Source organism: Heterodontus francisci, chromosome 4 (assembly GCF_036365525.1).
Source record: "Heterodontus francisci isolate sHetFra1 chromosome 4, sHetFra1.hap1, whole genome shotgun sequence".
Lineage (NCBI taxonomy): Eukaryota > Metazoa > Chordata > Chondrichthyes > Heterodontiformes > Heterodontidae > Heterodontus > Heterodontus francisci.
Window position 1 is genome coordinate 54,966,271 of NC_090374.1, and position 72,089 is coordinate 55,038,359.

Here is a 72,089-nt window from a genome sequence, read left to right on the forward strand (position 1 = left end):
AGAGCAGCAAAGAAAGAGTATGAGAAGAGACTGGTAGCCAACATAAAAGGGAATCCAAAAGTCTCCTAAAGGAAGATAAATAGTAAAAGGGTGGTAAAAGGAGGAGTAGGGCCGATTCGGAACCAAAGAGTGTATTTACACATGGAGGCAGAAGTCATGGCTGAGACACTGAATGAGTACTTTGCATCTGTCTTTTCCAATGAAGAAAGTGCTGCTAAAGCCATTGTGAAAGAGGAGGCAGTTGAGACACTGGATGGGCTAAAGATTGATGAAGAAAAGTTCTTAGAAAGTCTGACTGTACTTTAAGTTGATAAGTCACCAGGACGGAATCAGATGAATCCGAGAAGGGTTGAAATTGCAGAGGCACTGGCCATGATCTTCCAATCCTCTTAGGTACGGGGTGGAGCCAGAGGACTGAAGAATTGCAAATGTTCAAAAAGGGTGTAAGGATAAACCAAGCAACTATAGGCCTGTAAGATTAACCTCAGTGATGGGAAATCTTTTAGAAATGATAGTTTGGGACAAAATTAATGGTCACTTGGACAGATTGGATTAATTAAGGAAAACCAGCATGGATTTGTTATAGGCAAATCATGTTTAACTAACCTGACTGAGTTTTTGATGAGGTAACAGAGTGAGTGATGAGGGCAATGCAGTTGATGTGGTGTACATGAAATTCCAAAAGGCATTTGATAAAGTACCACATAACAATTTTGTCAGCAAGGTTGAAGCCTATGGAATAAAAGGGACAGTAGCACCAGGGATATGAAGTTGGCTGAGCGACAGGAAACAGAGAGTAGCGGTGAACAGTTATTTTTCAGAATGGAGGAAGGTATATAGTAAGGTTCCTCAGGGGTCGGTATTAGGACCACTGCTTTTCTTGATCCATATTATTGATGTAGGCTTAGGTGTGCAGAGCACAATTTCAAAATTTTCAGATGATATAAAACTTGGAAGTATTGTGAACAGTGAAGAGGATAGTGATAGATGTCAAGAGGGCATCGACAAGCTGGTGGAATGACCCAGATGAAATTTAATGCAGAGAAGTGTGAAGTGATACATTATGGTAGGAAGAAAGAGGATAGACAATATAAAATAAAGGATACAATTCTAAATTGGTTGCAGGAGCAGATGGGCCCAATAAAACCGTGACCCCTTCCCCCTTGTATAACCCTCATCTCCGCTCTGTTAAGGAAAAGGTTTAGGTATCCACCGCCAGATCTGTCTGGACCACCAATATGTGCACAAATTATTGAAGGTGGCAGGACAGGTTGAGAAAGCAGTTAATAAGGCTTACGGGATCCTGGGCTTTATAAGTAGAGGCATAGAGTACAAAAGCAAGGAAGTTATGGTGAACCTTTAAGGATCATTGGTTTGGTCTCAACTGGAGTATTGTGTCCAATTCTGGGCGTCATACTTTAGGAAGTATGGGAAGGCATTGGAGAGGGTACAGAAAAGATTGAAGGGAATAATTTCAGAGATGAGGGACTTGGTGATTTCAATCTCCATCTCAAACCACCAGGTTCTCTCTTCTCTGAGTTCACTGCCCTCTTATCCTCTCTAAATCTCTCACTGCATGTTAACTCTCAAACCCATATTCATAGCTACCCACTTGACCTTGCCATCTCACGTGGTCTTGCTAGTCCCATTGTATCAACTACAGATAAGTCCATCTCTGACCACTTCTTTGTAACACTTACTACCCACATCTCCCTTCCATGTCCCAACCCTACCTCCTTCTGTATCCATCCCTGGAACAAACTATCCCCCAATTCACTTACAACTGCACTTTCAAAATCCCAGCTGTCTAGCCTCTGGCCCTTAATTCGCCACAACATTTCTGCAGCTACTGATTTGCTCAACTGCACCCTCACCTCCACCTTTGATACCCTAGTCCCCAATAAAACCATTGCCACTTACCCCTTGTATGACCCTCATCTCCGCTCCGTTAAGGATATGGTTTAGGTATCCACCACCAGATCTGGCTGGACCACCTAAAACACTATTGGGTCCTGCTCTTGTCTGCTCAAACTGCTCACTATTGCAGGATCATCCTGGGATGCAAAGATAACCCTGCTTCTTTTCTCTAGGGCAAACCGTCTTCTTAAACCCCTCTCTCTGTCCCTTTCAAACTCACTTCCAACAAAAAGTGCGAAGTGCTCATGGACTTCTTTGTCACTAAGATCGAGACCATCCAATCAGCTGCCTCTGCCGCGCCCCTCCCTTCCACTAGCCCACCTAGCCAAATTTCCTCTAATGCTCCCCCTGTGCCCCAGCTCTGAACTTGCATCTTTCTCTCGTTTCTCTCCTATCTCCTCTAATGCCCTCTCTGAGCTCATCTTGTCCATGAGACTAACTTCCTGCTCCCTCGATCTATCCTCACTAAATTGCTGTTCACCGAACTTCCCCTCCTGGTCCCCATGTTAGCCAATATTGTTAATGGTTCTCTCTCTTCAGGTGTTGTCCCTCTCTCCTTTAAATCTGTCATTATCATCCATCTCCTCAAACAAAACCCTAAACCCCACCGTCCTTGCAAACTACCGCCCATCTCGAACTTCCCTTTCCTTTCCAAAGTCCTTGAACTTGTTGTCGCCTCCCAAATCTGTGCCCATCTTTCCCAGAATTCCATGTTTGAATCCTTCCAATCAGGTTTCGGCCCTTGCCACAGTACCGAAACAGCACTAATCAAAGTCACAAATGACATCTTATGTGACTCTGACAAAGGTAAACTTTCCCTCCTCATCCTTCCCAACCTCTCTGCAGCCTTTGACACAGTTGACCACACCATCCTCTTCCAACGTCACTCATCCTTGTTTTCAAATTCCTCCATGACCTCGGCCCTCCCTATGTCAGTAATCTCCTCCAAACCACATTTCTCTGAGATATCTGCTCTTCTTGAATTCTGGCCTCTTGAGCATCACTACCATTCGTGGGGGTGGCCATGCCTTCAGTTGCCTAGGCCCAAAACTCTGGAATATGCTCCCAACACCCGGCTTCCTCTCTACCTCACTTTCCTCCTTTAAGACACGCCTTAAAACCTACTTCTTTGACCAACCTTTTGGCCATCTGACCTACTATCTCATTTGGTGGCTCGGTGTCATGTTTTGTTCTATAATGCTCCTGTGAAGCACTTTGGGATGTTTTATTACAATAAAGGCGCTATATAAATATATATAAGTTGTCATGGAAAACAAGCGATACTGAACTCATAAAATTATATTTCATGCTGTGCAAGCTGTAGAACCACTAGAGTTGGATTTTTTTCCCCTTTTCAATCAGGGTAAAGAAAAGTTTTCTTTCATGATGTCACACAAGGAACTGATTGGTCATCAGCAAGCATTTCTTCTTGTGGTATTTTAAAAAAATGTTTGACTGTTAATTATGCTAATTATATCATAGCTTACATATTTTGTTTTGTAATTAATCAGTGCTTAAACCCAGAACAGTAGATCTCCAGTGCACTGCTATCTTTGATTAGTGGCTCAGACTGTGTACATTAGCTAGCAGTACAAACATTTGTTTATGTGAGCTTTGTTGGCAATCTTCTTCTTCTTCTTTGGCCTCCTTGTCTCGAGAGACAATGGGTAAGCGCCTGGAGGTGGTCAGTGGTTTGTGGAGCAATGCTACTCAAATATATCCCTTGCAATCGTTATTTGTTTCATATAAATCACTATAAGTTCTACCAACTTCCTGTATGACTACCTTTGTATTATAGAGGTCATAGAATCACATGTTTTGGATTTTGAAATATGCTCTTGACATGGGTAATTATTTTTCAACAACAGCTTTCATTTATAAAATGCTACTAGCATTAAAAAAATGTTCAAAGGTGCTTCACAGAAAAGCTTATGCAAAACAGAGATGGGACTTTCGTTTTGGTAAGGTTTTGAAGGAAGGTAAGAGAGCTGGAGTGGCAGAGATATTTAGGTAGGGATTCTAGACAGGGCCCAGGTAGCTGAAGGCCCTGCCACTGAGGCCAGGGTCTCAGCTCAGGGTCAAATAGGATGCCAAAGTTGTGAACAGTCTTGTTCAGTCTAAGACAGTGCCCAGGGAGGAGGATGGCATTAGTGGCATGAACAATGGAGTCTTCATTATAAATAGATGAATTTAAAAAAATCAGTACCTTTAAATTCAATGGAAAAAATGAGTCTATTATATTTGATTCACAAAATAATACTCACAATGGGAATTTTATAACAAGTATGGAAATGGTTAAATCATTCAAATATAATTGCACAAAATTAGAACAAGCAGCAATTTTGGACCAAACAAAACAGATCAGGAATGAAACATTTATTGTTGAGATGTAATGTTATTTGCTGATGTGGCTCATGGTTGTGGAATTGTCCCATGGGATATGTTGCAAGATGTACAACTCCAAGTCCCTGTTGGCTGAGAGCCATGGCACTGACGAAACACAAAGCTTGTTCTAAAACCTCACAACATGCCAATGATGGCTCTGGCAAGTTAACACCGGCTCTTCAGTTATGTTACAAGTTACTGCTTAGCAAGTCTTTAAAATGTTTCAAGTGCCTGTTAAGTATTCAATGGTAATTTTTTCCACCAAGCACTTTCACTTAACAAACATTGGATATCATATTTACTTTCATGCATCTGCAGAATCCAGTATCTGGACGTAAAAACTGATTTTATTTGATTTACAATCTCTTTGTTTTAATAAGATAGCCCACATAGCCTTGTGGCAGCAGCTTACATCTCCAAAAGGAATCAGAATGTTTTCCAAAGAATTTATGTACTGCATGACCAGTCTTCAGAACGGCATCTGTATTCTGTCACTGAATATGTTGCATTGCAGTTTTTACAACTGATAGTTAATTAATTAATACTTCTACATAATCAGAAAGAGGGAATGCTATTTATCTGTATGTCATTTAATGTAATGGAGTAAATTTCCTCAGAGCTATTTCTATTTCATTGCTGTAATTTAGGCAGCAGTGCAACGAAAACCATGATACACAGTAAGATTACAGTTGCAGTTTTGCCAAAGATACAATGGTGCAGTGGAAGAAGTTCCAGGTATGTAGGGAAAGAGAATTGTACACTTACCAGAACCTGTTTAGATTATGCAACAATTCAAATGAATGGGCTTCCTTTTTAACATGCCACTTTTTATTCAGCACCAATAGCTGTGAGTCATCTATGAGGACAGTCTGCTAATGTTTTCCTGGAACAACATTTATGACAGATGAACACATTTACAGTAAGTCACCAACCAAGATGCCTTTCAGCTAAGTATTTATCTTCTGATTCTCAGTGGGCAGTTACGACTCATATTTACTTAGCCCATCTATCTACCAGCAAACATTTGGCTTTTATATAGTGGGCAGCATAAATGCACAGGGCACACATTAACAAACGGTTGGCTGCATTAGTGATCAGTTCATTAATATTAAGCACAAGGTGAATATAAAATTTCAGAATATTGAATCTTTGCAATAATTCTTTGTAGGTTTGTGATTTGTTGCCTTGGCAGTTGTAACCTCCTGGACAAATCATGGTCCTGAGGCATACATGCAATCCTGATTGCCATTGTTGGGCAGAACCAATCGGAGCTTGTGCTGTGCACATGTCAATCAGTCATATAACCCTAACAGGTCCTAGAGAGTGTATAGTTCTCTCTCACCGCATATTGGGTGAATATCCTCAGAACTTTCCTGCATTGCCATCATATCTTTGGTAGAAGTGCAACAGAAACCTCACTCATGTGTATAACTGTGGTTCCTTCTGCACTGCCTTCTAAGTCTCAATGCTAATTGGGAATAGTTCTGAGGAGGCCCAGAAAGGCGTGCTTTAAAAATGATTTTTATGGCACCAGCTGCAACAGGAGTGCTCCTCTGTCCACCAGAAAAATATCCTGTGCTGCTGGTTTAATTTAAATGAAGCCAGAACATCCAAATGGCATCAGTCCCTTTGCTGTCAGAATGGGTGGGTGGCCAATGGCTCCACTAGTGGACTCTCTCAGTCAGCTGCCTGAAAGCTCTGAGACACTGAAGTTCATTGGAAAGGCAAATCAGATCATGTGGATAAAGTGCTGCTGATTCGCTGCTGTCTGTTTTATGCTACTGACAAAGCTGAATTTCACTCCCACAATCTGAAGGCTTTTGATAAAGCCACATCCAAATCATTGATATATATTGTGAACAGCTGGGGCCCAAGCACTGATCCCTGTGGTACCCCACAAGTCACAGCCTGCCAACGCAAGAATGACCCATTTATTCCTACTCTCTGCTTTCTGCCTGTTAACCAATCCTTAATCCATGCCAGTATATTACCCCCTATCCCATGTGCTTTAATTTTGCTAACCAACCTCCTGTGGGGGACTTTATCAAAAGCCTCCTGAAAATCCAAGTATACCACATCCACTGTTTATACCACCCTTTATCAATTCTGTTAGTAACATCCTCAAAAAACTCCAACAGGTTCGTCAAACATGATTTCCCATTCATAAATCCATGTTGACTATGCCCAATCAGATCATTATTATCCAAGTGTCCATTTATCGCATCCTTTAGAATAGATTCTAGCAATTTCCCAACGACTGATGTAAGGCTAACAGATCTGTAATTCCTTGTTTTCTCTCTCCTTCCCTTCTTAAATAGTGGGGTGATATTTGTGACCTTCCAATCTGCAGTAACTGCTCCAAATCTATAGACCACGATCTCTGGTTGTTCATCCTCCCCCAGAAGGATGTCCTGCAGCCGCTCCGTGACATCCTTGACCCTGGCACCAGGGAGGCAACACACCTGCCATAGAAACGCCTGTCTGATCCCCTGACTATCGAATCCCCTATCACTATTCCACTCTTCTTCCTCCCTTCCTGTGCAGCTGAGCTACCCGTGGTGCTGCAGACTTTGCTCTGGCATCACTCTCACCAGAATCCAAAATGGGAAACTGATTAGCAAGCACGATAGACTCAGGGGACTGTCTGCCTGGTTCTCTTAGACTGCCTGGCGGTCACCCATTCCCTCTCAGCCTGCATGCTCCTAACCTTCAGTGTGACCACTTTCCTCAACATGCTATCCACATAGCCCTCTGCCTTGCAGATGCACAACGGTGACTCCAGCCGCTGTTCGAGTTCCAAAACCCGGAGTTCAAGCTTCTGCAGCTGGTGACACTTCCTGCTTATGTGTTTGTCAAGGACACATGGTGCAACTGTGACTTCCCACATACCGCAGGGCGTACATTTCACTTGGTCGAGCTGACCTGCCATAACGTAATGTTAAAAACTTTTTATTACAATGAGAAGTAAAATAACTTACCAGTTTAGACAGGAAATTCCACAATTTTGACCCAGTGACTGGTAAGTAATGGCAATATATTTGCAAGTGAGGACAGTGTGTGAATTGGAGACGAACTTGCAGCTGGTGATGTTCCCTTGCATCTGCTGCCCTTGTCCTTCTAGGAGGTAGAAATCCTGGATTTGGAAGGTGCTGTCAAAGAAATCTTGGTGAGCTGCTGCGGTATATTTTGTAGATGATACATATTGCAGCCACAGTGTGCCAGTGGTGGAGGAAGTGAATGTTTAAGGTGGTGGATGTCGTGTCAATCAAGCAGGCTAGTGTCGAGCTGCTTGAGTGTTGTTGGAACTGCATTCATCCAGGCAAATGAAGTGTATTCTATCATAGTCCTGGTCATTGCAGATAGTGGGCAGGCTGTGGGGAGTCAGGTTATGAGCTACTCGCTGTAGAATTCCCAGCTTCTGAACTGCTGTTCTGGTCACAGTATTTTATGTGGCTGGTCCAGTTAAGTTTCTGGTCAATAGTGACCCCTAGGATGTTGATGGTATGGATTTAGCAATGGCAATTGCAGTTGAATGTGAAGGGGAGGGGCTTAGATTTTCTATTTTTCGAAATGGTCATTGCCTGGCACTTGTGTGTTACGAATGCTACTTACACTTGTCAGCCCAAGCCTGAATGTTGTCTAGGTATTGCTGTAGGCAGGCATGGACTGCTTCATTATCTGAGTAGTTGCGAATGGAACTGAACACTATGAAATCATCAGCAAATGTCCTCAATTCTGACTTTATGTTGGAGGGAAGGTCATTGATAAAGCAGCTGAAGATGGTTGGGCCTAGGACACTACCCTGAGGAACTCCTGCAGCGATGTCCTGGTGCTGAGATGATTGATCTCCAATAACCACAACCATCTTCCTTTGTGCTAGATATAACTCCATCCAATGGAAAGTTTTTCTTTGACTTTAATTATACTAGGGCTCCTTGATGCCATACTTGGTCAAATGCTGCCTTGATGTCAAAGGCAGTCACTCTCACCTCACCTCCAGAATTCTGCTGCTGCTGATGGCTCACAGCATCTCACGAATACTCAGTTTTGAGCTGTTAGATCTATTCTGAATCTATCGCATTTAGCACGGTGACAGTGCCACACAACGCAATGCAGGGTGTTCTCAGTGTGAAGACGAGACTTTGTCTCCACAATAATTGTGCAGGGGTCACTCCTACTGATACTGTCATGGACAGATGAATCTGGAACAGGTAGCTTGGTGAGAATGAGGTCAATTAGGTTTTTTCCCTCGTGTTGATTCTCTCACCACTTGCCGCAGGCCTAGTCTGACAGTTATGTCCTTCGGGACTTGGTCTGCTGATTCACCAGTTGAGGGAGGATGGTAGGTCATAATCAACAGGAAATTATTCCTGCCCATGTTTGACCTGATGCCATGAAACTTCAAGGGGTCTGGAATCAATGTTGAGGACTCCCAGGACAACTCCATCCTGATGGTATACCACTGTGTCACCACCTCTGATGGGTGTGTCCTATCGGTGGGATAGAACATACCAGGGATGGTATTGGAGGACTCTGAGATGTTGGCTGAAAGGTATGATTCTATGAGTATGACTATTTCAGGCTGTTTGACTAGTCTGTGGGACAGCTCTCCCAATTTTGGCACAAGTGCCCAGTTGTTAGTTAGAAGAACTTTACAAGGTTGACTGGGTTGGGTGTGCCTTTGTCTTATCCAGTGCATATGACCTTTTTCCTCATTTATAACGTTGGGTCAGCTCAAAAGCTTTGATTACAACATAGCTGTGTGGAGATTTCTTATGAAGTTAGTTGCAGCGTTTCACTTAAAAGTGATGTTTGATAAGAAGTTACTTTTGTTTTCTGCCTTTGCTTTTACAGTTATGTGAGCAAACTGTCATGTCTGGTTTGAATACCTCATCCATTGACTGTTGTATATTATGCTGGGTCATTACGGAAATAGTCTCAGTGACAAATAGAACAGGTAAAGTTATGTTAAATGATGCACTGAAAGCGCCTTCTGCGTTACTGGCAAACTTACTTAACACTTGCTGCAGAGTTCTCCATCAATCAGTCCCGGGGTGCAACCCTCCCTTAGCTATTTTTCTTGGATAGCCACTAGTATGTGTGAAAGGCAAAAGCAATAAATTTGCAACAATTAGCAGTTTGGACTGATACGGGTAAACATAGTTTAATTGGCTTCTGTCTTGAAAGCCCATCCTCCAGGAAAATAATGCTGCCCTTTGGCATGTGAAATGCTTTGGAATTTATGGAATGGACTAAAACTTAAGAGAGGGCCCACATGAATTACACAGACTACATTTTAAGGAACTAGCATTTATGTGACGTGTAAATGTGATTTACAGTCCTTGGTTTTAAGAAGTGCTAACTATTGATTACCCCAATTTCAGCCCAAAACAATCCCTTTAACTTATTTATGATTTTCAACAGGTCAGCTGACTGATTTGTTTACAAACCATTAGATGCTTAATTTAATTAATATACCACGTGGTGTTTCTCTTCAATCTTTGTATCAGTTTAATTTATGTTGCTGCTATTAAAACTGCCACAGACTGGCATTCTCTATTTGTCCATGTTATGACCAGGTGAGAAAGGTGTCTAGGGGTCTTTTCAGCCTTCACCTGGTCTTATTGCAACAGGGTTTTATTTTAAATACACTGTGTTTTGAGCTCCCCCTTGGTGAATCCTTGTTCAACACTTTCCAATTATAAGGCAAAGAAATGAGCATAAACAGGCTTTCTTAGGTTTAAAGAAGAAAAATGAAATTTATTAAACCTTAAAATTAAACTCTAATTCGGTTAACTACTACTGATACACGCCACACCCCATGCTATCATGCATATGCGATATACACATGCAAATAGGGACAGAAAAGAGCACCAGAACAATAAAATGGAGAGGTTTGAGGCAATCTCTGAAGAGGGGTTTTTACTGTGCTTCGAACTCGCTGTAGGCCTTTTGTAAGTAGTCTTGCTTTTTGTTAGGGCCCAGTATCTTGTTCACTGTAGGAGCCTTTTCTCTCTTGGGGTTCATGTGTCTTCAATGGGTCTTCAGTTTCATGAGAAAGAGATGGGAACAGACAGGAGAGAGGTCTTTTCAGTCCAGGAGCAAAATGCTTTCTGAGTTTCTTTCTCTCAGCAAGTTCAAATTCAAAAAATTCCAACAGTCAGTTAGTCATGTAACTAAACTGGTCTGACCACTTCTTCAGTGTATTGGGGAAGCAAGGACTGGGTCCTTTGTTCCAACACTGTCTGCTAACATGGAAATGTCTTTCTAGTCAGGGGCTTGGCAATTCCTTGTGATAGGCCCTCTTTTCTTCCCAGCCACAATTTTAAGTTTTACTGTTAATGTGGCGAAATAATGTGTGCCTCAGTCTTGGCAGGTGGGGGTCTGCATGACAGCCCACATGAAATAATTTGTAACTCTGAGAAATTCTTTCTCTACCAATAAATGTCTTTACGAACATATGAAAATGACAGACATCCAAAGTCCATCTGGTCCATTCAGCCTGTTGCACACCTTGTGTATCACAATATATGCACACCCCACCCCATCGAAAACCATGTGATATCCTGGGAGAGGATGGGCGGCACGGTGGTGCAGTGGTTAGCGCCGCAGCCTCACAGCTCCAGCGACCCGGGTTCAATTCTGGGTACTGCCTGTGTGGAGTTTGCAAGTTCTCCCTGTGTCTGCGTGGGTTTTCGCCGGGTGCTCCAGTTTCCTCCCACAGCCAAAAGACTTGCAGGTTGATTGGTAAATTGGCCATTATAAATTGCCCCGAGTATAGGTAGGTGGTAGGGGAATTGTGGGGATTAGTATAAGTGGGTGGTTGATGGTCGGCACAGACTCGGTGGGCCAAAGGGCCTGTTTCAGTGCTGTATCTCTAAATAAAATAAATAAATAAACCGGACAAAAACCCTGGTCAGTTTGGGGAAACTGTCTGGGAAATTCTCTTAGATCCATCTAGGTGATCAAAACTTGTCCAGGAGATCACTCTGGCCCTGAATTCCGAGAAGTGTCTAATTGGCATGAGATGGTCTCCAACTCAACCAGAAGCATATCCTTGATGGAAGTCAGTTACTTGGCAGCCACCACACAAAATGGCAGTCTGTTCCAGAGGTCCAATATTCTCTGGGAGCCACCCCCTGACATCTAATCTGGATCTGTCCTTGACAACTTAACATTGTGACTCCTGATCCTCTTCCAATTATTTAATTGGAATAAGCTGGCAACCAGAACACAATCTATTCCCTTTATCATGCTATAGACCTCAATCAGATCACCCTAAATCTATGCTTCTCTAAAGTGCACAGTCACAACTCTTTTAGCCTATCTTGATAACTAAGATGCTTGAAACTGGAAATTAGTCTAGTGGCCCTCCTCTACACCCTTTCCAAAATCTCAGTATCATCCACTGCATGAGGAGGCCACATAAAAATTTTGGAAAGGTACCACACACTCAAATAAACAGGCCTCGAGCCACGAAACATTTTAGAAGGGAGACACCAATCCCTGCAGGACACCTATGGTAACTGGTCTCTAAACAAATCCAAGTCACTACATAAAAGTTCATGCCTTCTTATATCACCCTCCTCTCTTACTTCAATCGTATTCCAGTTGACTAAACAGGAAGCCTCACTCGGAAGAGAAAACTGAAAGACTGACACTTTCCCTCACCATTCTATATCATTAACTCTTTATAGTCAGTATATGCCAACTCTTTGTAAAGACACTTACACTGGATTTCTGCTATGTTAGCCAGATAAACATTGAATAAAGAAATAACTTTCATTACCACCTTGATTAAAATGCAAATGAAGAAACATTGTTAAGTATTATCCAAATGGAAGGGATCATCAACATGTACGTTATTATCTATCCTATTAATTTTCATAAATTAAGCTGTTAGACTGCTGTTATAATATTTCTGTCTGATGCAGACTTCCATTGAAAGAGGTAGATAGGCCATTGTAGCAATCCTTCTTAAAATTACAAAGTTAATTTCTTTATTTAACCGAAGGATTCTTCTCAAATTATTGTGCGTAAAGAGCGGATAGCGGAATGATGCATTAAATTGGTGCTAAAATACGTTGGTGTTGCTATAGAGTTGGGTTAGGTTTGCACCTGAAATTCCACATGGAGTCAAGGCCAAATTATTAAATGCTTCAAGTTTTCTCATCCGAGCGAGGCTTCCTGTTTGGTCAGTTGGACTATGCTTGAGGTGAGGGTGATGTACGAAAGCATAAATTTGCATTTACGTAGTGACTTTCACATCCCAAAATTGTTTGCAGCCAATTAATTACTTTTAAAGTGGAATCACAGTTGCTTTATAGGCAAATCCAGCTGCCAGTTTGTGCACATCGAGGTTGAGGTACAAGAATAGTTAATCTGTTTTGCTGGTGTTGGTTGAAGGATAAATGTTGAACAGGAAAACACCCTTGCTTTTCTTCAAATCAATCACTTTCTAATGGTGCCCGTTGAGGGATGAATGGTGGCCAGGACTCCACTGCTCAGCTTTGAATAGCATCACAGAACCCTTTATACCCAACTGAACAAGCACACAGTGGGCTGAATTTTACCAGCCCTCTGGAGATGGGCTGGGAAGTGGGCAGGCTCATAAAATGGCAGCGCAAGGCATCGGGAGGGAAGCCCCACATCTTTCCGCTGCCACAGGAAGGAAGGGGTGGCTAACTAATTTAATTAAGTGGCCAATTAGCATCTACTTCCAGGCCCCGTTGGCAGCCTTTCTGGGAGTTCCCGGGGGTGAGGATAGGGCCTTCCTTTCTGGGCGCTCCATGGCTCACGGAGGGGCCCCCTTGCAGCAATGGCCACCCCTGAGGCTCTGGCGCCACCACTGGAGGGTTCACCCTGCCGATCACCAGGGCCTGCCTGCCTGGCCCCGGCATATTAAAAAAAAATCCTTACCTGCCTTTTGAGGGAGCCTCAACATGAAGGCACCCTCTCTTTCTCCCTGCAGCCTCAGCAATAGCCACCTCTATTGGTGGTGCTGCCAAGGCTGTCAAGTTGCCAGCTGTCTGATTGGGCCGGGCAGCTCTGAGAGGCAGGCCGCCATCCTTCCATCTTTAATTGGATGGCGGTCCACCCACGCAGGCTCAGGACCCGTTTTCAGTCCCAGTGGCAGAACTTCACTCTTGCTGTTAAATTCTGGCCAGTGCCTCAGTTAAATATTTACTTGAAAATGAGTGCTCCCTGGGTAATGCACTTGAAGTGTTAGTCTACACTTTGTGACCTAGTTCTGGAATGGGGCTGGAACCCATTATCTTTTGATTCAGAGGCAAGAACCTATTACTGAGCCAAGCTGAGAAGCAAATATTGGCAAAGAGTAATTTTGAATCCACTTCCACACTCTGTTCTCCCAGTTCAAGTAATTTACCTTTGACCTAGTAGAAAGTATGTGGACTGCCGAGCAATAACAGTTGGACAGTTTGGGCTGGCGCAACCTAAATGGCAGAGCCTGTAATTACTGTAATCAGCTGACAATTTCTGGGGTTGGGGTAAGTCAATTTTTTATCCAGAGCTATTACAAGAGCCTTTCCGTTCCTTCCAAAATAGCTAGGCACTTGATCATGGGGCATGATTGATGAAAATCCCTTACAGAAGTGATAATTTGGCTTAATTGACAGACAGTAAAGCTATGAACCAAGCACATTGACTTTACCAACAGACCATTTGTAATTACTTTGTCTTTGTGTTGACCACCATATCCTGTTCTCGTTTTGACCAAGCTACTAAAGCCTGGCTACCCAACCCGAATCCGACTAGATACGTGTCGGGTTTGAGTCGGGTCAGGTCCATATTCCGAGTCCAGCATTCAGGCTCGGGTCAGGTCGGGCTGGACAGTGCTGCTTCCGGGAAGTCATGATTCCCCACAACTCCATCTGCAGGAATAGCCTGCTGCCGGAATGGATGAAGGATATTTAGGTCGGGTCGGGTCGGGTCGGGTCGGGTCGGGTCGGGTCGGGTCGGGTCAGGGGTGGAGGGGAACAAAAATTAAAGGACTTGGGCTCGGGTCAGGTTCGGGTTGGCTGTGGTTGGGTCGGGCGCCGGTGGGTTTTAATTTTATACCCGAGCCAGGCTTTACAAGCTACCTCTTGACCTACCTCTTTCAGCAAGCTTTTGGTCAGCTGACCTCTCCTCAGTGTCATATTTTGTTTTATAATGTGAAGCGCCTTGGGACATTTTATTACATTAAAAGTGCTATATAAATATAAGTTGTTGTTTTAAAACAGCAACAGTATCTTTTAGATTCATATGCATATTAATAGGAAGAGAATACAACAGAGAAGGAACACTAGTAAATTATGGTAGCATTTAGAAACCACATATAATGAACTGTTGCATTTTCACTGAATGATGTCTTGTACTTACAAAACTCACTGCATGTTTAATCTTTGACTGACAGCTGAGACGCATTCACCTTGGGGAGTGCCAATAGGAACACTGTTTTTAAGGCAAATATTTGACAGTGGCTGTGCTGCTGGCTTGCACAATGGAAATGTTAATTTATTTAAAATCAGGACACTAGAGGTTGCTAATTTTAGTTATCGTTTCAGACGGAGTGAAAGAAAAAAATCTGGCTGTATGAACATTTGAGAAAAGATGCTTCACCCAGATAAACCCTTATATGTAGAAACTGGTTAACATACAGAGTCCAAAGTAAGTTACTGATCTTTGAAAATAGTTAAAACATAGTGGCCTGATTTTACTCAAGGTTTTCACTGGGTTGAGTAAGGGAAAGAACCTTACAAAGCAAATGACACATAGTGGGTGTTGCTAAGGAGTTCCTGCTCCGTGGCTCAGAAGGAACCTGATGTATTATTGGAGGCCAGCATGCTGAGAGGCTTAACAACCTCCAGTGGTTGAAGTAGGCCTCACCAAGGGTACAGTGAGAAAGGGACCTGGGCCCCCAAAGTAAAGTCAGATTTTTTAAAAATGGATCAGCCTCCTGACACAGAGAGCTGAGGAGAAGATTTCTGGGGTCTTGATGGCAGGCAGGTGGCAAATTTTCTGGCCTCATGGAATAGGCAGATGTAGGAGATGCGCCCATAGTGGTATGAGTGCCTACTGGCTCCATGCAAATGAGATGCCCTCACACTGACTTACAATCTCTGGCGAGATCAATGCTAGAGAGAATCAGCCAAACCAAATAGGGAGCTATTAGGAGGGTTGACCAAAGGTTTGGAGAAAGAAGTGGGTTTTAAAGAGGGTCTTAAAGGAGGAGAGGGAGGGAGAGAGGTAGCAGAATTTAAGGAAGAAATTCTAGGGCATGACCTGTAGGTGCCTGAAGACATGGCTGCTAACGTCGGAATGGAAGGACGGAGGAATGCATAAGCAGCCAGAGTTGGAGGAGCAGAGAGTTCAGGGCCTTGTAGGGATTGGAAAGCAGATCACAACCTTTATATAGGGATTGGAAAGCGGATCACAACCTTTATATAATTGTTTTAAACAAACTAAGAAATAAATAAATGAGATATTCAGACACAGATGTACATAAGAAAAAAAGAAATATGTACATCTAATGAAACTCCCTACATTGGCTTCCTGATGACTTACTGAGTAAATACTCCAGACAGGTTGGCGCTAAGCCATACAGACCAGGAAGTTCCCAAGTTCAAATCTTTCATCTGTGCTGAGTTAGTTGATCTTGGCTGAGTTGAGGCAGGAGTACTAAACTGACCTTAGCTGGGAAAGAGAGAGAAAAATCATCGTCATCCCTGTTGAAAAGTTCATGTTCAGGAAAAGACAAGATCGATCTTGATTGTGATACACCAGGATGCCCCTCCTCTATGGTTGAATAGCCTGCTCACACTGTCTAGACTCAAATGTGATGAGTGGGCACTTGGTTCTTGAAATTTCAGAACAGGAAGGGAAAAGAATTGTGAGGAATGGTTTCAACATTTGTCAAGTGGCTCCTTGACTAGTTACTTTAAAGATTTAGTGCAAATCAACAAAACATAGTAGACCCCTACAATATTTCAAACAATAGCCAAAAAAAAAGCACATCATGATGAAGGTTATGTTGTTGGCAATGTTTTACATCATCTATTTATGAAGGAGCCATAAACAAGCGGCATTGCATCAGCCATAAGGTTAATTCATTTATTAAAAACAGAAGAACATTAAGCCATGGCTTTATTTTACTACTTGGAGCATGTGAACAGCACACAAGGAAACATTATGCTTAGCTATGAGGTTGGAAAGATTGGAAGCTCATTGTCTGGGAAGTGTGCCAGAGAAATGCAGACGGTCACTTAAACTAATATTGGTTCAGCCACAAATGCAGGATAAAACAAAATGGAGTCTGTAACACTGAAGGGTTTTGATAAAACAATTCGCAAATCATTTCTGCAACTTTTAAATGATGTGCATGGATTTAAATTTTTGAATACCTTCAAAAAATGTAATACTAAATATTAAAGTAGAATTAAATAAAGATAAAGAAATTAGGATATATAAGGCTGACATCCATGAGGGATGAGTTGGAGCTGAAGCACTTGCCTCCACCTCTGGTTCTTTCCACATGGATTTTACCCTTCCTCTTTCAGATCACCAATATTGCTGTGATATTCAATACTTTTTGAATTCAAGAGACAAAGCAAACAGACACAAGATGGCAGCTACCATTCCACACTGCTTCCTGTGATGACTGTGCCCTTTCCTACCAACATCTCTACCTCCATTGTATCTGCTCTGATAACTTTACATTCCATCCTGGAACGTCCTTGGCATTGTTGACAGATTCCTTGCCAAATTTGTCTTATTTCTCGTGCCTCATCATTTCACAACAGCAGGATCCTCTCCACTATTCAACACAGTTGCCTGTCATTTCTGCCACCTACAATACAATCCTACCACGTGTATCCTGTGTCTCCATTTTCTGGAGGGATCATTCACTCTGGGAGGTCCTTGAGGATTCTTCTACTACCCAACTACCAGCTGCCCTTTTCCTGCTATTTCCCATACATCGATAACATATGAAACACCTGTTCCTTTGTGTCTTCCCATTGCATTGTCCAAGGCTACTCCGTGTGATACTGTGATTTATGTCGGCTTCCTCCAACCTACTTTACTATATTTGCTGCTCATAGTGCAGATTCAGCCACATAGTTTGGATGTCTACTTTGCTGAATACTTCCTTCTGTCCTTGACCTCTCTGTGGCTTCCCAATTCAAGTGCTCCCTTTGCTGCTTTGGTGTAGAATAGAATTTACCTCAGTATCTCATCTTTCTGCTGGCCTGTGCACAATTTGTTTCCCTGAACATTGACTTTAGCAACTTCCAACTTAGCTCTTTCTCCCATTTTGATCAAAGCAGGGAGTACTGACGATATATGTTGGGTGCATCAACATCTTAGGGAGGAGTGGTGGTTTGGTGTTTCATCAGAACTTAGTTCTGGTAGGCTTTAAAAAGATATCTTCTGTTACGAACAAGTGGAAAGGGGGTGGGTGGTTCTCACTGTTCACCTCCCAACTGACCGCAATCGTGGTTTTTTTTGGTGTGTTAGTCCCTGAGTGGTTTTCAGGACAAATAAACAGACAAATCATAGGTTTTCTCATTGATTAAAAAAAGATAACTATTTTTACACTATTTCTGAAATGGTTGCAACTTCACCCACACACATATACATAAGAATAGATAGATAGAGAGGAAAGGTAAAGATGCAGTTTAAAGTCCAAAGTGAGGTAAGTGTTCATAGTTTACAGTATACCTGTTGAATCATCTCAGGAGGACAGTCATTTTAAAAATACAGGCCTGGGTGTTGTAGTCTTGCGGTTGTTGAGGTATTTAGAATTCCAGTGGTTACAACACAACATAAAACTGTTGGTGTGGATTTTGTTACCTTCATAGATGGAGAGTCTCAAAGTCACATTGTGATGTCTCTGCTGTAGTGGCTGCTCCAGTTGTTTAGCAGGGTCCTTCTCGCTTGGCTGGATCTCTTGCACAGCGTCTGGCTGGATTGGATTTCTGAGTTCTTGGCTTGATCTCTCCTCTCTCTCCGGAGGGCCACTTTGTTAAGGTAAAAATCCATCACAATAGAGTTTCTGTTAAGAGACGCGTGGTCCTCTCCCATGGTGTGACCACACAATGGGCCAGGATGTGAAACTAGGGAGTTTGGTAAGTGACAGGATTTTACTCTCTAAAGTCTAGTTTTTGTTTTGTTGACATTTAGCAATTAACTAAAATTACTGTTTAAGTTAAGAGGCAAGTTTAAGTTTCTTACAGTTTTAAACAGGGATACACAAGTTCTGAGAGTAGCTGTAGCTCATTAATTAGGTGGCTAGCTTAAACCGATTTCTGAGCTCTAGTAAAGCTGACACATCATTGTTTTCAGAGAGTATAACTTCAGGGTACTCTCAGTGCTGCTTGCCTGCACTGAGTGCTGCTGGAGTGCAGAGACTGTGAAGAAGGGAGTTTGGGAAGTGAGGGAGTTTGGTAAGGAAGGGAATCATAAATTAATTAAGAAAAATAAATGTAATTTAACTGACACAATATAGATGGCAGGACAGGTAATGTGTCATGGTTGCAGTATGTGGGAGTTCCAGGATGCCACGGCAATCCATGGTAACCACATCTGTAGTAAGTGTTTGTGGCTTGAGAAGATTCAGCTCAGAGTTATTGAGCTGGAGGCCAAGCAGCAGACATCACGATGCATCAGGGGGAAAGTTACCTGGACGCTTTGTTCCAGAAGTCAGTCACACCCCTTAGGATAGGGTCATCTGTTTTTGTCAGTGGTCAGAGATAGGACTGTGTGACTCCGAGCCAGGCAGGTAAGGGGATCAAGAAGGTGGGAGTGGAGGAGCCTCAGTCCTTGCAATTGAGCAACAAGTTCAAGGTTCTTGCAGCTTGTATGGACAAGAGAGAGGGCTGTAGTGTGGATGAGCAGACTGACCATGATACCATGGTACAGGAAGCCGTTCAAACGGGAGGGAGCAAAAAGGAAAGTAGTGGTAGTAGGGGAGAGTATTGTGAGGAGGATTTACACTGTTGTCTGCAGCCAAGAGTGAGAGTCCAGAAGGCTGTGTTGCCTCCCTGGTGCAAGGGTTCAGGTCATCTGCTCAGGGCTGGAGAGGAACTTGCAGAGGGAGGGGGAGGATCAAGATGTCATGGTCCACGTGGGTACCAATGATACAGATAGGACTAGGGAAAAGGTTCTGCATTGAGAGTATGAGTAGCTAGGGGCTAAATTAAAAAGCAGAACCCCAAAGGTAATCATCTCTGTGTTATTACCTGAGCCACAAGCAAATTGGCATAGGGTAAATAAGATTTGTCAGTTTAATATGTGGCTCAAAGATTGGAGTGGGAGCAATAGGTTCCAGTTTGTGGGCCACTGGTACCAGTACTGGGGAAAATGGGGGCTGTACCTTTGGGATGGTCTACACCTGAACCGTGCTGGGACCAGTGTTCTAGCGAGCCTCATAACTAGGGAAGTAGAAAGGGTTTTAAACCAAATAGTGGAGGCAAGGGATTAAATCTGCGAAAATGTGGTAAATCAAAGTGTAGAGGCAATGCAAGAGAGAAAGATACTAATATGGGAAAAGATAAACAAATCGTGACAGGAAGGGACAATGAATACAAATCTAAGAGTAAATCAGCAGACAAGGCTAGAGGTTACAAAATAATAAAAGGACTAAACTAAAGGCTCTGTATCTGAATGCACGTAGCATTTGAAACAGAATGGGTGAACTGATAGCGCAAATAGAAATAAATAAGTACAATCTAATAGCCATTACATAGACATGGCTGCAGAATTACATATATTGGGACCTGAATAGTGAAGGGTACATGACATTTAGGAAGGACAGGAAGCTAGGAAAAGGTGGGGGTGGGGGGGGGGGGTCTCTGTTAATTAATGATGGTATTAACACAATAGAGAGGGATGACTTAAGTTCAGGAAACCAGGATGTAGAAACAGTTTGGGTCGAGATGAGAAATGATAAATGAGAAATAATATGGGCGGCACAGTGGCGCAGTGGTTAGCACCGCAGCCTCACAGCTCCAATTGAACCCGGGTTCAATTCTGGGTACTGCCTGTGTGGAGTTTGCAAGTTCTCCCTGTGTCTGCGTGGGTTTTCGCCGGGTGCTCCGGTTTCCTCCTACAGCCAAAGACTTGCAGGTTGATAGGGAAATTGGCCATTATAAATTGCCCCAAGTATAGGTGGGTGGTAGGGAAATATAGGGACAGGTGGGGATGTGGTAGGAATATGGGATTAGTGTAGGATTAGTATCAATGGGTGGTTGATGGTCAGCACAGACTCAGTGGGCCAATGGGCCTGTTTCAGTGCTGTATCTCTAAATAAAAATAAAATAAAGGCAAGAAGTCACTTGTGGGAGTAGTGAGCAGGCCCCCTAACAGTAACCACACAGTAGGATGGGGTATAAAGGGAGAAATCATGGGTGCCTGTCAGAAAGGCTTGGCGATAATCATGGGAGATTTTAATCTACACATAGGGCTGAAATTTATGAGCGTGCTCTGATGTCGGCGATCTTCAGGTGCAGACGTGCCTTTGCTGAGCTTTGCTGCCCTTGCTGATATTTTGTGCGGGGGCTCACTTAAATGGAGGAGTTGGAAGGCCTGCCGCTGATGACGTAGAGGGGGTGGCTGCACCAACCCCGGCAATGGCATCCAGCACCACTGCACAGGCGCCGGTGCCATTTTTAAAGGGTTTCAAGCCCTTCCCAGTAAATGTAATATTTAAAGGTGCATTGCAATTAAAACTGAAAATGAAATGTAAATGTAACTTTGAAAATCCCTCTCCCACTGTCTCCACCCACCCCCCCCCCCCCCATTGAGTTAACAGTAAATAAAATGACCTATCCAGCCAAAAAAACACCTTTTGCGATGCCGAACTTTGACCCTCAACTGCTTTCCACCATCCCCACGACCATTTGGAACGTTTTTCACTGCTCCCCACCTCCCAACCTGAAAATTCCAGTCCTCCCCCTCCCCACCAGTGTCTGTACAGAGATCCGAAGGCACGGGAGTTCCGGCCACAGACTGGAATATTGCTGTGGGACAGCAGTCGGGTTAGAGTAAAATAATTTGCATTAATTTAATTTGATTTTAATATTAAAGGTTCCGCTGCCGAGTGGTTGGGGGGGGGGAGGGGCGGGGGAGAGGGCGGCTTCACTGAGGCCTTGCCAGTAAAATATAGTGGGGCCTTCCCGGCGTCAGGGGTCATGGCTGGCCTCTCCCGCAGAATTTTCTGGGCCCCCCTGCCACGACCCCCGACGTCAGAGTGCACATAAAATTCAGCCCATAGACTGGAAAAATCAGATGGGCAAAGATAGCCTAGATGAGGAGCTCATAGAATGTATTTTTGGGATAGTTTCTTCGAACAGCACATTCTGGAGCCAACTAGAGAACAGGCTATACTAAAATAAAAGCAAAATACTGCGGATGCTGGAAATCTGAAACAAAAACAAGAAATGCTGGAATCACTTAGCAGGTCTGGCAGCATCTGTGGAAAGAGAAGCAGAGTTAACGTTTCGGGTCAGTGACCCTTCTTCGGAACTGACAAATATTAGAAAAGTCACAGATTATAAACAAGTGAGGTGGGGGTGGGGCAAGAGTTAACAAAGGAGAAGGTGCAGATTGGACCAGGCCACATAGCTGACCAAAAGGTCACGGAGAACAGGCAAACAATATGTTAATGGTGTGTTGAAAGACAAAGCATTAGTACAGATTAGGTGTGAATACACCGAATACTGAACAGCAGCAAGTGCAAACCTGAAGAAAAACAACCTGAAAAAAACAGTGGATAAGCAAACTGAACAAACTAAGATGAAATGAAATAAATGCAAAAAAAGATTGTAAAAAATGTAAAAAGGAATGTAAAAAAAAAGGAAGAAAAAATAACTAAAAATGAAAGTAAAATGGGGGGCAGTCATGCTCTGAAATTATTGAACTCAATGTTCAGTCCGGCAGGCTGTAGTGTGCCTAATCGGTAGATGAGATGCTGTTCCTCGAGCTTGCGTTGATGTTCACTGGAACACTGCAGCAATCCCAGGACAGAGATGTGAGCATGAGAGCAGGGGGGAGTGTTGAAATGGCAAGCAACCGGAAGCTCAGGGTCCTGCTTGCGGACTGAGCGGAGATGTTCTGCAAAGCGGTCACCCAGTCTGCGCTTGGTCTCCCCAATGTAGAGGAGACCACACTGTGAGCAGCGAATACAGTATACTACATTGAAAGAAGTACAAGTAAATCGCTGCTTCACCTGAAAGGAGTGTTTGGGGCCTGGGATAGTGAGGAGAGAGGAGGTAAATGGGCAGGTATTACACCTCCTGCGATTGCAGGGGAAGGTGCCCTGGGACGCGGACGAGGTGGTGGGGGTAATGGAGGAGTGGACCAGGGTGTCGCGGAGGGAACGATCCCTTCGGAATGCTGACAGGGGAAGGGAGGGGAAGATGCGACTGGTAGTGGCATCACGCTGGAGGTGGCGAAAATGGCGGAGGATGATCCTTTGGATATGGAGGCTGGTGGGATGAAAAGTGAGGACAAGGGGAACCCTGTCACGGTTCTGGGAGGGAGGGGAAGGGGTGAGGGTAGAGGTGCGAGGAATGGGTCGGACACGGTTGAGGGCCCTGTCAACCACAGTGGGGGGAAATCCTCGGTTGAGGAAAAAGGAGGTCATATCAGAAGCACCGTCATGGAAGGTAGCATCATCAGAGCAGATGCGTCGGAGACGGAGAAACTGGGAGAATGGAATGGAGTCCTTACAGGAGGTAGGGTGTGAAGAAGTGTAGTCGAGGTAGCTGTGGGAGTCGGTGGGCTTATAATGGATATTGGTAGACAACCTATCCCCAGAGATGGAGACAGAGAAGTCGAGCAAGGGAAGGGAAGTGTCAGAGATGGACCATGTAAAGGTGAGAGAAGGGTGGAAATTGGAAGCAAAGTTGATAAAGTTTTCTAGTTTGGGGTGGGAGCAGGAAACGGCACCGATACAGTCATCAATGTACCGGAAAAAGAGTTGGGGGAGGGAGCCTGAGTAGGACTGGAACAAAGAATGCTCGACATATCCCACAAAAAGACAGGCATAACTAGGACCCATGCGGGTACCCATAGCGACACCTTTTACTTGAAGGAAGTGCATGGAGTTGAAGGAGAAGTTGTTCAATGTGAGAACAAGTTCAGCCAGGCGGAGGAGGGTGGTGGTGGATGGGGACTGGTTGGGCCTCTGTTCCAGGAAGAAGCGGAGAGCCCTCAAACCATCCTGGTGGGGGATGGAGGTGTAGAGCGATTGGACGTCCATAGTGAAGAGGAGGCGGTTGGGACCAGGAAACTGGAAATTGTCAAAATGACGTAGGGCGTCAGAAGAGTCACAGATGTAGGTGGGAAGAGACTGGACCAGCGGAGAAAAGATAGCATCTAGATAGGAAGAAATAAGTTCAGTGGGGCAGGAGCAGGCTGACACAATGGGTCTGCCGGGACAGTCCCGTTTGTGGATTTTGGGAAGGAGGTAGAAGTGGGCTGTCCGGGGTTGTGGGACTATGAGGTTGGAAGCCGGGAAGATCTCCAGAGGAGATGAGGTCAGTGACAGTCCTTTGGACGGTGGCTTGATGTTCGGTGGTGGGGTCATGGTCCAGAGGGAGGTAGGAAGAAGTGTCCGTGAGTTGGCGTTGAGCTTCTGCGAGGCTATACTAGACCTGGTACTGTGCAACGAGATAGGATTAATTAATGACCTCATGGTGAAAGTGCCCCCAGGCAGCAGTGATCATACTATGATTTAATTTTACATTCGGTTTGAGGGAGAGAAGAGTGGGTATAAGACTAATATTGTAAACTGAAATAAGGATGATTACAAGGGCATGAAAGCAGAGCTAGCTAAAGTGAACTGGCAAAGTAGGTTAAGGGATAGGTCAGTAGAGATGCAGCGGCAAACATTTAAGGGGATATTTCAGAATACACAGAATAGATACATTCCAATGAGAAAGAAAAATTCCAAGGGGGGGACCCATCATCCATTGTTAACTAAAAAAGTTAAAGATAGCATCAAACTTAAAAGAAAAAGCATATAATTGCGCAAAGATGGGTGGCATTTCAGAAGATTGGACAGAATATAAAAAACAGCAAAGAATGACTAAAAGATTAATAAGGAAGGAACAATGAGTATGAGAGAAAGATAGCTAGAAATATTATAACAGATAGTAAGAGTTTCTATAGATATTTAAAAAAGAAAAGAGTTAACAAAGTGAACGTTGGTCCCATAGAAAGTGAGTCTGCGGAATTAATAATGGAAAATAAGGAGATGGCAGATGAATCGAAGAGATATTTTGCATTGGTCTTCACCATAAAGGATACAAGTAACATTCCAGAAATAGCTGTAAATCAGGAAATGGAAGGAAGGAACTCAAGAAAATTACAATCACCAGGGAAGTGGCACTGAGCAAATTGTTGGAGCTGTGGGCTGACAAGTTCCCAGGTCCTGATGGACTTCATCCTAGGGTCTTAAAGAAGGAGCTAGTGAAATAGTTGATGTGTTGGTTTTAATTTTCCAAAATTCTCAAGATTCGGGGAAGGTTCCATTAGATTGGAAAATAGCCAATGCAACTCCTTTATTTAAAAAAGGATGGAGACAGAAAGCAGGAAACTACAGGCCAGTTAGTTAACTCTGTCATAGGGAAAATGTTAGAAGTTATTATTAAAGATGATATAGCAGGGCACTTAGAAAAATTCAAGGTAATCAGGTAGAGTCAACATGGTTTTGTGAAAGGGAAATCATGTTTAACCAATTTTTTTTATTCATTCAGGGATGTGGGCATCGCTGGCTATGCCAGCATTTATTGCCCATCCCTAATTGCCCTTGAGAAGGTGGTGGTAAGCTGCCTTCTTGAACCTCTGTAGTCCATTTGGGGTAGGTATACCCACAGTGCTGTTAGGAAGGGAGTTCCAGGATTTTGACCCAGTGACAGTGAAGAAATGGCGATATATTTCCAAGTCAGGATGGTGTGTGACTTGGAGGGGAACTTGCAGGTGGTGGTGTTCCCATGCATTTGCTGCCCTTGTCCTTCTAGTTGGTAATGGTCGCTGGTTTGGAAGGTGCTGTCTAAGGAACCTTGGTGCATTACTGGAGTTCTTTGAAGAAGTAACATGTGCTGTGGATAAAGGGGAACCAGTGGATGTACTGTACTCAGATTTCCAGAAGGCATTTGATAAGGTACCACATCAAAGGTTATGGTGGAAAATAAAAGCTCATGGTGTCGGGGGGTAACATATTGGCATGGATAGAAGATTGGCTAGCTAACACAAAACAGAGAGTAGGCATAATGGGTCATTTTCTGGTTGGCAAGATGTAACGAGTGGTGTGCCACAGGGATCAGTGCTAGGGCCTCAACTTTTTACAATTTATATAAATGACTTAGATGAAGGGACTGTAGGTATGGTTGCTAAATTTGCTGATGACACAAAGATGCAACACAAGAGCACAAGAAATAGGAGCAGAAGTAGACCCTATGGACCATTGAGCCTGCTCCACCATTCAATACGATCATGGCTGATCTTGGGCTTCAATTCCACTTTCCTACCCATTCCCCATATCCCTTGATTCCCTGCGATACCAAAAATCTATCTATCCCAGCCTTAAATGTATTCAACGATGGAGCATCCACAACCCTCTGGGGTAGAGAATGCCAAAGATTCACAACCCTTTGAGTGTAGTAATTTCTCCTCATCTCAGTCCTAAATGATCTGCCCCTTATCTGAGACTGTGCCCCTGCATTCTAGTTTCTCCGACCATTGAAAACAATCTCTCAGCTTCTACCCTATCAAGCCCTTTCAGAATCTTGTATGTCTCAATTAGATCGCTTCTCATTCTTCTAAACACCAGAAAATATAAGCCCAATTTACCCAGCCTCTCATCCTAGGACACCCTTCTCTTCCAGGGACCAATTTAGTAAATCTTTAGTGTACTGCCTCCAGTGCAAGTATATCCTTTCTTAAATGTAGAGACCAAAACTGCACACGGTATTCCAAGTGCGGTCTCACCGAAGCCCTGTGCAATTTTAATAAGACTTCTTTATTCCTGTACGCCAATCCCCTTGCAATAAAGGCCATCATGCCATTTGTCTTCCTAATAGCCTGCTGCACATGCATGTTAACTTGGGGCTTTCTTTGTACAAGTACCCCCAAGTCTATCTGAACATCAACACTTACAAGTTTCACACCTTTTAAAAAATATTCTGCTTTTTTATTTTTACGAAAGAAGTGAACAACTTCATATTTCCCTACTGTTATGACCGAGGTGAAAGGAGTGCACTGTTAATTCAGTCCCACTTCTCCACAGATCACAAGATATCAATAAATTATCCCGCTTACCGAAACAGCCAATTAGATACACTATTTGTCCCAAGAATAAAGCACACCAACCAGGTTTCTTTAATAAATAACAAAATTATCCATTTATTATAAAGCAAGTCTTAACCAATAATGAAGTAAATATATACGTGAATTGAAATATTAAAGCCCCGTATTTTTATCCTAGACCTCACGACATGCACATATATCCAAAAACTGGTTAACCAAGAAAAAAAGGGGAAAAAAGGGATTTTTGTTTACAGCTGTGCAATTAATTAGGAAAACTAATAGAATGTCATCATTTATTGTGAGGGGAATTGAATACAAAAGTAGGGAGGTTATGCTTCAATTATACAGGGCATTGGTGAGACCACATCTGGAATACTGTGTATCGTATTGGTCTCCTTATTTAAGGAAGGATGTAAATGCATTGGAAGCAGTTCAGAGAAAGTTTACTAGACTAATACCTGAAATGGGCGGGTTGTCTTATGAGGAAAGGTTAGACAGGCTAGGCTTGTATCCACTGGAGTTTAAAAGAGCAAGCGGCAACTTGACTGAAACCTATAAGATCCTGAGGGGTCTTGACAGGGTGGATGTGGAAAGGACGTGGGAGAATCTAGTACTAGGGGTCAGTGTTTAAAAATAAGGGGTCGCTCATTTAAGACAGAGATGTGGAAAAAACATTTCTCTCAAAGGGTCATGAGTCTTTGGAACTCTCTTCCTCAAAAGGCAGTGGAAGCAGAGTCTTTGAATATTTTTAAGGTCGAGATAGATATATTCTTGATAAACAAGGGGGTGAAAGGTTATCAGGGGTAGGTGGGAATGTGAAGTTGAGGTAACAATCAGATCAGCCATGATCTTGTTGAATGGTGGAGCAGGCTCGAGGGGCCAAATGGCCAACTCCTGCTCCTAACTCGTCTATATGTTCGTATGAAGCCATGGCTATCGATTGATGTCTGAATGAGGACCATTCTGTTAACACGGTGCTACTTCACACCTATTCATTTTGCTTTGGGCTGTGAGTCAGTCTGTCTCTACAACCCTTTGTTAGTTCATTCATGTTGATAGGCATCATCAATATACAAAAGTGCTCCTTTCAATTTCAAAGGGGTCCCTGAGCTATTTCAGGCGAGGTTAACGAGTTTTAGCTTTGTGGACAGGTTTGACCATTACATTTTTGACTGTTGTCCAAATGTCCATATTCTTGTTGTTTTGTTTAACAGTTGACTTTATAAATTCATAATTCTTCCATTTCATTGTTTATTTCATCACAGCTCCTTCCAAGCATGACACTTCCTTAGTTTTGTGCATGTTGGCTGACCTACTTTATGTTTCCAGCACTTTTTGCTTGCATTTCAAATTTCCCGCATTTACAGTTTCTCCTTTTAATAAATAACCTAAAGAAATTTCTAAACTTGCAGGAGGTTTCAAATCCCATCAGACATTAACACAAGCCTCTCCCACCAAAAACATGTGTTTATGATGCCATTCATTTGCTATTTGTTGGAGTTTGCTATCCACAATTTGGCTGCTGTGGTTACCTACATAACAGCAGTGATGCTCTTCAAAAAATAATTAATTGGTTGTGAAGGGTTTTGTGATATATTCTGGCCAAGATAAAGTGTTAATTTTCATTGAACCACCTGCCCCGGTGGGGAACTGATGAGCTCAGATCAGCCGTCCGTTTTACGCCTTGCACAATCTTAATTTCCATTTGGCGTAACGGAGCTTCTGGACAGCATTCCATGGAGAAGTGCCTTTGGTGGGTATCCTACCGAGGAGTGGGTTAAAATGCCATTGGTTTTCCATGTATATCATGGAAACTCAATTTGTATTTATTAATGAGGCTCCCATGGGTGCCTCATCTGCCAGCAAACCAATGGTTTTTAGATGGGGTTTCAACAGTAACAGAGTGAAAAATTGAGTCACTCTATTTTAACTGCTCCCTTGTTCTTTTCCAGCTGATTGGGGAAAGTTAAATTCCACCTTTAAATGGTAATTCACACTGAGATTTGAACTATGTTTCTAATCCTCTGATATTTTAGCTTCCAAATAAAAATTTAAATTTAAAAAATTGCTATGAAGAATTAGTATTTCAAAACATTTGCAGTATTAATTTATTGCCTTATATTTTATGAACCATGTGACATTTTTGTCTTGCTGGGTTTGCATAAATAATGAAATAATGCTGTAAGTAAATGTAAGATTAATGCTGGTTCTTTGGTTCTAAAATGGCAGAAGTTGTCTTTGACAGATTGGAAAATCATCAATTTGTGTTTAATTTAGATATTGAATGGTTTACTGCAGTTTTTTGTTCCGAAATAAATAACCACCGTCACAATTAGCTTGATTAAAGGAAGCTTTGTGTAACTCAATTAAACATTAGCTGTTACCTATGTTAATATCTGCAAGAAAATGCAAGTAGACAGTTTATGTCAATCGATGACCATTCAGTTTCAAAAGTGATACAGTTAGGTTCATTTGACAGATGCATTGTGAAAGGTAAATACGTTTTTTAAACTGGAACATGCTGGTGGAGAGGGCAAAGATATTCTGAGATCAAAGCTGCTTTGTTGGAGGGAGGCTGGGATTTATGCTGCTTCAGGACACTTTCGCCTTAAAATGAGCTATTTGGATATGAATGGGTAGGTTTATACCTCCATTAAATAATGGGCAAAGGAATTTTTAACAATCACATTGGGGGTAGTTTTTTGCTCTCCGCTACAGCAGATTTGGTGGTATGCGGAGTGATATAATTAGGTGGGAGGTGTTTTTTCGGATTCCCAATGGTGGGAAATGTTAGAGAAATTGAACTGGGTGCGGGTTAGCGCTGTACCGGGATTTTCCCAGCGCAGTGGTGGATTGCAGCTTTGCATTTATTTAAATAACATGAATACTCATTACCCTATGCGTAGTCACAATTTAGTCCTACCTGCCAGATTAAGTGAATGGCGAGCGATAGTCCCATGCCACCCGGTTCAGGATTGTTTCACTGTGGCATGCTGCAGTCAGATTTATGAGTCTCAGGTCTGTGCTCTTCTCTCTTTAACGCATCTGCTAAACTACTGCCAGCATTGGAATGGATGTTTGCCTCCAGGCTCGGCACCATCACATGGGATGGCGGGGGAGTCGCTGGCAGGGACTACATGGAGGAGCAGGGCAGGGTACTCAGGGAAGGAAGGATGGGGCTGATTGGGTGCATGGAGGAGCAGGGGAGGGTGGAGTGGTGCATACAGCTTGCTGAATGTTTGATGGTGATGTTGAAGATGCATTTTGTCAGCGGCCTGGGTGGTAGTTGGTTTAGATCAATACAGTGTGAAGATATTTGGCAAGGGCCTAAAGGAAGCGGAGTGCTGTCAACGTCAGGGAGCTGTGGGACAAATTGAGGGTACTTACTAGCAGAGGGAATGGTCACAGTCAATGGGGAGAAATGGATTCTGTAGGGGGCAGATGAAGACTAATGGGGGGGTATTCGACGACTTCATATGGAGGGGAACGGGACTTGGCAACAAGTTTGATGTGAGGAGGTTCAAGGCTAAGAGTCAGTATGTCGAGAGTAATGGGAGTAGGAACAGGGGGAAGGATGACATGAATAAATTGATGATTACACTGTGCACGGTAATGGGGAGAGGCTCAATGGTTATGGAGGGATGGGTAACGTTAACACTGGGTGGGTCAAGGGTGATGGGCTCAAGCTGGAAGGTTGCAGGAGGAGGTTGGAAGGTGGGGAGACTTGCCCTGAATTCCACACTCACCATTTTCCCCAACGACATTGGAAACCACGTGGAGCTTAAGGAGAGGAAGGAGAGTGGGAGGAGGCAAACGACAGTGGGTGTGTCTTCTAATTGGCTGCAATCTACAAACATTCACTCCCTCCCCCGCCGACGCACAGTGGCAGCAGTATGTACCATCACAGGATGCACTGCAGCAACACACCAAGGCTCCTTAGACAGCACCTTCCAAACCCACAACCTCTACCACCTGGAAGGACAAGTGCAGCAGATGGATGTGAACATCACCACCTGCATGTTCCCCTCCAAGCCACACACCATCCTGACTTGGAACTATATTGCTGTTCCTTCACTGTCGCTGGGTCAAAATCCTGGAACTTCCTTCCTAACAGCACTGTGCGTGTACCTACCCCATGTAGACTGCAGCGGTTCAAGAAGGCAGCTCATCACCACCTTCTCAAGGGCAATTAGGGATGGGCAATAAATGCTGGCCTGGCCAGTGATGCCCACATCCCATGATCGAATAAAAAAAACATCCAAATCATTTAAATAGATTGTGAACGGCTGTGCCCCTAGCACTGATCCTTGTGGTGCCCCACTAGAAACCACCTGCCATCCTGAGAATGACCCGTTTATTCCTACTATCTGTTTTCTGTCTGTTAACCAATTCTCAATCCCATGCACTCTAATTTTTTTACTACCCTCCTGTGTGGGACCTTATCAAAAGGCTTCTGAAAATCTAAATCCACCACATCCACTGGTTCTGCTTTATCTATGTTACAATAACGTTCCCAAAAAACTCCAACATGTTTGTCAAACATGATTTCCCTTTCATAAATCCCATGTTGCTTCTGCCCAACTTTAGAATTATTTTCTAAGTGTCCAGTTATCACATCCTTTATAATATATTCTAACATTTTCACTACTACTGTTGTTAGACTAACAGGTCTGTAGTTCCCCATTCTCCCTCTCCCTCCCTTCTTACATAGTGGGGTCACAGTTGCTACTTTCCAGTTTGCAGGAACCTTTCCAGAATCTATAGAATTTTGAAAGGTAACCACCAAAGCATCCATTATCTCTATAGCCACCTCCATCAGCAGTCTGGTCCAGCGGATTTATCAACCTTCAATCCAGTTAACGTTTCTTTACTAATACTAATTTCTTTCAGTTCCTCAGTTTCACAAGTCCTTTGGTTCGTTGGCTCTTCAGTACACACCACAGAGGGTATCACGAATAATCGTTGTCTGCTGTGCCTTGCACAACCTTGCAATTAGAAGCAGAAACTTTCTACAGGCGGAGGAACAGGAGGAACACCAGTCCTTGTCAGATGAGGATGACTATGAAGAAGGCAAGGAGGAGGACAACAATGACAATGACAATGACGCCGTCATCGATATGAGGGCCCTGGAGAGACCTGCAAGGGACATCAGGGAAAACCTAATTTATGCACCTTTCAGCCAATAATAAGCCACATCATCAAGGAACGTTGGAAGGAGAAACATAACAATTCCCCACAGAAATTCCCTTTAGCATGAGGTCTTATTCGTCACAGCAATCTTAACGAAGCGTTGCTGCACATTCATGTGATTAACATTTGAAATCATCCTTGGACTATGATGAATGTGACTACACACCACTGCAAGCAGCATTAAGTTATGACTGTAGAAAACAAATCTAAGGCATGACAGTATTGGAAAAAGTTAATAATCATCAAAAGGGAAACAGCCATCGTTGAAGAGTGAAGGCTCAAATTTCAATGAGAAATGGACACTGGACATTTCCTGAGATGCATTTCAAATATCATTGCATTCCTGCCATAGGCTTTCAAAAAACATATTTGCATTCTTCTAAAACCAACCAAATCATTAATGAGAGTGGATCAAATTTTAAATGAAATAAAAATGTACCAATTAAACTTATCCATTCTCACAATATGTACATCACCCATGCCACCATCGTGCTCAAAACTGTTTCAATTTCCTTTTCCTGCCACTATGTCTCGGTGCTACCCTGACATTAGCAGCTGAGGTGGAGTCTGCTCTGTGCACTGCCCTTTTGCTGTGGATGAATGTGGCGGGCATCCTCTGGAGGAATGGGGCCTTGATGGCTCCATCCTCCTGGGGTCTGCAGACATGGTGCTTGAGTATCCCTCATGTGCTCGCCTACTGGAGGTAAGTGGGGGGGTGGGGGGGGGGTCAATGTCAGGGGGTAAGATGAGACACCGCTTACCCTGGGGGTGTCCTGAGAGGAAGGTCCCGGGGCAGCTGGCACGGGCTCCCCCTCCATCTACGTGCACGATGGCACCTGCCTGTTTCCCTGTGGTGAAGGAGCACATGGAGGGAGGTCCAGCTTCCTCGTCCCCTTCTCGCTTAGGCTTGGCTGCAATGAGCCACGGCAACAGTGATGGAGTGCAGATCAGATCGCATATGGCTCGAGTGCTCAACCAGACTCGCCACAGAGCTCACCAGACTCTCGACTGAGGAAGCCATACTCTAAAATGCCTGGGACATGGCAGACATCATGGCTTGCATGGACTCCTCCATGGCACGTGCAAAGCCACACATGACCTCAGGCATCTGTCAAACTTCTCGTAGCTACAAACAGAGATTCATCATGAGAGCAGGACTGAGCAGGGGCCTGGTCCCCAGCAGTCCACTGATCGTCGGGGGACTGGGCTGGCACATGCCCCTTCAACTGCTGGATGTGTCTGTGTCGTGACGACCAGTTTGTGACCCAGATTCTAATCATAAAGCTCCCACAGGCCATGTGGATGTATCTGCTCTGGCGGAGGTGGAAGAAGAGGTAGGTGACAGTGCACCCTCTAGGTCATTGGCTTCCTCTTCCTCCCCAGAGGAGGTGTCTTGGGCTACATGGCATTCTGTGACTCGAGTGCGGGCACAAACAGCAGCACTTTAAGCATGTGTGTCACATGAGTTCATACAATTTCCTTCAGTTTCCACATATAGCTGCAAGAGCAGAGATGATACTTCATTCTTACGCTTAGTGGGTCCTGCATCACCATCTCCCCTCGCCCTGCCTCCCTCCTCTCTCGTGATCTCCGACGCCGCCATCTCAGCCGTGGTCTTAAGACAGAGATCCCTTATGCTGGTTGTGGCTTAGTTTATCCTACAGCAGACAGTGCAGATTTAATGACATGGCAAATGATGCATCACAACCATTACATACAAGCATCAACATCACTCATTCTGCAGTGGCTTACGCACGACACAGCCAAGCATGTAAAAATTGCCAATCTTCATCTTGGTGTCAAATCATTTCAAGAATGGCACCGAGCTTGCTCTTGCATTCGACTGCAATCCTTGTGTTTCCTCTGCCTTCAAGACAGGGAGCCATGGAAGAAAAACAACGGAGCAGCTTTACCAGGACCAGTTACTCTCGCTGATCTGAGCAAGTTATTGATGCACTTGTGGCACAGTACCCATGTTCTCAGAGTTACCCCATGGTTCGAGACCTCCTCCTCCTCCTCTGCGGCAAGAGGAACTCCTGCATTTTCCTAATGGCCTGGAGGAGAACATGCAGGGGGGTATCACTGAACTATGGGGTGGGACGCTGCCTGTTGGCAGCCGTTTGATTCATTTTGGCTGCAGGTAAAATAAGTGACGTGAAGTTGGTGATGACTTTCACAAAATAACACAGGCAAAAACATTTTGATCAAAGTAAAAGCTTCAATTTAAGTCAGTCTGAAGATATTGGCATGAAAGGAAGGCTGCTGCTCCTTGGACTGCAAGCACAGAATGTTTTATATCTGTGGCGATCATGGTGCTTAGGGCAGTGACGGTGTGTTCTATCAATGAAAGGCTGCCCCCAACGCATGATCCCACGTGTCCCCTGTGCCTGTTGTCACATGACTCATGTACATATTGTTACATGTATTTCCATTTTTTGTTAAAACTTGAGAATCTATATTTGAAAAATTTGATAGGATTTCATGGATGCTGAAATCCTGAAGAAACTAAACTTTGGATGTTTTTCTTAAAAGGAAGGTCAACTGAAGGTTGAACAATAAACAAGTTTTTACTGGAAGGCACATGATTTCAAGAACCGAGCAGGGGGTTTGACCTGAAGAGCTACTTGCTTATTGACAAGTCAGGATTTATGACTGTCATAGGACTTGCCTCTGGAAAAAAGTTGGTTTCATTTTGAACTGTTAAAAAAAGGCTAGTTGGTTTGGCTAAAAATAGGCAGAAAGAAGTTTGCTTATTGACCTGCCAGGAGAACAGAAGATCCAGCCAGCCCACCTGTCTCTTGAAAAGCAAATCCTGTATCAAGTTGTACTGTTGCTTCCTGTATTTGAAGAAATCCTGAAAGTTTGCAGAAACCTTGCCTCTTTGAAAAACTTTGCATTGAATGTGTGAGAATTGAAACCTTTGTTGCTGCACACCTGATGTAAGATCTATGTGAAGCCTTCTGTGCTGAATCTCTTTGAAAGCATACTCAAACGGTTCATCAACATTGCCTGGAAAGAACTGTTCAAAGAAGATTCCTAGTGGCAGCCACCTATTCGCCTTTGGGACACTTCGCCAAAACAAAGGACTTCTATATATTCTCTTCAGTATAATTTTATTTTATTCCTTCTAATTCTTTGTAATAGCTGTCAAAAAAAATCCTTTTTGTTCCCCGGTTAACCGGTTGTGTATGTGAGTGTGTGTGAGGGCTAGGATAAAAATAAGGGGCTTTAATATTTCAATTCATGTGTATGCTTACTTCATTATTGTTTAAGACTTGGTTTATAATAAATGGACTATTTTGTTGTTTATTAAAGAAACCTGGTTGGTGTGCTTTATTCTGGGGACAAATAGAGTATCTAATTGACTGTTTCGGTAAGCGGGAAAATTAAAATATTTGCTGTGACCTGTGGAGAAGTGGGACTAAATTAACAGTGCACTTCTCCCAAAACAAAATTGCATGCGATATGGGAATAGCAGAGGAAGTGGAAGTTACGACAATGGCAATCTTAAAGTTCCACCCATTAAGTATTTATGAATTAATGTTATAAGATTATAATTTCAAGGCCTTTGATTTTTAAAAGGGTTTTTTGCTGAAAAAGAAATGAGAACAACGCACGCAAAATTTGGTTCCATAGACCTCATAGTTTTGTTGATACGGGTGCCATTTTTGCATCCAAAATGGTGTCCGTGCCACATGTGCATGCTTATGGCAGGGGCTGTGCCGGATGCCCTTTTGAGTAGGTAAAGTGCACCAGTGCTAGGAATGTGCAGAGTAGGCAGCTCATGACATGCGTCAGTGTCTACCGCTGATTTGACTGTGGTGGTTCCATTTTCGACCTCAATGCAGCAGCTAATACTGTCTCTTAACCTCACATATCCGTATTTGCATTCAGCAGCAGCAAAGATTCTCCACCACAGCTATTTAAAGGAATTATCAACCACTCTCTGGTTAGTTGTTGAATGAATTCTACTGGCTGCTGCTGAGTTGGTAGAAATAAGTGTCTGGTGAAACCTATAGGGAGTGGTGTGGCACATGGTGAAATCCTTGATTCTGACTTCAAGGGTCCTGCTCAGAACCACTGAGCTCTAGACCTCATTACAACAAGGAGGTGCTCACTGAAAACTGCCACATGTTGCAGGCAGACCTGCAGCCTCAGAACAGGGCAAGAATGGCACTGCCAGTGGCTGTGATGATGACTGTTGTCATGAACCTCTTCATGTCAGGCTGCTTCAAGGCTGCAGCATCTCATTTCACCTTCCATTGTTGTGTAAGGGAGGTGACTGAAGCTGTGGGCTGAATTTGATGAGCCCACCGCCAAGACTGGCAGTGGGCGCAGAAAAAGGCAGTGGTCCCTTGCAGCTGGCTGCAATTCAGCATAATGGAGGTGACGGTCACCCCCACAACACAATTACGGCAGGCGAGATGACGATCGCAGCATCAGCTGACATCGGATCAGGTGCTGCTGCCATTTTTAATAGCCTGCCAGCCCACCATTCACTCCTTTCTTGCAGTCTACAGAAGGTCATTTTGCTGTCAGCATTAGAAAGTCACATCACTGTCAATTCACATCACTGTCAACATGGCATGTTTGCCATAAAGAGATATGTGCAGCCTAATCCATATATGTTTTTGTTCTCTCGTGCAGGTCGGTGTTTGCAGGTGACTGCAGCCCCAGAGGGACACTCATCAACCTCTGAGGAGGAGGACCACTCAGAGGATGCACCGCCCCATGTCTCTCCTGCACCTTCCACCAGTGCACATATTTTCACCTCGGTACATAACAGATTGGCATCAGAATCAGGGTCACAATCTGGTGAGAGCACTGCCCGCACACCCGAGCAGCTGGCTGGGATTGAGACAGCTGAGGCTTATGACAGTCCGAGGACTGTGGGTGGCCAGGCCCATGCTGAACCCCAGGCTGATGATGAGCCTCTGGTGTTGACAGCACAGGGCATGCTGCAGGGAGAAGTAAGGCAACATCTGGTGGAAATGCCAGAGGCACTGCACAGCCATGAGCAGATGATGGAAGAGTCCATCCATGCCATGAGTGCTGCCATATCTCAGGTATATGAGCGCATGGCTTCCTCCATCGAGATGTTGGTGACCCTCATGGAGAGCCAGATTCCACAGATATTTAATTGGAGAAAATTTCTGCTCATCCAGTATTGGATGTCAGTAAGCAGTCTGATAATTAAGCAATAGTGGAGGATTTGAAAGTGGTGGTGTTGAGGTAGAGCTGGCCATCAGATTACATGTGAAAACTGATGCAGTGCTTTTGGATGATGTCACCGAGAGGCAACATAGAGTCATAGAGAGATACAGCACCGAAACAGGCCCTTCAGCTCACCGAGTCGGTGCCGACCAACAACCACCCATTTATACTAATCCGACATTAACCCCATATTCCCTACCACATCCCCACAATTCTCCTACCACCTACCTACACGAGGAGCAATTTACAATGGCCAATTTACCTATCAACTTGCAAGTCTTTGGCTGTGGGAGGAATATGGAGCACCCAGCAACAACCTACACAGTCACAGGGAGAACTTGCAAACTCCACACAGGCAGTACCCAGAACCAAACCCAGGTCGCTGGAGCTGTGAGGCTGCGGTGCTAACCACTGCGCCACTGTGCTGCCCGGCATGGTGATGAGAAATAGGAGGGGGCCAAGGATAGATCCTTGGGGGACACCAGAGGTAATGGTGTGGGAGCAGGAAGAGAAGCCATTGCAAGTGATTCTCTGATTATGATTTGATAGATAAGAATGGAACCAATTGAGAACAGTCCCACCCGGCTGGACAGCAGTGGAGAGGCATTGCAGGAGGATGATATGGTCAACCGTGTCTAAGACTGCAGACAGGTTGAGAAGAATGAGGAGGGATAGTTCACCTTTGTCACAGTCACATTAAATGTCATTTGTGACTTTGATAAGGGCCATTTTGGTATTGTGGCAGAGGTGGAAGGATTCAAACATGGAGTTCTGGGAAAGATGGGCACGGATATGGGAGATGACAACACGTTCATGGATTTTGGAGAGGAAAGGAAGGTTGGAAATGGGATGGTAGTTTACAAGGACGGTGGTGTCAACGGTTGGTTTTTTGAGGAGAGGGGTGATAACGGCAGATTTAAAGGAGAGAGGGATAACACCTGAAGAGAGAACCATTAACAATATTGTTAACATGGGGACCAGGAAGGGAAGTTGGGTGGTCAGCAGTTTAGTAGGAATAGGGTGAAGGGAACTGGAGGTGGTTCTCATGGATAAGACAAGCTATTACGGAAACGTGGTTGAGGGATGGGCAGGACTGGCAGCTAAATGTTCCGGGGTGCCGATGCTTCCGGCGTGACAGAGGTGGAGGTAAGAGAGGAGGGGGGTTGCACTATTGATTAGGGAGGAAATCACGGCAATAATTAGAGAGGATATCCCGGGGGGAACGTCCAGCGAGGAAATTAGAAATAAGGAAGGGGTGATCACTTTGATGGGATTATACTATAGGCCCCGCAATAGTCAGAGGGAAATGGAGGAGCATATATGTAGGGAAATCACAGATAGGTGTAGGAATTATAGGGATGTAATCGTAGGTGATTTTAACTTCCCTAATATTGACTGGGGCTGCCTTAGTGCTAAGGGATCAGATGGGGAAGAATTTGTTGAGTGTGTCCAGGATAGTTTTCTGAAGCAGTATGTGGATGGCCCTACTAGAGAAGGGGCTACACTCGACCTCCTCTTAGGAAATGAGGCTGGGCAGGTGGTTGATGTGACAGAGAGGGAGCACTTTGGGACCAGTGACCATACTCTATTAGCTTCAAGATAGTTATGGAAAAGGATAGGACTGGTCCTCAGGATGAAGTCCTAAATTGGGGGAAGGCTAATTTCGATGGCATCAGACAGGAACTCTCAAAAGTTGAATGGGAGAGGCTGTTTACAGGTAAAGGGATGTCTGGCAAGTGGGAGGCTTTTAAAAGTGAGATAGGAAGAGTTCAGGGCCGGCATGTTCCTGTTAGATGGAAGGGCAAGGCTGGCAAGTTTAGCGAACCTTGGTTGACGAGGGATATTGAGGGTCTGGTCAGGACAAAGAAGGAGGCATATGTCAGGTATAGGCAGCTGGGATCAAGCGAGTCCCTCGAGGAGTATAGGGAATGTAGGACTACACTTAAGAAGGAAATTAGGAGGGCGAAAAGGGGCCATGAGATTTCCCTGGCAGATAAGATAAAGGAAAATCCTAAAAGATTCTATAAGTATACTAAGAGTAAAAGGGTAGCTAGGGAGAGAGTAGGTCCCCTTCAGGATCAGTGTGGTAATCTATGTGTGGAGCCACGGGAAATGGGCGAGGTCTTAAATGAATAGTTCTCATCTGTATTTATCGTGGAGAAGGTCATGGAAGCTAGTGAGTTCAAGGAAGGGAACAGTGATATCATGGAGCGTATCAACATTACAAAAGATGAGATGTTGGAGGTTTTGAAGCGCATTAAGGTGGGTAAATCCCCAGGGCCTGAGCAGGTGTATCCTAGAATGCTATGGGAAGCAAGGGAGGAGATTGCTGGGGCCCTGGCAGAGATTTTTGTATCATCGTTAGCCACAGGTGAGGTACCGCAAGACTGGAGGATAGCTAATACAAAAACAAGAAATGCTGGATTCACTCAGCAGGTCTGGCAGCATCTGTGGAAAGAGAAGCAGAGTTAACGTTTCGGGTCAGTGACCCTTCTTCGGAACTGACAAATATTAGAAAAGTCACAGATTATAAACAAGTGAGGTGGGGGTTGGGCAAGAGATAACAAAGGAGAAGGTGCAGATTGGACCAGGCCACATAGCTGACCAAAAGGTCACGGAGCAAAGGCAAACAATATGTTAATGGTGTGTTGAAAGACAAAGCATTAGTACAGATTAGGTGTGAATATACTGAATATTGAACATCAGCAAGTGCAAACCTGAAGAAAAACAACCTGAAAAAAACAGTGGGTGAGCAAACTGAACAAACTAAGATGAACTGAAATAAATACAAAAAAAGATTGTAAAAAATGTAAAAAGGAATGCCAAAAAAAAAAAAGGAAGAAAAAATAACTAAAAATGAAAGTAAAGTGGGGGGCTGTCATGCTCTGAAATTATTGAACTCAATGTTCAGACCGGCAGGCTGTAGTGTGCCTAATCGGTAGATGAGATGCTGTTCCTCGAGCTTGCGTTGATGTTCACTGGAACACTGCAGCAATCCCAGGACAGAGATGTGAGCATGAGAGCAGGGGGGAGTGTTGAAATGGCAAGCAACCGGAAGCTCAGGGTCCTGCTTGCGGACTGAGCGGAGATGTTCCGCAAAGCGGTCACCCAGTCTGCGCTTGGTCTCCCCAATGTAGAGGAGACCACACTGTGAGCGAGCAGAGGATAGCTAATGTTGTGCCTTTATTTAAGAAGGGCAGCAGGGATAAGCAAAGGAACTACAGGCCGGTGAGCCTTACATCAGTGGTGGGAAAGTTATTGGAAGGGATTCTGAGAGACAGGATTTATATGCATTTGGAAAGGCACAGTCTGATTAGAGATAGTCAGCATGGCTTTGTGTGTGGGAAATCATGTCTCACGAATTTGATTGAGTTTTTTGAGGAGGTGACCAAGAGGATTGACGAGGGCAGGGCGATGGACGTTGTCTACATGATGGACCTTAGCAAGGACTTTGACAAGGTCCCGCATGGTAGGCTGATCTAGAAGGTTCGAACACATGGGATCCAGGGTGAGCTAGCCAATTGGATACAAAATTGGCTTGGTGATAGGAGGCAGAGGGTGGTAGTGGAGGGTTGTTTTTCAGATTGGAGGCTGGTGACCAGTGGTGTGCCGCAGGGATCGGTGCTGGGCCCTCTGTTGTCTGTCATATATATTAATGACTTGGATGTGATTAGGGGGCATGATTAGTAAGTTTGCAGATGACACTAAAATTGGTGGTACAGTGGACAGTGAAGAAGGTTGTCTCAGGTTACAACAGGATATAGATCAACTGGGAAAGTGGGCAAGGGATTGGCAAATGGAATTTAATGCAGACAAGTGCGAAATGATGCATTTTGGGAAGTTAAACCAGGGCAAGACATATACAGTGAATGGCAGGGTCCTGGGGAGTGTTGTTGAACAGAGAGACCTTGGGGTGCATGTACATAGTTCCCTGTAAGTGGCAACACAGGTAGACAGGGTGGTGAAGAAGGCGTATGGCATGCTTGCCTTCATCGGCTGAGGCATTGAGTACAAGTGTTGGGACGTCATGTTACAGTTGTACATAACATTGGTTAGGCCGCATTTAGAGTACTGTGTGCAGTTCTGGTCGCCGCGCTACAGGAAAGATGTGATTAAGCTAGAGAGGGTGCAGAAAAGATTCACAAGGATGTTGCCTGGTTTGGAGGGCTTGAGTTATAAAGAGAGATTGGATAGGCTGGGTCTGTTTTCCCTGGAGCGAAGGAGGCTGAGATAGGACATGATAGAGGTATATAAAATTATGAGAGGCATAGATAGCCTGAGTCTGTTTCCCATGGTAGGGGTGACTAAAACTAGAGGGCACAGATTTAAGGTGAGAGGGAGGAAGTTTAAAGGGGATCAAAGGGATACATTTTTCATGCAAAGAATAGTGGGTATCTGGAATGAGCTGCCAGAGGAGGTGGTGGAGGCAGGAACAGTAGCGACATTTAAGAGGCATCTGGACAGGTACTTGAATGAGCAGGGCATTGAGGGATATGGAATTAATGCAGGCAGGTGGGATTAGTATAGATAGGCATTATTGTCGGCATGGACGCGATGGGCCGAAGGGCCTGTTTCAATGCTGTACGACTCTATGACTCTCTGACTCTATAAGGTTGGAAAAGGCAGGAGGGAGATTGGAGAGAAACTGGAGAAAGATACGAGTTCAGGTCTATGGCAAGGGGGAGCTTTAAAGGATGTTTGGCCAGGTGGGCTAATGAAAGGGAGGGACGCGACAGAGGCAACTGATCAGATGGTCTCGATCTTAGTGACAAAGAAATCCATCAGCTATTCACACTTATTGTTGGAGGTGAGGTGTAGGAGGCAAGAGAGAGGGGTTTAAGAAGACTCTTTGCAGTAGAGAAAAGAAGCTGGGGGTTATCTTTGCATTCCAGGATGATACTGTAATAGTGAACAGTTTAGCAGACAAGAGCAGGAGCTGATAGTGCTTTATGTGGTGCTGACAGATCTGGCGGTGGATGACCAAACCTTTAGTCCACCATATCTTTTCAGGTCTGCGTCCTTCGGTCTTAAAAGAGCGGAGATGAGGGCCGTAACAGTGCTCCCACACAGTGCTACACCAATGGCTGCAACACTGTCTTGTGCTAGGTTACTGACCTTTAGTGGGGGAGCTGCAGATGGCCTTGCAGGACAACCTTGTGCAGCTTTGGGTCCAGAAGGCCCAACTTTAGACTGCACCATCTCGGCATGGGCGGCAGTAGTCCTGGCTGTCTGTCTGACAGGCAACAGCAAGGGCACTGGCAATGGTGGGATGTTGAATGTCACTATCCTGAGGAAGGACAGCAAGTTTGTGCTCCACAGAGTCACTGCCATTCCCCAGAGTGGCACGTCAGCAATCCTAATAATCTGCTGGAGCCAACAGATTGCTGGATTGCATTGAGACCCTGCAAGTCTCTTTAAGCACTGGTATCGATAGCTATGATGACAGCAGCCTGAGCTTGCATGGCAGCCGAGGTTGCATGACTTCAGTTTGAGCTTCCACTGTAGCACTCAGACATAGTGTGGCTTCTTCCTGTGCTGCAATGGAAGCTGAGACATCGGTCATCAGACGCTGCATTATGGTTGTGTCCACAAGTGTTCTCATGGAGTTGGGTGCCACTTCCGTGGAGGAAAGGATGGGCTTGAAGCTTTTTGCAAAACCCTGTGCAATATTTTTGCTGGACTCCCCCATGTTCTTTGACAGTGACCACAAGCTTTCAGGCAGCCCTACCACTGCACAAAGTATTTCTGGGCGCATGCCCACAGCCCGTTTCTGTATGTCACCCCATCGAGGTCCTCATCTGAGTCCTCTGCAGCAGGACTCGTGTGCGACCTTGCCCTCTGGCAAGCTGGCACCTGCCTTTCCCTGGCTGCAGACCACTCATGTCTGGTGTCTCACCACACTCAGATCCCAACACTATACTCCCCTAAAGTACGCGCAGTGTCAGTATCTGAGCTGGTGGTTGTGAGTGTTGGAGCGAGTGATGGTGTTTCTTCTTCATCAGCAATCTCTTGTTCCTCTATCCCATCTTACTCCTGCATCACTGCCTGGCCATGTTGTAATTCTCAGGTATCTGAAAAGAGAAAGACACAAGGGTAGTATTGTTGTGAGGAGAGGGAGGGAAAGCAAGAGGTGCATGCTGACATCATCTGCAACTTATAAATCAGAAGAGATTGTGGGATGAAGGGGAAGTGAGATGTAAGAAAGGGACTGAGCATACCATCATCTTCAATGATATGAGCCCCGCTGCTGGCCACAGCCTTAGTCATGTCCTCTGCAATGATGTGGAGCAGTGTCTACTCCATCAGGGTGAGGACATGCAGCCATGCCTTCCCCTGCTGTAGCTGCTACTGCCTCCATTAAGTACTATCTTGTCCTGCAAGAGAGAGGAATGTGTGTCAATGAGTGTGATGCAATGTGTTTGGATGATGAGCCTGTCATGGTTGAATAGCTGACAATGGGCTGAATTTTATGGAGCCGGTGGGGGTCCCTATGCTAGGCCAAAAAGGCAAGGGGAACCTTGCCTTGGCCCCTTGGAAAACCCCTCAGTTCAATTTAACAACGCATGAGGAATTAATTGCCTGGCGCCATGGTCCCTGTCCCTTTAAAGATGGGGATCCCGCCTCCCAGAACTGCCAGCCAATCACACGACTGGCAGCTCAGTAGTATCAACAGTGCCACCAAAGCGGTTGCTAGTACCAGTACTACAAGAGGTCCAGACCAGGCCCTTCAATGGAGCTCTGGAGCCCAGGTAAGTTTGGCCCGGTTGCTGGGGCCAGTCTGGCAGGCCCCATTGGGGGTTGGTGGAGGGGAGGATGATCATTGAGGGCAGGGGGGCTTTTAGCAGAGGGACGGCCTTTGCCACTTGGGGATGTCCGTGGGCCACAGATTACCCATGGAGGAGGCCCATTCCCTCCACCAAACCCTCAGGGAGGCTGTCTTGTTTTACTGGAAGACATCCTCATTTCCCCCTCCAACCCCTGCCGCAGATGTAATACAGTGGCGGTGGGAAGAGGTCCTTAAGTGGATTTTAATTGGCCACATTTGGGCCTCAATTGGCCTCTGGGCGGGATGGTCATCTTCAGCCCCCCAACTTAATTACAGGGCAATGGGAAGGTGACAGGCCATCTACCTTATGTCGCTATTTTATTGGACCCCATCCCCCCGCCTCCCATCCTGTCTCCCGGGGGCCCATAAAATTCTGCCCAATATGTGAGATTTGAAGCAGTGCTGAGTGTGTGACAGTGAGGTGAAGCTATGAATGTGAGGTGTGAGTCATGATTGGTAGAGATTGTTAGTAGGTGAGTGAAGCGGGTTCAGTGAATTGAGCAGTGTATGAGGTTTAGTATTGCAGTTGGTGGGATATGGCATTTGAGGTTGAATTCACTAACCTTGTATATTTGTGTATCATTGAATGATTTTTCGGCACTGCATCCAGTTCCTTGGGGCTATGTTGCTGGCACTGACCTGCATGACTATCTTCACCAGTTGCCTTCTCAGAGTTTATCTGAAAGGCATCCTGGTCCACTATAGATGGAGGACCTCTCTCCTCCTGTTCACCTCCTGCACCAAGGCCTCTAGTGCTGTGTCGGAGAAACTTGAAGCCCGTTCTCTGCCATGTTGTGCCATTTCTGTGTCTCTTCGAGGTTAAACTGTCTTCTCGAATGACTTCCAGCAGCAGCTCCAGCCAAAATACACCTTCCCTTTAAGAAGTGTAGGCTGCCTAACTTGAATATGTATAGCCTCTTGTGATTTTGTGCCCCTGCTGAGGCATGCAGCCACTAAGCAGCACACTTAGCACTGGTTGCATGCTGCAATCATTTAAAAGCGCAGATAGGACGAGGTTTGCATGCAGCATGCATCGAAAGTAATCTGCACCGGGTTAATCGCGAACCCCATGCCCATTTGCAGGCATTACCCATTTTTGCCTCCAATAAGCTTCAGTGGATATTCTTGGCTGTATCATATTTGCTTGTAATCTCTACTCTTTGTTTAAATTGTGTAAAAAAAGGCAGTGATTTTCAACCAGTAGCAGTCTGATTTTCAAAATGACATTCCAAGAATCAAAGAGATGAACATGAAGCTATCCAATGTTCAGTACTTTTTCGATGTAGTCATGGAATCTGGGCATCGTTGGCTAGGCCGGCATTTATTGCCCATCCCTAATTGCCCTTGAGAAGGTGGTGGTGAATCATCTTCTTGAACCGCTGCAATCCGTGTGATGTAGGTACTCCCATTGTGCAGTTAGGTAGGGAAGTCCCAGGACTTTGAGTCAGCAACTATGAATGAAAGGCAATATATTTCCAAGTAAGAATGGTGCATAATTTGGAGGAGAATATGCAGCTGGCAGTGATTCCATATGCCTGCTGTCCTTGTCCTTCTAGGTGGTAAAGGTTGTGGGTTTGAAAGGTGCCGTTGAAGAAGCCTTGGCAAGTCACTGCAGTGCATCGTGTAGTTGCTACACACTTCTGCCCAGGACACTGGTGGTGGAGGGAGTGAATGTTTAAGGTGGTGGATGGGTTGCTGATTAAGCAAGCTGCTTTGTCCTGGATAGTGTTGAGCTTCTTGAGTGTTGTTGGCACTGAACTCATTTAGGTAAGTGAATAGTATTCCATCATACTCCCGACTTGTGCCTTGTAAATGGTGAACAGGCTTTGGGGAGTCAGGAGATGAGTTACTTGCCTCAGAATTCCCAGCTTCTGACCTGGTCTTGTAGCCACAGCTGCTCCAGTTAAGTTTCTGGTCAATGGTGACATCCAGGATGTTGATGGTGGGGATTCAGTGATGGTAATCCTATTGAAAATCAAGGGGAGATGGTTAGATTCTCTCTTGTTGGACTTGTGTGGTGCAAATGTTACTTGCCATTTATCAGCCCAAGTCTGAATGTTGTTCAGGTCTTGCTGCATGCAGGCATGAACTGCTTCATTGTCTTAGAAGTTGCAAATAGAGTTGAACACTATGCAATCATCAGTGAACATCCCTACTGCTGACCTGATGATGGAGGGAAGTTCAATGATGAAGCAGCTGAAGATGATTCGGTCTAGGACACTACCCTGAGGAACTCCTGCAGCTATGTCCTGGGACTGAGATGATTGGCCTCCAACAACCACAATGAGTTTCCTTTGTACTAGGTATGACTCCAACTACTGGAGAGTTTTCCCTGATTCCCATTGACTTCAGTTTTGCTAGGGCTCCTTGATGCCATACTCGATCAATGCTGCCTTGATGTCAAGGGCAGTCACTCTCATCTCACCTCAAGAATTCAGCTCTTTTGCTCTTGTTTGGACCAAGGCTGTCATGAAGTCAGAAGCCGAGTAGCCCTGGAGTTACCCAAAGTGAGCATTTCTGAGCAGGTTATTGCTGAGTACGTGCCACTTGATAGCACTGTCAACAACACCTTCCATTACTTTGCTGATGATTGAGAGTAGATTGATGGGGCAGTATTTGGCCAGATTTGATTTGCCCTGCTTTTTGTGGACAGAACTTACCTGGGCAATTTTCCACTCTGTTGGGTAGATGCCAGTGTTGTAGTGGTACTGGAGCAGCTTGGCTAGAGGTGCAGCTAGTTCTGGAGTACAAGTCTTCACCATTCCAGCCGGGATGTTGTCAGGGCCCATAGCCTTTTCTATATCCGTCCCCTCAGCATTTCTTAATATCACGTGGAGTGATTCTAATTGGCCCAAGTCTGGCATCTGTGATGGTGGGAGCCACAGGAGGAGTCCAGGATGGATCATGCACTTGGCACTTCTGGCTGAAGATGGAAGCAAAGAGATACAGACCCTTAGAAAATAGGCGACATGTTTAGATAGAGGATCTGGATTGGCGCAGGCTTGGAGGGCCGAAGGGCCTGTTCCTGTGCTGTAATTTTCTTTGTTCTTTGTTCTTTGTTCTTTGTAAACACCTTGTCTCTTGCACTCGTGTGCTAGGCTCCACCACCACTGAGAATGGGGATGTTCATGGAGACAACGATTACAATTCACGACTGAATACGACAGGACTGCAGAACTTTCATCTGGTCTGTTGGTATTGCAATTGTCATTAATAGTTAGCTCTGGCTGAGTTATTTCTAAGAGGATGGAATTAGTAGCAAGCACACACCCTGATATGAAAAGAAAATGGTAATTTAGAAGCATGGACTGTAACAGTTCACAGTATAAATTGCCACCCTCCCTACTTTGATTGAATATGTGTGGAAATGAAATTCTATAGAAGGGGATAAAAACAAAGAAAATTTGAATAAGAAGTATGAAGACTTATAAAGTGAAAGCCACAGTCAGTAACTCTTTCAAAGCTACATACAGCAGGGGTGTTCAACCTGTTGCTGTATGGATATCTGTCACCCCTTGCACTAGAAACCTCTGTCAATGCTTGCCACCCCCCCACCCCCAGATCCAAAATTATAGTAGTTTGCACTTCCATGACAACAATGTGAGCGGCAAGATGTGAGGTGTGGGGAAGTGATGAGAGTAGGAGGTACAAACTGTGTGAGTAGGAGGAGGAATTAGAGTGAGGTGTGGTGCAATGACTGTAGGTAAATTAAGGAAAATGGGGAGCAGAATGTTGTGAGTAGTGGGGCTGAATGTGGTGCAGGTGTGAGGACACAGTAGTTGAGGTGAGGGGTAGGATTCTTACCTTGACAACTCTGCTGAAGTCACTAATCTTTTTCCTGCATTGCAACCAGTCCTGACTCCTCACATTCACTTCTTCAGTCACAACAACAGCAACTTCCATTTATATTGCATTTACTTAACCTAACCAAAGCACTTCACAGGAGCATTACAAAGCCAAATTTGACACCGAGCCACATGAGACATTAAGGCAGATGATCAAAAGCTTGGCCAAAGAGGTAGGTTTTAAGGAGTGTCTTAAAGAAGGAAAGAAAGGTAGAGAGGTGGGGAAGTTTAGGCAGCTGAAGGCCTAGTTACCAATGGTGGAACGATGAATATCAGGGATGCTCAAGAGGCCAGAATTAGAGCAGGTATCTTGGAGGTTTGTGGGGCTAGAGGAGATTACAGAGATAGTATGGGGCGAGGTCATGGAGGGATTTGAAAACAGGAATGAGAATTTTAAAATTTAAGGCGTTGCTTTACCTGGGAGCCAATGTAGGTCAGTGAGCACAGGGGTATTGAACTCTTCCCACATCTGCAGATCTGTTGTCTGGAGGGTTTTTTGCATCACTGAGAGAACAGGATCTCCCTCCTCCTATTGACTACCTGCACAGAGGCCTCCAAAGCTGCATCAGGGAATTCACTTGCTCTAATTGTAGTCAGTTTACTGCTACAGCTTTCTGCCTACAGAAACAGTACATTTTTTCTTTAAGCTCTGCTTTAAGTGGGACCAGATGCACCTTATTTCCTGCTTCCCAACCCCCCACCGACTAAAACTGAGGAATCTCTATTTTGTAAGTTATTTACCCTCCTCCATTTTGTTTGTGGTTCTTTTTGTTTATTTCTCACATTTTTTCTTTTCCATTGCCCTTTCTCATTTTTTTTACCTTTTCTCCAGTAGCTGGGTCAGTGACCCAGGGAAAAATTGTAGGGATGGAGTCTTTCAAAATGAGAAAAACAGTTGATGAATTCTCAGTTGAGGGTTTAACGCAAGTCCTGCCATATTTAACAGCAGGACAGGTTTTAAATTTTCTCAAAAAGTTTCCCACCCAACAGATACCCGGATTGACAGGCTTGCTTTCTGTTGGACTGGAATGCAGCCAGGGAGCAGATGACAGGTCAGTCTGTCATCACAGGTGGATGGAATTAAACATTGGTGAGGGGAGGATTAAATATCTCTGCAGGGATATCAAATATTGTGATGGGTTCAGCTGGCACTGGGAATGGTGGGGGCTGCCCGATCATGGGGTGATTAAAACGTTAGCTTGTTGGGGTGTGGGGGAGGCATGCCTGCTCCTCCTGGCCCACAAGCAATGCAATAAATTGCTTGACTATTCCAACGCACTCCTAGCTGGCCTCCCACATGTTACCCTCCATAAGCTTGAGTTCTTACAAAACTCTGCTGCCCATGACCTAACTCACATCAATCCCATTTACCCATTACCCCTGTCCTCGCTGACCTACATTGGCTCCTGGTCAAGCAATGCCTCAATTTTAAAATTCGCATCCTTGTTTTCAAGTCCCTCAGTAGCCTTGCCTCATACTATCTATGTAATCACCTCCAAGATACCTGCACTCCTCTAATCTGGCCTCTTGAGCATTCCCAATTTGAATCATTCCACTAGGCACTAAGCTCTGGAATTCCCTCCTGAAACCTCTCTGTCTCTCTCCCTCACTTTCCTAATTTAAAACACTCCTTTAAACCTATCTCTTTGACCAAGCTTTTGACCATCTGCCCTAGGATTGCCTGATGTGGCTAGGTGTCAAATTTTGCTTTGTAATGCTTCTGTGAAGCCCTTGGGACATTTTATTACATTATAGGTGCTATATAAATGAAAGTTATTGTTGTTGTTGTAAAGTCACTTACCTCATGATCGCAGCCCTTCTCGCATTCTTTCATCTGCTGGGTTCCCGATGGCTTGGGAAACCCAGCCTGCAGAAGTTAAAAATAAAACGTTAGTTAAAATGGAGGCAGGCAGCCTCCTTAAAATATTTTAGTGACTGGCCAGCCTCCGAAGAGCACATTGGTCATTACCCCTAACAAATCTCTGTTAAAATTGGATGTGGACGGGTTGGAGGCTGGTTGGGGTCGGATTGCCTGTTTTTCTATTTTTAACGCTCACCCGCCCGGTGGGTTAAAATTCCCCTGTTAGGATCAGGCCGGCTCAGTGAAGTCTGAAGTCGTTAGTTACAAATGCCAATTTAAAGAGTAGAGGGTAGTGGCTCAGTGGGTAAAAGTGGCCCTCTCAAATGCATTGAGTTATAAACATCAGAAAGGTCACAGACTCAATCTATGGCCTGCGTTGAATTAACATTACAATTGACCTTTGCATTGCTGATCTAGAGAAGGAAAAGAAATCTGCCAGGGTTCATACTCCTGATTGTTATTCAGTGACCCCTGCTGGAAAGTGGTTGTGTGTGGACTGAGTATCAGTGGGTATGAATCAGATGCCTTTTTTAAATTGATTCATTTTTCTAAAAGATTTTTTTTGTTTTTACGTACAACCTCTTTGTAGTTTTTTGCCTCTATCTTCCATGTTCTTTTCTGCTCCTGTCCCTACACTGAACTGAAACCATTCATAAATTTGTTGTCAAATAGAATCCTTAAACTTTTTTTTATTCCTTCACAGGATGTGGGCGTTGCTGGCTAGGCCAGTATTTATTACCTATTCCTAATTGCTTGTGATAAGGTGGTGGTGAGCTGCCTTCTTGAACCGCTGCAGTCTTTGTGCTGTAGGTCCACTCACAGTGCTGTTAGGCAGGGAGTTCCTCTAAAGGGACAGGAAAGTATTCTTTGGAATTTGCCTCTACACTTAAAAATATTTACAACTTTAATACATAGTTAAATATATAAAAAATCCAAAGTCATCAGGATTGTCTTCGCGGCTTGGTTGTATTCCTGGAGGTTTCATCACATGACCTTCCGTTTCCAACTGCCCCACCCTGTGAATCTGCTTTTATCCCCAGCTTCAATTTTTTATGACCAATAAACAGAAGTTTTCAAAGTAAATGTAAAATCACTGTTTCTTTTAATGGCTCTATGACATTTCTCCTCGGTTTGATCACAGTGGTGTCCAGGAGATTAATCTATAATTCCTGGAGATCCAGGAAAATCCTGGAGAGATGACAACCCTGTTAGTCATAATTAAAATATTTTTAATTTTAAAAATAATTATGACTGGAGCACTACAGAGGGTTACTTTACTGTTAGGATCTCAAATGCTTATAGCGATCCTGATAATCCATGCCTTACGAACCCAGCAACGCAGCCAGTCTTTTGCTTGCTGGGAATCTCTGCTGACTTCTGTGGACGGCACGGCACAGTGGCGCAGTGGTTAGCATCGCAGCCTCACAGCTCCAGTGACCCGGGTTCAATTCTGGGTACTGCCTGTGTGGAGTTTGCAAGTTCTCCCTGTGTCTGCGTGGGTTTTCTCCGGGTGCTCCGGTTTCCTCCCACAAGCCAAAAGACGTGCAGGTTGGTAGGTAAATTGGCCATTATAAATTGCCCCTAGTATAGGTAGGTGGTTGGGAAATATAGGGACAGGTGGGGATGTGGTAGGAATATGGGATTATTGTAGGATTAGTATAAATGGGTGGTTGATGGTCAGCACAGACTCAGTGGGCCGAAGGGCCTGTTTCACTGCTGTATCTCTAAAACTAAAACTAAAACTAAGACTTTCCAGGGTTAGATGATGGTTCCTTCCTTTGTGAGCTGATACAGCAGTCACACCACCAGCACTGCACCTCAGGCACTTGCCTGACCCAACATGCCATGAAATCCAGTGACTACCGCCGTGACTGAGGGAGATGCCTCTCCATTCACCCACCAGAAAGAATGTACTTGTGCCCCAGGCCGCCCTCTTTGAAAGGAGCCACATTTAATTAACAACATTCTTTTTTACCTTCCTATCTCTTCATGGGTCTGCGCCATGATCCTGGCCTTGACAGCCAAGGCAAGACCCACATTTGCTCTTTGATTGGCCAGTCACCTGGAGTAACAGTGGCTGATCCTGATGATTAAGAGGCTGTGAATTTAGTAACTTCCGACATCGGGACTCCCCGCTGGCTTTGTAAGGGGTGGGTGTATTCAGGTGCTGGCTGCACTTGCAGCCATCCCAGCAAGGTCTGGGAAATTGTGTCTCATAACTCCTTTAACCTTGGGCTGAGGTACAATTATAGACACTCCAGCTAAATGTGGTCAAGCTATATGTGGGACTCCTTGATGCTATTAGCACAATAATTGACAAAATATTCCTTTCACCAGCAGCGCTGCCCCTAATGTGACATGGGTCCTGCCCCTGATTTTGATGGCAGTAATATTTCAGTGGAAAAACAAATGAACTCCGACTCCAAGACTGAAGATGTGTCTGTATTTGCAGAGCATGGATGTAATTTGAACCATTAGGGCACATCAAACAAAAACATTTTAAATAGTTGTGTCTGGTATATGCTGCTGTAACATATTGAAAGTGACAAAATGAACATTGGAAATAGATTCTCACTTACTTTCATTGCTGTTAAACTGTCGACACTGTTTGACACCAATACCCTCTTAGAGTGATGTGGCCCAGCAGTGCAGAGTTGTAGTGAAGACTGTATCGTTTTCCTAACAGGCAAGCAAAGTTGTGTGCTTACCCTCAGGCACAGAGCTCTGTGCACTACTATCCAAATGGCAATCAAATTAATGTTAGAGAACAGATGCCATAGTCGTTGGTTCTTTGCCATCGCTAAAAAGATGTCCAATGACCTACCTATACAACTGTGCAGTCTGAGACTATCACTTCAAGGTGATCTCTCATCATTTAGTAAAATACAGTATGATGTATCGACGTATTGACTGGCATGGGGACAGGAAACCAGATCATAAATTCAACAAAAATGATTGGCTTGGATATCTGCCCCTTCCTTCAGTCACAGTACTGTGGGACCTTCTCAGATGAGGACATGAAATTTGTAGGTAATCCTACAGGAGCAGAAACTTGCTGTCACAGAGCTTCAACCATATTTCTGATTGGCTGCCCTATTTGTTCTGTTGCTCCTGGTTAAGCAACATCATGATTTTAAAATTCTCATCCTTGTTTTCAAATCTGTCCATGGACCTCCCGATCTCTCTAATCTCCTCCAGCCCCAAAACCCTCCAAGACAACTGCGTTAATCTAATTCTGGCCTCTAGTGCATCCCTGATTTTAATCACTCCACCATTGATGGCCATGCCTTCAGTTGCCAAGCTCTGAAATACTCTTCCTACACCTCTCCACCTCTCCACCTCACTTTTCTCCTTTAAAACAGCCCTTAAAACCTACATCTTTCCAAGCTTTTGGTCATCTGACCTAATGGCCGGGATTTTATGCTGGCGACGCAGGTCTCGACATGCGGAAAAAGCGCCACTGAGAACCCCACGACACCTCTTCTCCGGAAGGCCTGCTGAATCTACAGCCAATCAGGCACTTAAGTGGACAGCAGTGGGCCTTCCACGTGACCGAGGACCCCAGCACTGGAAGTCCCGCCCTCGGAGAGCTGCCGGCCAATCAAAAGCTGGCAGCTCTTCCACTGAGCAATGCCAGCATGGAGGCGGTGGCTGCTGCCAGTGGAGCAACTAGCCGAGACCCAGGAGTGGTGCTGGACCAAAGCCACAGGTAGGCCAAGGTGGGAGGGGTCTCATGGGGTGGGGATCGTAGAGGAGTTGGTGTAGGGGGGTTGCTAGCAAGGACAAGGGAGTGGCTCTCTGCGGGCCCCCTCCTTCCGATGACAGGTCGGTCGTTCAGGGATTAAGTGCCTTTTAATGAAGGACCACCCTCCTGGAGCCGGGAAGCAGCCTGGACGGTTTTTCGTGCGATGCTTCCTGTGTGGTGACAGGGTCACCTGCTGCACAGCTAATTGCAGCGACAGCAGCGTGAGGCCCTTAATTGCGGATTAATTTCCCAGTAAGGGCCTCAATTGGAGGCAGGGGTGGGAAGGCCGTTCACAGCCCTTCCCGCCCTGGATTAAATTTTGGTGGAGGTGAAAAAGTGCTGGGAAGCCCTCCATCGCCATCCCACCCGATTTTATGCTCTTGCCGTCTCCAAACCCGCTGCGGGGGAGAGCATAAAATTCCCCCCAATATCTCTTTTTGTGGCTCGGTGCCCTACTTTGATTTATAATGCTGCTGTGAAGCGCCATGAGATGTTTTAATGTGTTAGAGGTGCTATATAAATATAAGCTGTTGTTGTTGCCGCTGCTGCTTCTGGAATGCTATCTCCAGGAAAATTGAGGAAAAGTAGTCCTAATATATGGTATATTTTTCTCCATTCAGTAATGTTAACAAAAAACTGTTTTATATCAACAGCAACTTTTTAAGTAACATTTGTCCTGTTTCCTCACTGTAGGTGGATGTTCATAGCATTCCTGTGCACGGGAAAAGAAAAAATAATTTGTCAGAGAGTTCATGTTCAGGATTGGATTTACTGGTGGGCTAATACAGGAGACACAACAATTTTATCCAGACTAAACAAAATTTCCCTCAATCCATTTTAATTTAAATGCTGAACAGCGAGAAAAAATGGATGCAATTCCTTTTGTAACTAGTATGTTAATGTAATTATTGCTTTTTTTTGGTAAATGCAGTGGGTTGTTCTCATTAAGTGCTGCTTATTACATAATGTGTGTTTCATGCTTTACAAATGCCAGTCAGTGATTGCTGCCAACATGCATGAGTAACATAATCTGACATTTGGCAAGCATCAGCTCGAACACACTGGATGATAAACTATTGCTGCTAGAATCAAAAAAAAACGCATAAAGACCGCAATTCAATACATTTCCTCCAATCTGTGTTTTTCACTAAATGGTGGGCAGGAGTTCTCTTGCTTTTGGTTATAAAACACATTGCAAGAGATCTTTGGATGCATTATATGTTGTAGTGCAACACATAAGGTACAAACTACAACTTCAGTCTTGAAATCTAATGAAATGATTTAGGTGAGGGGAAGGTATAGTGGGTTAACATGATGTCTTTGACTCCTTGGGCCTGTCTTCTCTATTAAAAATCCTACATGATAAATTTGCCAAGGCTGTCAAACTTGGAGGTGCGGCAAACAGGGAGGATGATACCAATCGACTGCAACAGGACATCGGTTACAGAATGGGCAGTCAAGGGGCAAATTGAATTTAATACAGACAAGTGTGAGGTGATGCATTTTGGCAAAAGGGAAAGGGAGAGGAAATATAGTCTTAATGGTACAGTTCTAAAGAATGTGCAGTGACAGAGGGGGACTTGGGGGTTCATGTGCATAGATCTTTGAAGGTGGCAGGATACATTGAGAGAGTAGTTAGCAAAGCATATGGGATCTTGGGCTTCATAAACAGAGGTATTGCGTACAAAAGCTGCAATGTTATAGTGAACCTTTATAAAGCTCTGGTTAGGCCACAACTAAAATATTGTGTCCAGTTCTGGTCACCATACTTTAGGAAGATTGTGAGGTTCCTTGAGAGGGTGCAGAGGAGATTTACCAGAATGGTTCCAGGAATGAGGGATGTTAGCTACAAGGTTAGATTGGAGAAGGTGGGGTTTTTCTCCATGGAGCAAAGGAGATTGAGGGGAGATTTGATAGAGGTGTAGAACATTATGACAGGTTTGTATTGTTACGACCGAGGTGGGAGGAGTGCACTGTCTTTTCTAGTTCCACTTCTCTACAGGTCACAACATAATTTTAAAAATGTTTACCCAGTTGCCAATTCGGTTAATCATATACTCTACTCTTTATTGCAGAATAAAATACACCAAACAGGTTTCTTTAATAAATAACAAAATTATCAGTTCATTATAAAACAAGACTTAACCAATAATGAAGCAATGCATTAACACGCAGATTGAAATATGAAAGTTCCCTTTTAAAATACCCTACACACAAACTCTCTCACACACTGAAAAAAATAAATTCTCTCTGCAGAGCTCTGTTACAAAAAAAGACATTAAAAAATACTTTGGCCATATACTTGCTAATTCTTGAAGAGAAAAAAGAAGATATGGAAAGATGTCAGTTGACCTTTTTGGTCTGGTGTCCGAGTACACATAGACAGGCCACTGGGAATTAATCTGGTAGGTTTCTTCCAGCTTCTCAGAAGAAATGTGGCATCAAGGGTTTCGGTTATCACACTTGTCATGGTCCTGTAGTTTTATTTTCGGGAATATGTGGTTTGCCTTTAAGGTTTGCAGAAGATCAGTATTGCTTTAAGAACTAGCAAGCCTCAGGAGTTATAGGAAGGTGCATTTTTGTTGCCTTAGAAACAGCCATTTGGAGACTGCAATTCAAAGGGTGCTTTCTTGTTACCATAGATATAGCCAACGGGAGTAAGGCTCATGCGATACATTTGTTGCAATTCAGTTTTGAACTGGCTTTTAGTTGTAGACAGTTTGTTCTAACACACAAATAGAGGTCACAGACAGACAGCTGTTCTGTTTAGCTCTTGAAAAAGAGCTCTCAGCAATTTAAACTGAAGAAATAAGAATTTAGTCTGTTTAATTATTATCTCTTAAAATTCTAAAAAAAGTCAAGCCAAAACAGAGATCTCTGGTAATGTAAATTGAAGAAAGGGAAGTTAGACTGTGACAATCTTTTACCTCTCAAAAACTTTAAAATCAGCTTGATTCCATTGAAAGAGTTTGCAAGTCGTTAATTGTTGAAATTCGTTGGAGAAGGAAAGCAACATTCCCTGAGGACTTCAAGCAACATTCCGTGAGGACTTCAAGCAACATTATACTGTAAATATGCAAGGACTTTAATTTTTCTATTTTAAATGTTGTTTATATCTTCATAGTGTTTAAGAAATTAATTTGTCTAATTAAAGAGTTAATTTGTTGGAAAGTTTTAAATGATATGTTAGACGATCTGTGGAGCGACGGGATTGAATTATCAGTGCGTTTCTCCCACCACAATCAGAATCATATATTTTGATTGGAGGCTTTGACAGGAGCAGTCGGTCATAACACACTGAATACCCAGGATTTTTCAAAGACAGAAGGAAAGAGGAGCTGACGTATGGACCTCTCAGGGTCTCAGAGAGGTGCAGGAGAGGTGAGCTAGGTGCTTTCTCCTTAGCAGGCTGATCTTCAACTGCTTTCAAGCACTGTCCACATCCCAACTAACCCAAAACAATATCTCAGAAGCGAAACCAAACAGCGAATCAGAACCTCCTGACCCTCATAAATTTGACATGTCACTCCTCTGTAAACAAGGTTTTTGTTTATTTATCTTAAAGCAGGTGGTGTCCAGTAAAGGTTGTTTTCAAACTCAACATCTCAATGTCCCCTCAGTGAACTGTCAACAACAAAACAAAGCCCAGCATCTATGAAATCTTCAGCCTTCCAAAATCAAATCCATTTCAAACATTTAAATACGAGTCCTCAAAAAATTTAACAAAAAATGGAAGCAGTTGCACAACAGTATAGGGCAGACAAAGAAAAAAAGCTCCCATTAGCTGATGGTATAAGGACTAGGGGACATAGATTTAAGGTTTTGGTCAAGAGATGCAGGGGGAATGTGAGGAAGAACTTATTTATGTAGCGGGTGGTAATGATCTGGAAGTCTGCACCCACGAGGGTGGTGGAAGCAGAGACAATGAATGATTTCAAAAGGAAATTGGATGAGCACTTGAGGTAAATAAACCTGCAGGGCTATGGCTATAGAGTGGGGAATGGGACTGATTGCATTGCCATACAGAGTGTCGGTATTGGCTTGATGGGCCAAAAGGCCGCCTTCTGTGCTGTTATGACTCTCTGACTCAATGAAATGAAGTAGGGCAATGTTGATGAAGTTTCTTGTGGGTGTAATTCCACAGCACTAAACTGCCTGTATTTTTTTTTCTAAATTCTACAAAATTGGCAGTCTCACATAGAAAGATGACAAGGTGATTAGAATGGAAAACTTTACAACTTCAATAAGGCAGGGATGTCCAACCTTTTGGAACAATAGGTGAGAATTTTGAGCTGCCAATGACACTTTTGAGTCAGAAAGAATCATGGTTAAACACCAGTGCCCTGAAAATCTGAAGTATGCAGGGTCAAGGGCAGAGTTACAAAACACAGGCCATTGGCGCTTCTGGGGGATGCATCTGGGGCTGCACCCACCAGAAGAGGTCTCAGTGTGGTGTAAGTGGCCAACCATGGGAGGGATATTGGCACCTGGTCCAGAAGCAAAATGAGGAATCTCCCCCATTGTCTCTCGATAACTGGACCACTCCTACTTTTATAGGTCCTGTTGAGTGAGCCTGAAGACCCAACAGTAGATGAGCTGTTCCTTTCAGCTTTTCATTACCTCACCTACTTATCTATGTCTCTGTTGATTGGATGGAATTGGTTAAATCTTTTTGCTCCTCGACAGTCCATAGTTTCTGACCATTAGAAAATACTTCAAAACTGCACACAGTACTCCAGGTGTTGTCTCATCAAAGCCCTATATAATTGTAGTCAGTCTTCCTTGTTCTTGTACTCCAGTCCCCTTGCAGTGAAGGCCAACATCCTATGTGCCCTCCTACTTGGTTGCTTGCTGTACCTGAATGTTAACTTTCTGTGTTCCTTGTACCAATACACCCAAGTCTCTCCGAACACCAACATTTAGATGTTTCAAGTCTTTTAAAAAATATTCTGTTTTTCCTTCTTGCTATCAAAGTGAAACTTCACAATTTCCCAGATTATACTCCATCTGCCACCTTGTTGCTCACTCAATTAATGGGCTGGATTTTGTGGTGCCGGCGGGGGTTCCCGGCGCTGGCCAAAAATGTCTTGGCCTTTCTGAGCCCCAGCCTATCCCAACGATCTTGCATTCTTCCGGCACTTAAGTGGACAGTGTCGGGATCTCCATCCTTTTAAAGACGGGGATCACACCTCCAAGAGCTGCTGGCTAATCACAGGGCTAGCAGAAAGGCAGTATCAGCAGTGCCACTGGGACCGGTGTCCACTGCCAGTATTGCAGAGGCCTTGGACCCAGGCCCAGTACTAGAGACCCAGAAGTTAGGTAAGTGAGGCAGCGTCGCTGGGACCAGTCCGGAAGGTCCTGGCGAGGGTGGGGGGTGCTGGTGAGAGGTTGGGCCTGAGGCAGGGTCAGAGGTAGGTGGGGGGACCCATAGAATTGCGACGAGAGGCAGGGGGGCCGGAGGCCCTGTTGCCTCCCTGTTACCAAGCGATTTTGTCGGGGGCCAATTATGGCCTTCCCGCCAAGAGGCCAATTGAGGCCCTTAAGTGGCCTATTAACGGCCAATTTAGGGCCCCTTCCCACCGCTGCTGGGATTTAACCAGAGGCAGGGGGTGTCTCCACCATGCAGGGAGGGCCTTGTAACATGGGGGGCACTCCCTGCGGGCTTGGTGGGGGTGGGGGGGGCAGTCTCTCCTCCGTGGGTGATCTATGGCCCACGGAGGAACCCCGCCAGGAACCACTTTACCCCTTGGGACCCCCCCTCCCCTGGACTGCATGACTACCCCACCATACCCCCCTCGCCAGAGCCTTCCAGACTGGCCTGGCGACCGTGATGCACTTTCCTCAGGTCCGGGGTTCCAGCAGGCTGGATCTTGCTCCAAGGCCTCTGCAGTACCGGCAGTGTCGCTGCCAATACTGCTGAGCTGCCCGCCCTCTGATCGGCAGCCTGCTCTTGGAAGCAGGATCCTCGTCTTTAAAGGGACGGGGATCCCGGCTTCTAAAACTTAGATTTTAAAAGACCAGAGGATCATTCTGGGTGGGGGCATGAAAAGGCAGAGGTGAGCTTTCCGCTGCATTTTCAGCCCAGTGCTGGGAGCCCCGCCTCCGAAACAAAATCCAGCCCAAGTGTCTCCATCTATCCAAGCTCTCTGCTCTGGAATTGCCTCGCTAAGCTATTCTGCTTCACTCAGCTCTTTGACCAAACCCTTCCAATATCTCCTTATGTTGCTGTCGTTTATGTCTGATCATGCCTCTGTGAATCACCTTCGGACATTTTTTTTTCTTAAAGGTGCCATATGAATGTAAGTTGTTGTTGACTGACCTGCTGTGTATAGACAGTAGTTTCTGGTTCTGTAACGCCAAGGTCTGAGATACTATTGTACTAAACTCATTGCAATCCCCCTTTATTGGTTTCTTAGATCTCAAAAATGCTAAAGGTTAGTGCTAGTGAGTGATGTATACAGCTGGATACTGTTGATCTTCTGCAGATCTGCAACACTAAGTGTGTTGAGGATTTCTTTTGGGCCTCCTTATCTCGAGAGACAATGGATACGCGCCTGGAGGTGGTCAGTGGTTTGTGAAGCAGCGCCTGGAGTGGCTATAAAGGCCAATTCTGGAGTGACAGGCTCTTCCACAGGTGCTGCAGAGAAATTTGTTTGTTGGGGCTGTTGCACAGTTGGCTCTCCCCTTGCGCCTCTGTCTTTTTTCCTGCCAACTACTAAGTCTCTTCGACTCGCCACAATTTAGCCCTGTCTTTATGGCTGCCCGCCAGCTCTGGCGAATGCTGGCAACTGACTCCCACGACTTGTGATCAATGTCACACGATTTCATGTCGCGTTTGCAGACGTCTTTATAACGGAGACATGGACGGCCGGTGGGTCTGATACCAGTGGCGAGCTCGCTGTACAATGTGTCTTTGGGGATCCTGCCATCTTCCATGCGGCTCACATGGCCAAGCCATCTCAAGCGCCGCTGACTCAGTAGTGTGTATAAGCTGGGGGTGTTGGCCGCTTCAAGGACTTCTGTGTTGGAGATATAGTCCTGCCACCTGATGCCAAGTATTCTCCGAAGGCAGCGAAGATGGAATGAATTGAGACGTCGCTCTTGGCTGGCATACGTTGTCCAGGCCTCGCTGCCGTAGAGCAAGGTACTGAGGACACAGGCCTGATACACTCGGACTTTTGTGTTCCGTGTCAGTGCGCCATTTTCCCACACTCTCTTGGCCAGTCTGGACATAGCAGTGGAAGCCTTACCCATGCGCTTGTTGATTTCTGCATCTAGAGACAGGTTACTGGTGATAGTTGAGCCTAGGTAGGTGAACTCTTGAACCACTTCCAGTGCGTGGTCGCCAATATTGATGGATGGAGCATTTCTGACATCCTGCCCCATGATGTTCGTTTTCTTGAGGCTGATGGTTAGGCCAAATTCATTGCAGGCAGACGCAAACCTGTCGATGAGACTCTGCAGGCATTCTTCAGTGTGAGATGTTAAAGCAGCATCGTCAGCAAAGAGGAGTTCTCTGATGAGGACTTTCCGTACTTTGGACTTCGCTCTTAGACGGGCAAGGTTGAACAACCTGCCCCCTGATCTTGTGTGGAGGAAAATTCCTTCTTCAGAGGATTTGAACGCATGTGAAAGCAGCAGGGAGAAGAAAATCCCAAAAAGTGTGGGTGCGAGAACACAGCCCTGTTTCACACCACTCAGGATAGGAAAGGGCTCTGATGAGGAGCCATCATGTTGAATTGTGCCTTTCATATTGTCATGGAATGAGGTGATGATACTTAGTAGCTTTGGTGGACATCCGATCTTTTCTAGTAGTCTGAAGAGACCACGTCTGCTGACGAGGTCAAAGGCTTTGGTGAGATCAATGAAAGCAATGTAGAGGGGCATCTGTTGTTCACGGCATTTCTCCTGTATCTGACGAAGGGAGAACAGCATGTCAATAGTCGATCTCTCTGCACGAAAGCCACACTGTGCCTCAGGGTAGACGCGCTCGGCCAGCTTCTGGAGCCTGTTCAGAGCGACTCGAGCAAAGACTTTCCCCACTATGCTGAGCAGGGAGATTCCACGGTAGTTGTTGCAGTCACCGCGGTCACCTTTGTTTTTATAGAGGGTGATGATGTTGGCATCGCGCATGTCCTGGGGTACTGCTCCCTCGTCCCAGCACAGGCATAGCAGTTCATGTAGTGCTGAGAGTATAGCAGGCTTGGCACTCTTGATTATTTCAGGGGTAATGCTGTCCTTCCCAGGGGCTTTTCCGCTGGCTAGGGAATCAATGGCATCACTGAGTTCCGATTTGGTTGGCTGTATGTCCAGCTCATCCATGACTGGTAGAGGCTGGGCTGCATTGAGGGCAGTCTCAGTGACAGCATTCTCCCTGGAGTACAGTTCTAGGTAGTGCTCAACCCAGCGGTCCATCTGTTTGCGTTGGTCAGTGATTATGTCCCCCGATTTAGATTTGAGGGGGGTGATCTTCTTGATGGTTGGCCCAAGAGCTCTCTTCATGCCATCATACATTCCTCTGATGTTTCCGGTGTCTGAGGCCAGCTGAATATGACTGCATAGGTGTTGCCAGTAGTCGTTTGCGCAACGCCTAGCCGTTCTTTGTGCAGTACTTCTGGCTGCTTTAAGTGCTGCGGATGTTAAATCGCTGGGGGCTTTCTTGTAGTTCAAAAGTGCAATGCGCTTAGCGGCTATGACAGGTTCCAGCTCTTCATTATGAGATTGAAACCAGTCTGCATTTCTCTTCGCACTTTTGCCGTAGGTGGTCAAAGCTGACTCATAGATGGCGTCTCTGATGTGGGCCCACTTGGTCTCAGCATCCCCTGTGGGAGTGTTTTGAAGGGCTGTTACAAGTGAATTTAGAAATTTTTGTAATATTAACATTACAAATAAGGAGATCTATAGGATAATTAAACCTGTTTTCTGATATATTAAAGCTTGCTTCATTATGCACATTCTTCTAGGGGAAAAATACTTCAACTAATCTGAATGCAACAGCTAAGCACTGCAAAAACCTTTTCACACTTAGCTTGAATGTAAATGATTCTATGATTAGTGCCATAAATTAGTTATAAGGGGAATTGCTTTATCATCATAGAGTTAATTATTGAATCCTTTCACAATTGTTTGCAGCATATTTAAAACTCTTTCATTTATTTTACTGACTTTCTTAGTAGCTCTATTTATCATTATATTTGATGCTTCTTCATTTCATCTTTAAGCTGCAGTTGAAAGCTGGCAGGTTTACCATAATGGTAAAATGGTACATTTGAAAAGGAGTCTAAGGTTCCAAATTTTCCATTACTCTGTAACATTTCTGAGCAGCCCATTAAAATATGTGAATAAAACTCTTAAATTGAACAAAAAATAGAAATACGCATCACCTTTTCTTTTGCTACAGTAATTCTATGAAGTTTGTTGTGGGGTGTCACTAGCCTATTTTCCAGAAGTTGTGCATCAGTGATTCAATGGCTGCAGTCCAAGTGGGAGTATACATTTGCTTCTGTAAGTTTCAATGGGCAGAACTTTCTCAGCGTTGTCCCTGCCGAAACGGCAGTGCCATTATCGACTTGGAACCCAGCGAAATTCCCAGTAGGTCTTACTTTGGCTCTTTGACTGAGCCACAACATTAGCATCCCACTTCCAGGTTCCCTGAGTAGAGAGGGTGGGCCGGATGACATGCTGGATCTGTCAAAGGAAGATTTCAAATTAAAGGGGCCCTGACATGGGTTACAATGACACACCTGCACATGGATTTTTGAGGCTTCAGCAACCAGGGAAATGAAGAGGACACCAGAGAATGCTGCTCTCTAGGTCTCTCACTCTTAGCTGGAGGTCCTGTTGACGGATCTGAGGGACTGCTGTGAGGTGAGCTCTACCAAAGATGGGAAGAAGAGGACAACCTCTCCAACTAAGCAGGTATGGATGGAAGTTACTGAGGAAATCAACAGCAGGAGTGTGCTCCCTCTAACCTGAAGACAGTGCACCAAGAGGATCCAAGACCTCAGGAGTGTGGGGAAGGTGAGCAGCATAACAATTTCAGGTGCCAAGCCCCATACACTGATTTTCCCAGCATTTTCCTGCACAGCACTCCTCAGAACAGCACACCTTGCAGTTCCGATCACTCCTCTCTCTCCAGACAGCTCACATCCCCACCTGAAAGCCAACACTCACACTCACCCCCATCCTAATGCCGTCTTGCACCCGTGCCTCACAGTCACCCCCCACAAATGTTGTCCTTCCCTGTCACCCACACAAGCCATTGCTAACCACTTGTAACTCTCTGCTTTCTCGCCTTTTAAAAGAGAGAACACAACCTTGGGTAGAGACAGAGACCTGAGGGGTGGCCCTCCACTGACAGGCACCTTGACGGCCACTGGCAATGCGTGCTCACCTGACCTGTTAGGGTGTGAAGTTAATGGATGATAAATACCCAGTAGTTCAAGATAATAGGGTGAACAGGTGTTGGGTGTTAATTAATTAATTGTATTCAAATGTGTATATATAAAGAACAGCCAGCCAGCACCGGCCGCGTGTTGTTAGGAGTGGAGAAGTAAGTTCTGTGGCAAGCAATAAACAGCCTCTACCTAAACTTCCTGGTCTCAGTGTCAAGTTCTATAACATGGTCCACTGGGAAGGTGATCTTGTTCAGGAAGGTCCAGATGTCAGCAACAACCTGCCATGAAAACGTAAGCCTCCTGAGGCACTAGTACTCACAACTGTCAAGAGAGTTGATCCTCTGCCTCTGAACCAGGGTTGTCCAAACTTTTCGTGTAGGGTGGCCACACTGCAATTTTTGAACAATTTTCGAAAGATAAAAGCATTAAAAATGTATCCTACTGTTAACTAAAACAGTAAATGTGCATTTTTGTGAAGAAGCTTTAAATGAGAAGATTAATTTGTTGACTTACTTTCTTTTCACTATGTTGGACACTGATTTAGTGAGATACCTGGCATTCTTTGCTTGCACAAGTAGTCAATGTTTGCCCGCACACTTCTTGTAGCGATGTGGAGTATTCATCTGTCAGGAGTGATCTTGATCACTCTCTCTCTCTCTCTCTCTCCCTGTGCCTCCCCTCTCAGTGTTGTTCCCGCCTCTCTGTCATCCTCACTCTGTGCTCCCCTCTTTCTCGCTATGTCCCCACCCTCACTCTCTCTCTGTCCCCCCTCTCTCTCTCTGCCCCCTCTCTCTCTCTGCCCCTGCTCCTCTTGCTCTGCCCCGTCTCTCTGTCCTCTCTCTCTCTGCCCTCTCTCTCTCTCTATGGAATGAAAAACTCCCTTCCTAACAGCACTGTGGGTGTACCTACCCCACATGGACTACAGCAGTTCAAGAAGGCAGCTCACCACCATCATCTCAAGGGCAATTAGGGATGGGCAATAAATACTGGCCTGGCCAGTGACGCCCACATCCCATGAATGAATTTTAAAAAAATCTCGGTGCCCCTCTCTGTCTCTCTCTTTCTGCCCTCTCTCTCTCTGTCCCCCCCCTCTCTTTGTCCCCCCTTCTCTCTCTATCCCCCCTCCTCTCTCGCCCTCTCTCCCTCTGATAGTTGCACAGAGCAGGAATGCTCAGCAGAGCAGTTTTGTGGTTGGTTAGTTTTTAAAACAAAATCACAAGTCAGTTTCACAACTGACAGGTGCTGACAGCGGGAACAGTGTTTTCTGAACTTTGGACAGATTTGTGGTTTTCTGGCAGGCTCCGACTTTTTTTTTAAAAAGCCTGCCGGAAAACGCCTTATCTGTTCGAAGTTCAGAAACCACTGTTCTCGCTTTCAGCACCTGTCAGCTGTGAAACTGACTTGTGATTTTTTTTAAAAAGGTGGTCGGGAAGAGAAGCCAATGGGAAAAATCTCATCTCTGAAATACATCCGCGGACCGGATGGAAATCTCTGGCGGGCCGGATCTTGGCCCATGGGTCGTATGTTGGACAACCTTGCTCTAGACCCTGTGTTGGGGGTCTCGCTTCCTTCCAGCTGGATGTCTTTGTCCATCTTCTTTGCCCTGTACAGTGGCATGTGGGTAAGGAGAAGGCAGCTGGTGCTGGTGTTGCTCCTGCTGCTCCTCCACTTGCTCTTCATCAGAGGTGCAAGGTAGAGCTACATAAGCTGCTCCCATGCCATGGTGAAGGCTGATAGCAGGGAATTGCAGCTGAAGGTGAGTGAAATGTAAGTCTGGTGAAGTGTCTTCCAAGAAGCTGGCAATCACCTGTCAAGCAGTGAAAGCGCTCTCTGAGAAGGAGAGCTGCGATCAGTAGCCTCTCACCTGGCCATGGCTGGAGGCTTCAGTTTCACTGAAGAAATATTCCTTGCTGTGCACTCACCAGATGACTCTGGCAAATTGCTGAAGATCAGGAAATAGGTCCACTGGCTTGTTCTTGGTTAAAACAGAACTTAATGACCTATTTGAATATTTAAGTGCCTTACTCATCAGCTCCAAGGGGGTTCATATGAACATACGAATTAGGAGCAGGAGTAGGCCACTCGGCCCCTCCAGTCTGCTCCGCCATTCAATAGGTTCATGGCTGAACTGATTACTCCACATTACCACCCAGCCCTGATAACCTTTCACCCCCTTGCTTATCAAGAATCTATCTACCTCTGCCTTAAACATATTCAAAGACTCTGCTTCCACCACCTTTTGAGGAAGAGAATTCCAAAGACTCACGACCGTCTGAAATAAAAAATTTCTCCTCATCTCCGTCTTAAGACAGTGATTAAAACTTACTTCTTTGACCAAGCTTTTGGTCATGTGCCTTAACATAAGAACATAAGAAATAGGAGCAGGAGTAGGCCATTTGGCCCCTTGAGCCTGCTCTGCTATTCAATTAGATCATGGCTGATCTTATTGTGGCCATAACTCTACTTTCCTGCCTGTCCCCCATGATGCTTTACTCCCTCGTCAATCAAAAATCTGTGTAACTCAACCTTGAATATATTCAATGACCCAGCCTCCATTGCTCGCTGCTCATGTAAGTAGTAAGCAAGTAGTAAGAGGAGGAGTGGGGCCTATTAGGGGCAGAGGGAGTAATATATGCTGAGAGACACGGGGCAAGACTAATATACTTAATGAGCACTTTGTATCAGTGTTCACTAAGGAAATGGAGGCTGACAAAATATCAGTAGAAGTAGAGATAGTAGAGGCAATGGATAGGATAGAAATTGAGAGGGGGTGGTACTAAAAAGGCTGGCTATGCTTAGGATAGATAAGTCACCTGGTCCGGATGGCTTGCATCCCAGGTTGCTAAAGAAAGAGGAGATGGAGATAGCGGAAGGGTTTGCCATAATCTTCCAATCTTCCTAGGATGTGGGGAGGTGCCGGAGAATTGAAGAGTGGCAAATGTGACACCCTTATTCAAGAAAAGGCTGAAAGCACAGTCCTAGCAACTACAGGCCAGTTAGTGTAACATCAGTGGTGGATAAGGTTTTAGAAACAACAATCAGGGAAAATAGAGAGGTTCAAGTTAATGAAGGATAGCCAGCATGGATTTGTAAAAGGCAGATCATGCTTGACTACTCTAATTGAATTTTTTGACGAAGTAACAGAGAAGGTTGATGAAGGGAATGTGGTGAATGTTGTTTATATGGATTTTGAGAAAGCATTTGATAAGATACCACATAAATGGCTGGTTAACAAAATTCAGGGCAAGGAATCGGAAGGTCAGAGTCCAACTGGATAAAAAAAATTGGCTTAAGGACAGAAAACAGCGAGTCATAGTAAATGGCTGTTTCTCAGGCTGGAGGATGGTCCCAGGCTGGGACCACTGCTTTTTTTGCTATATATAAATGACTTGGATCTTGGAATACAGAGTAAAATTTCAAAATTTGCTGACAACACCAAACTTGGAGGTGCGACAAACAGTGAGATTGATATGAACCACCTGCAACAGGACATAGATAGGCTAGTCTGATGGGCAGAGAGGTGACAAATGAAATTTAATACATGTGTGAGGTGATGCATTTTTCCAGAAGGAATAGGGAATATACTTAATGGCGTAGTTCTAAAGAGTGTGCAGGAACAGAGGGACCTGGGGGTGCATGCACATAGATCTTTTAGGTGACAGGACATATTGAGAGAGAGGTAAGTAAAGCATATGGGTTCTTGGGCTTCATAAATAGATATATTGAGTAGAAAAGCAGGAAAGTTATGCTGAACTTTTATAAAGCTCTGGTTAGGCCCCAACTGGAGTATTGCATCCAGTTCTGGTTACCACACTTCAGGAAGGATGTGAAGGTCCTTGAGAGGGTGCAGAGGAGATTTACCAGAATGGTTCCAGGGATGGAGGATTTTTGTTACAAGGTTAGGTTGGAGTTCTCCTTAGAACAAAGGAGATTGAGGAGAGATTTAATGGAAGTGTACAAGATTATGACAGGCTTAGATAAGTTATACAAGGAAAAACTGTTTCCATTAACAAATGGTCCAAGGACTCGGGGACACAGATTGAAAGTTTTGGGTGAAAGATGCAGGGGGAACATGAGGAATCATTCTTTTACGCAGTGGGTGGTAACGACCTGGAATTTGCTGTCTACAAGGGTGGTGGAAGTCGAGACGATCAATGACTTCAAGAAGAAGTTGGATGGCCACCTGGGAGAAATAGACTTGCAGGGCTATGGGGAATGAGCTGGGGAGTGGGACTGACTGCACAACTTTGTGGCGAGCTGGCATGAACCCGATGGGCCGAATGGCCTCCTTCTGTGCCGTAAATCACTCTATGACTCAAAGAGAATTCCGAACACTAACGACCCTCAGAAAAGACATTCCTCCTCATCTCTGTCTTAAATGGGAGACCTCTTAATTTGAAACTGTGCCCCCTAGTTCTAGATTCCCCCACAAGGAATTCCTTATGTGGCTTGGTGTCACATTTTGTTTGATAACGCTCCTGTGAAGTGCCTTGGGATGTTTTACTATGTGAAAGATGTTGAACAACTACAAGTTGTTGTTGCTGTTGTAGGCTTTGAAACAGGTGGCAGGTAACATTTGCATTTAAGGTAACTCCTGCAGTTTTGCCTTGGACTGTGATGATTGGCATCCCGCAACCATTGCTATCTTCCTGTGTATCAGGCATGACTCCAGCCACTGGAAGGTTGACCCCCATTGTCCTCACTTTTGCTGGGAATCCTTGGTGCTGCATTCAGTCGAGTGCACCAAAGATCCCTACGGCAGTTACTCTCATCTCTCCTTTTGTGTCCAAATCAGGATTAAGACTGCAACAAAATTTGGAGCCAATTGATTTATACACAGAAGGAACCGAGGGTTTGTGAACAGATTGTTCGCAAGTAGATCTAACTTGACAACACTACTGATGATTACTTCCATTATTTTGCTGATAAGGAGCTGGCTGATAGTGTAGTAATCAGATGGTTTAGATGCTGGTCATAGTCTAGCTGATTATTGGCCTTCCCTGGTGATGTAATTAAATAGATTAATGAAAGGACCATTTGTGGTCACATGGGTGCAATTTATTTACAGTGCGCACTTCTGCCCTGCTCCCCCAGCAGGCATTAAAATGGCTACTAAAGTAAAGTAATCAGCTGCTGAACTAAAGTAATTATTTAATAAAAGCAAAATACTGCAGATGCCGGAAATCTGAAATAAAAACAAGAAATGCTGGAAATACTCAGCAGGTCTGGCAGCATCTGTGGAAGGAGAAGTAGAGTTAACATTTCAGGTCAGTGACCCTTCTTCAGAGCTGACAAATATTAGAAATGTAAAAGGTTTTAAGCAAGTAAAGTGGGGGGTGGGACAAGAGATAACAAAAGAGGTGTTGACAGGACAAGGTCACAGAGAATAACTGACAAGAAGGTCATGGAACAAAGGCAAATGGGATGTTAATGGTGTGCTGTGTCTTTCACCACACTATTAACATACCATTTGCCTTTGTTCCATGACCTTCTGGTCAGTTATTCTCTGTGACCTTGTCCTATCAACACCTTCTCTTTTGTTATCTCTTGCCCCACCCCCTGTTTTACTTGCTTAAAACCTTTTACATTTCTAATATTTGTCAGTTCTGAAGAAGGGTCACTGACCTGAAACGTTAACTCTACTTCTCTTTCCACAGATGCTGCCAGACCTGCTGAGTATTTCCAGCATTTCCTGTTTTTATTATCGTGTGATTATTTAATTGGCCAGCTTGCTGTGTGGTTGGGAGCTTGCATGAAGTACACATAAACCAAATCTGGAATAATGTCAATTAACAGCTAGTTCAGCCTATTCCCAAAACACTTGGAATGCACTGTTAACCTCCAATGGTACATTCACATCAATATCCAGGCTATATTCTCACTGCATTAAATCATTTAATACTTATTCTCATCCAGTCTTCATTTATTATTATTTCTTGGCTCAAATAATTAAGTAATGTATGACAATTTTTTTAAGAATGTCATCAGTGGCTCAGTTGGTAGCACTTTCACCAGGTTGTGGGTTCAAGACTTAAACACAAAAATCTAGGCTCACTCTCCAGTGCAGCACTGAGGGAGTGCTGCACTGTGGAGGTGCCATCTTACAGATGAGATGTTAATCCGAGGCCCTCTCTCCTCTCTTAGGTAGACGAGGAAGATGGAAGAACAGGGGTGATATCCCCGGTACCCTGGCCAATGTTTATCCCTCAATTAACGTCATTAACGCAGATTATCTGGTCATAATCACAGTGCTGTTTTTGTGACTTTGCTGCACACAAATTGCCTGCTGCATTTCCTATATTACAACTGTGAATACACTTCCAAAGCACTTCATTGGCTGTAAAGTGCTTTGGGACGCCCTGAGGTTATGAAATATGCTACCTAAATGCAAGTCTTTCTTTTTTCTTTAAGGATGATTACTTGTTTACATTCTTCCATTTGTCTATCTTTTTAATAAAGAAGCTCTGTTCCTATCTTTTCCTCTATTCCTACCAGAAACATTCAGGGTACGATGAGAAGGAAAAGAGAGGCTTTTAGCAAATACAAGGAGAGCAAATCAATGGAAGCATTAGTGGAGTACAGAAAGTGTAGGATGGAGCTTAAGAAAGCAATTAGGAGAGCAAAGAGGGGATATGAGAAAGCTCTGGCTGGTAAAAGTAGGAAAAATCCCAAGATATTCTATAAGTATATCAATGGGAAGAGGATAACCAGGGAAAGAGTAGGACCCATTAGGGACCAAGGGGGAAATCTGTGGGTGGAGCCAGAGGACATTGGTAGGGTGTTGAACGAATACTTCACATCTGTCTTCACCCAAGAGATTGAGGATGTAGAAATGGAACTCAGACAGGGAGACTGTGAGGTTCTTGAGCAAATTGTCATAGGGAGTGACAAGGTATTGGAGGTTTTGGCAGGCTTAAAAGTGGACAAATCTCCAGGTCTGGACGATTTGTGTCCCAGGATGTTGTGGCAGGCAAGGGTGGAGGTTGCAGGGGCTCTAACCCAAATTTTTAATTCCTCTCTGGCCATGGGGGAGGTGCCAGAGGACTGGAGACCAGCTAATGTGGTCCCACTATTTAAGAAAGGTTGTAGAGATAATCCAGGGAACTACATACAAGTGAGTCTCACGTCAGTGGTAGGGAACCTATTGGAGAAAATTCTGAAGGAGAGAATCTATCTCCACTTGGAGAGGCAAAATTTGATTAGGAATAGTCAGCATGGCTTTGTCAGAGGGAGGTCATGCCTAACAAATTTGATTGAATTTTTTGAGCATGTGACCAGGTGTGTAGATGAGGGTAGTGCAGTTGATGTAGTTTACATGGATTTCAGCAAAGCCTTTGACAAGGTCCCACATGGGAGACTTATCAAGAAAGCAAATGCACATGGGATACAGGGTAACTTGATAAGGTGGATTCAAAATTGGCTTAGCTGTAGTAGACAGAGAGTGATGACAGATGGCTGTTTTAGTGACTGGAAGCCAGTGTCCAGTGGCGTACCACAGGGATTTGTGCTGGGTCCCCTATTGTTTGTCATTTATATAAACGACATAGATGACTATGTGGGGTGGGGGGGTAGGATCAGTAAGTTCGCGGATGACACAAAGATTGGCCGAGTGGTTAACAGTGAGGTTGAGCATCTTGGGTTACGGGAAGATATAGACGGGATGGTCAAATGAGCAGAAAAGTGGCAGATGGAATTTAACCCTGAAAAGTGTGAGGTGATACACTTTGGAAGGAGTAATGTGACATGGAAGTATTCAATGAATGGCCTGACACTGGGAAGTTCCGAGGAACAAAGGGACCTTGGCATGTTTGTCCATAGATCTCTGAAGGCAGAAGGGCAGGTTAATAGGATGGTGAAAAAGGCATATGGGACACTTGCCTTTATCAATCGAGGCATAGATTACAAAAGCAGGGAGGTCATGTTGGAGTTGTATAGAACTTTGGTAAGGACACAGCTGGAGTACTGTGTGCAATTCTGGTCGATGTGATTGCACTGGAGGGGGTGCAGAGGCGATTCACCAGGATGTTGCCTGGGATGGAGCATTTAAGCTATGAAGAGAGGTTGGATAGGCTTGGGTTGTTTTCGCTGGAGCAGAGAAGACTGAGGGGTGACCTGATTGAGGTGTACAAGATTATGAGGGGCATGGACAGGGTGGATAGGGAGCAGCTGTTCCCCTTAGTTGAAGGGTCAAATACGAGGGAGACACAAGTTTAAGGGGAGGGGCAGGAGGTTTAAGGGGGATTTGAGGAAGAACTTTTTTACCCAGAGGGTGGTGACGGTCTGGAATGCACTGCCTGGGAGGGTGGTAGAGGCGGGTTGCCTCACATCCTTTAAAAAGTACCTGGATGAGCACATGGCACGTCATAACATTCAAGGCTATGGGCCAAGTGCTGGC

At 44.6% G+C, this 72,089-nt stretch overlaps 1 long non-coding RNA gene across 1 annotated transcript; it reads left to right on the forward strand.

Annotated features, from left to right (window-relative positions):
- Nucleotides 1–13,726: 13,726 nt before the first annotated feature.
- On the forward strand, nucleotides 13,727–32,239 carry LOC137368672 (uncharacterized). The gene is made up of 3 exons (XR_010974801.1): nucleotides 13,727–13,811; nucleotides 18,165–18,333; nucleotides 31,507–32,239. It is a non-coding gene; the product is annotated as an uncharacterized lncRNA (long non-coding RNA).
- Nucleotides 32,240–72,089: the final 39,850 nt, after the last annotated feature.